Source organism: Pinus tabuliformis, chromosome 7 (assembly GCF_031772625.1).
Source record: "Pinus tabuliformis cultivar Carrire ecotype Pingquan chromosome 7, CPIR1, whole genome shotgun sequence".
Lineage (NCBI taxonomy): Eukaryota > Viridiplantae > Streptophyta > Pinopsida > Pinales > Pinaceae > Pinus > Pinus tabuliformis.
This window is the reverse complement of record NC_142293.1, coordinates 1,478,861,089-1,478,933,177: the sequence shown is the minus strand read 5'-3', so window position 1 is coordinate 1,478,933,177 and position 72,089 is coordinate 1,478,861,089. Positions and strand designations below refer to the sequence as shown.

General features: G+C 36.9%; 1 protein-coding gene and 1 pseudogene across 1 annotated transcript; both read left to right on the top strand.

Annotated features, from left to right (window-relative positions):
• The first annotated feature begins 30,970 nt into the window (after positions 1–30,970).
• On the top strand, positions 30,971–32,257 carry LOC149253412 (short-chain dehydrogenase reductase 2a-like). Its single transcript, XM_089456830.1, has 2 exons — positions 30,971–31,125; positions 31,234–32,257. The coding sequence occupies exons 1-2, from the start codon at positions 31,055–31,057 to the stop codon at positions 32,039–32,041; spliced, it is 879 nt and encodes a 292-aa protein (XP_089312956.1). The 5' UTR covers positions 30,971–31,054; the 3' UTR covers positions 32,042–32,257.
• A 5,323-nt stretch (positions 32,258–37,580) lies between these two features.
• LOC149253411 (short-chain dehydrogenase reductase 2a pseudogene) lies at positions 37,581–38,751 on the top strand (annotated as a pseudogene).
• The last annotated feature ends 33,338 nt before the right edge of the window (positions 38,752–72,089 follow it).

The window sequence follows — 72,089 nt, the reverse complement described above, 5'->3', positions numbered from 1 at the left end:
GATGAATATCAAAGACAATTTTGAGACTCAACATACCCCCCAAATGAAGTTGTTGGATTTCCTCATGCAACTATTGCATTGATTCATTTATCCAAAAGTTGATTTTTTTGAAATGCTTTGCTTCTTTATGAACTTTTTCTTGTATGGATTCTCTGCAAACTTTGTGTCATCATTTTTTTTTTTTAAAAGTGTAATACATTTGATTGCAACATATATTTTTGGTGGTTGGTTCTTGTGTGACAACCGAAATTTTGACCATTCGTTCTTGTGTAACAATGCTTTTTATTTTTTGCTACATCAAAGCTCATGAAAACATTGAGAATTTTCTTTTCAAGTCCTATAATAACTATCAATGAATTGGTAATTTGAAAAGCATATAATATTTTAGAATCATATTGCAACAATAGTTGATTGGAAAGAATATGCAAGCTGGAATGAAATGAAAATGTGTGATGGTGTATGAAATGTGAATATGAATTGATGTCCCTCCCCCCCAACTAAAGGTGTTTTTCAGTTTACGACACTATGAGAAAGGGAGTGTAAATGAGGAATTTTCCAAACATGCAATTTTAGCATTTCAAGGAATTGCATGACTAAAAATTATAAACCACATACCTTCTCTTACCCTCAATGAACATGATTTATGGATGCTGAAGAGTGTGGTTGCTGATGCTGTCAGATCATGGAGTATGTAAACAAAGTAATTTGGATCTGCTTTTGTGTCCTCTTTGTTGATGACAAGGTTTGAATCTTTATTGCTGTTATGATAAATTAATCCTCTACAAACTACTGAAATGATTTAGTCTTCAATCGTTACAAAATCGATAGTACAATTCTAGTCATGCGAATAAATGTGTCGATGTCAAGCATGAAGAGAATTCATTGGATTACCGGCCATTGATGAATGTTGTTAACCAATGCAAGGCAACTCACCATTAATTTCAATGAGTACCAAGGTACCTAAGTACATCTTGTGAAGGGCGAATAGATGAGCTGATGTCGAGCCACTTGCAAGATCCAACGATCAAGGGACATTGGTGTATTCCCATGATTGCTGGCGAGAGAGCCTGTCATTAAGGCATACAAGTCTCAAGGTACTACTAACGACTCTAGCCTCGAACCTAGATAATGTGTTGATGTCGATAGGCCAAGACTTGTTAGAAGAGAAGACTTAAGGAATCCTCCATCATCTAACGTTAGCATGAAACAATGATTTTGAAGGACTATGAATGAAATTTTTTGCAGTGGATCAAGGTTTATTTAGAAAAATGAAAAGGAAATGGAATGAATTAGCTTTGTAGAGGAGCTTAATGTTTTTATTGGTGGGTTACAAGTTAGTGAAAGCAAGGCAGGAAAAAGATTGTGAAAGAAAATGAGTAGTGAAGGAAAATGAGTTGAAGGTTTTATTAATTGAAGAAGGAGGAATGCAATGGTGAGATTGGCATGTGAAAGCTCTCAAGTGTTGGATCTGATCTAACATCATATGCTCATGCTTTGATGTTTCTTTTATCATGTTCTTGTGAAATAAATGTGGTCTTTGAGAGAGACATTGTTCGTTTATGGTCATCTATTCTTTCTCGTGGAACCTGCAAAAAAACTAGTACTTATTCTGCAGTGGAATGTAAGATTATCAAAAGAAAGAGCTGATCAATCTCTCTATTAATGACATTTACACAAAAACTGAGAATCGATACTAATAAAATAAATTCACGAAAGAAAACCAAATGAATTTTTACATGTATCGAAACTAGTGCTTCAAGTTACCTGTTGTGTCTTGTCAGCAATTTATTCAAAAAAAATTTGTTTCAAACTTTGATGATATATTTCTCATTATGTAGATATCGTTGAGATATTTCCAACAATGCTTGAATCATCGAAATCCGATGTTGCATGAGAAAGTTAGGTTGATTTGAAATTTGGGTGAAACAATGAAGATTGTCATGAGGTTTCTAAGCTGCAGGATTGCGCCCTTCTTGCATCTAAAATTCCTATCAATCATCTTCATCTGAGTCATGACATAAAATTTTCTAGTTTTTGATGTCATTGGCTTCTGTACCTGCAAGACTCAAAGAAACATGATCATATAAAAATACCTTATGAAATGAAAATGCATGTCTACATGATTCAATCTTCCATCTACATGATTCTCTTCAAGCCATTTTGCAAAACAATAATCCTGTTGATGAAGCATCCTTATCGTTCTTCTTCTTGATCCATTTTCAGTGTTGAAAAATGAACTAGCAGATGGAGGGTGACTGTGTAATAGTGATGTGGTAGTGGGTGACATGGCAAATGGATGATGTGGCATGTTGACTGTTTGACTGATGATATGGCGATGAATGTGCAATATTGGTCAATGTTGTGCTGCCATGTGGTGGCAAAATTGTTGTTTAATTAATGTTGTTCAAAATTGTAGAATAATTAACAAATTTCAATACCCACAGGATTTGAACTCATGACCTCCATTATGCAATTTAAATGACATACCAATATATCACAAATCACATTTATGAATTTAATAAGATTTTGGAAATTTTATTTATTTATCGAAATGAAAATTGAAACAACAACTTGACAAGTGGCCAATCTAAATCCAAGATTTTTTTTTTTTGTAAACTGCAGAGGGACCTTTCTTTTTCTATTACTGCGAATCAAAACCACTACATGCTCGTGGTGGCCTCAACCCGCCCCAAGGGGAAACCGGGTTTATTGGCCACATTAAATTCTTAACAGCCATCCAAAAATAGAAAGTCCTAATTCTTCTTGTCCAAGCTAAATATACTAAACAGTCATAAAGATTTCTATTGTTTCGTGTCTGCATTCTAAACTTCAAAAAGGAACTAAAGATGCCACTCTACTATCTAACAACTTCTTGAAACCAGCATATATACATATCTTCCATTATTGCGCTGCCATGCCTGTCTGTTGCTCCACTTCTTTCTTGATGTCTGGGTAGCAGTCCTTTATCTGCTGCTGTATTTCATCCATTTTTTTGTCCTGCATTAACAGAGTGATCTGGATGTTCTTCAGTTCTTTCTTTAGATTTGGAATTCCTTGAGAAAGCTCTGCCATTTCCATAGCTACTTGCTCCATTGCCTTAGCTAGCAATCTTTTCATTACCCAGTATACATGTAGAGCCTGCTTATATAGAGTCATACGGCCTCTCGTGTTTCCTGGATCCGAGAGGAGATATTCCCAGTCTTCCATTTCAGAGTCTGATTGTCCCTGAGTTGATTCCTCTTCCAGTTGTTGTATTATCCTTCTAATGTCCTTGTTGGTGTTCTCACAATAGGTTCTCTCCACAAACAGAATCTTTTTTCCTATAGATCTTCTCGATTTTCTAGCAGGTGTAGTTGCATGTTCTTCTCGGTAGTCTCCTGCTCTTCCCCTTCCCCTTCTGCGTTGTCCCCGTCTCCCTCCTGTGTCTCCTCTATTCCTGTAATTTCCTCTACCTCCTCGACTCTTCGTGCCCGAGGCACTGCCGAAGTAACGCCCTCCTTCTCGCCCTTGACCTCTCCATTCGTCATCTTCCCTGGTCTCCTGCTTGTCCCTTGTCCTGGGCTTTACTACCCTCCTAACCTTCTCTCGTGCCTGCTCCCCTCTGTCCTGGTCCGAATCAAACATCTCTATGTCACCCTCTAAATCTTCCTGGACAATTAAGATTTCCTCAGCCGTTTCTTCTTCCGCTATTCCTTTTCCTTTCTTTTCCTGGCTGCTTCGTTCTCCATTGGCTTCTCTCCCATCGTTCCTCGACCTTCTTCTTGTCGCCATTCGACCCTTACCTTCTGCACTGTCTGTTTGAATTTTCCAGCTCCTCTGTCCTCCTGTTATCTTGGTCCGAGCCCTCGCCACCCTACCTCTTCGCCAATTCTCTATTGTTTCCTTTCGCGTTTGCTTTCCTTTATCCCGCTTTCCTTTTTTATGTCTTCGTCTCTTCCGATTTCTCGTTGCTTCCTTTGCCCATTCTACTTGCCACTTGTTACCTCCTTCACCGCCTGTGTCCTTTCATTCTTCCTTCGTACTGTCATACTCATGTTTGATTTCTGACATTCTGTCATTCCCACCTCCCTCCATCACCACTCCATCAGCGTTCCTCCTTGAGATGCGCTCTCTTCTGATGATCCCTCTATCCCTATTCATAATTACCTGACCCTCCTCTGTCCTGTCCTTCCTTCTCACCTGATTTGAATTAATTGTTCTGTACACCGTCGAAATCACCCCGATCGGGGATCTCTTGCAATCATTTTTATTGGTTTGTGGATTCATCATGGTCTTGAGTGATTATGGTTGCAAGTTCCTCCCATCTCGGATTATTCATTATTGTAGGCCATCTGTTATCAATTTTCCTTTCCTGTTCATTACTCCCCCAGTTGGCAAGGAAGTCTGCAGCCTTATTGCCCTTCCTTCTGACATGATTGATAATTTTATAGTCTATTCTCTTTAATAATTCCGCCAAATCTTGAACAATCCCGGCTGTCCTCCAGCTTCCAGCTATCTGCTCCCAGTTTCTCCCATTATTGAGTTTCCAGAGCATCTCTACTACCACCTCTGAATCCCCCTCTATCTCTAGATTCATGTAGCTATTCCTTATAGCTATCCTTAACCCTTGATGCACCGCCCATAGTTCTGTTTCATTGTTAGTCATTTCACCTCCCCATTCCGCGTACACCCATCTGGTGTGTTTCTCACTGTCTCTAAAGATGCCCCCAAAGCCTGCATTCCTTGGGTTCCCTTTGGAGGGCCTGTCAAAATTCAACTTGATGAATTTATCTCTAGGGTATCTGAACTGCTCTGGGCTGTGAACCTGAGTACTTTGCCGTCTTTCTTTCTTGGGTATATCATATCAAATTTCAGATTAAATTTCTTTAGGATTTGTCCTTCTTCCTGGTTTGCTTTCCAATCTTCCTCATCCCAGTCTTCGGCCAGAACTGTTTCTCTAATAGAGTTTAGAATTCTTTTCCATATTCCTTCTGGTTTATTATTTTTGTCTAAGAAAATCCTTCGATTTCGTTCCTTCCATAGGAGCCATATCACAAAACCCACTGTCAGATTACAAGCTCTCTTGACCACTTTACAGAGGAATTGTTCTTTACTTCATTGAAAAATGGTCTTTTTTAAGTCACTGGGGTCTCTATTTAATTTACCAAAAAGATTTCTGACCTCTTCCCATATATGCCACGCAAACGAGCAGTTGTTCAAAATGTGTTCCTGGGTTTCAGTTTCTTTATTGCAAAGACTACACCTCGATGGCCCAAGAAAGCCTCTCTTTTGGATTTTATCCCATGTTAAAATTCTTTCTCTTCCAACTAGCCATGCAAATATGGCTATCTTTGGCCACCATTTGCTATCCCAAATAGCTTTCCATTCTGTGATTTCCTCCACCCTCTCTTGATGCCTTGTCAAATAGTAGGCCTCCTTAACTGTAAAGGTTCCTTTCGTTGATTTTCCCCATCTGAGAATATCTTCCCCTATTCTGGCTTTTATTTTTCTTGATTCTAATTCTTTTAAATATATTCCTTGCTGTTCTTGATTGATGTTTTCATCCCATTCTTCTGGCTTTCTCCATATTCTCCATATTCCATCTATCTCTCCTTCTATCCAATAGTCCCTTACATATTTTCTCTCCTCCCTGAGCGCTTTTTGTTGTATACTTTGCAGAGCTTGAATATTGATCAATTTGTTTCTTTGTTGCCACCCCTCTTCCCAAAATCTGGCATTCCTTCCTCCTCTTATTTCCCAGAAGGCATGGTTGTTTATAATATTCCTGTTCTGGCTTGCAAGTTCCCAAATTGTAGAGCCTTTCGGGGTCTCTTCCATTCTGAGGATTTCATCCGTTGTTGCAGGCATATTATACTTCTGGGTCCATATTTTCTTCCATAGGTCATTTCCTCCCCTCATCCACCGCCACCACAGTTTTGCTCCTAGCACCTTGTTTAGCACCTCCGGGTCTCTCAATCCAAGGCCCCCTTCCTCTTTTCTTTTCATTAAACTTTTCCATGAGACCAAAGCCCATTTCCTTTGTTGATTTGGTCTGCCCCAAATGAATTTTCCAAAAATTTCTTTTATTTTTGTACACGCCCCTTTGGGAGCAGCCATGATAGATAAGGGGTAAATAGGTATTGCTTGGAGGACTGACTTCAGAAGAACTATTCTGCCTGCTATATTCAGAGATCTAAAAGACCAGCTTGCCAATTTGTTCTTGAGTTTTTCTATAATCTTCTGCCAGTTTACCATTCTTGTGGGATTTGTATCTAACTGAATCCCCAAGTATTTTGTTGGAAGTTCTCCCTGCCTGAACCCTAGCGTTCTGGTTAGATGAGTCTTGATTGAATCCATAGTGTTAAATATGAAAGTACATGATTTCTCCTTATTAACTTCCATACCCGATGCCTCCATAAACAGGTCCAGGATTCTTTTAATATTCCTTACTTCTTTTATTGAGACCTCACAGAATAGCATAATGTCGTCTACAAACTGTTGATGGGTTATGGGCAGATTGTTTCCCCATAACTTTAAGCCCTTAATTCTCCTTTCCCTCAGCTCCTTTTTAAAGTATCTTCCTAGACCCTCTGCTGCCATTATGAATAATAAAGGTGATAAAGGGTCCCCTTGCCTTATTCCTCTAGTAGCATTGAAAGTTGTCGTAGGTACCCCATTTATTAGAATTGAGAAATTAGGAGTTGATATCATGCTGTACACCCATTCTATCCATCTGTTACTGAAACCGAAGGTCTCCAGGACTTTCTTGAGATATTTCCAACTCAAGCGGTCATAGGATTTTGACAAGTCAAGCTTTATCATCATTCCTTTCTTCTTCTTCTTTTTTAGAGAGTGTATCACTTCTTGTGTTACTACTAAACCATCAAGAATTTGTCTTCCCTCTACAAATCCTGTTTGTTCTGGAGAAATTAAGCTAAAGAGAAGGGGTTTTAATATTTTTGCTATCAGAGTGGCTATTATTTTGTATATTACATTACACAAGGCAATTGGCCGAAAACCCTGAGCATTTTCAGAGTTAGCATTTTTAGGGATCAAAGTAAAAAAAGTCGAGTTTATAGCTAGCCATGCCTTTTGTTTCATGCGGGATTCTTCTACTACCTCCAGGATCTCCTTACCCAGAAAATGCCATCCTGCTTGATAAAACTCCACCGTGTATCCATCAGGTCCTGGTGCTTTGCCTTTATTCATACTCTTCACAATTTCTTCCACTTCCTCAAGAGTAGCTGCTCTCATCAGGGCCTTGTTCTGCTCTTCTATTACTATTTTAGGGATTTCATTACATATGCGCTCTATAGCTGTTGTACGATCATTTTGTGGTTCTGTCAGAATTTCTTTGTGGTGTTCAACCAATACTTTCTCAATTCCTTCTTGTTCTATTATCCTTTCCCCTTCTTCATTTTTAATGGAGAAAATCCTATTCCTTTGTCTGTGCTGTATCATAGCTTGGTGAAAGAACTTGGTGTTTCTTTCTCCTTCCCGTAACCAGTTGACCCTGGATTTTTGTTTCCACAGGATCTCCTCCTGTTTCCTCTGCTCTTCTAGTTGACTTATTATGACTCCTTCTTCTTTACATCTTTCCTCCGTTCGTCCTTCTGTAATTATTCTTTGTTGTATTTCTTCCATTTCTTTTTCTAGTTTATGTTTCTCCTCCAGTATATTCCCAAATTCTTCTTTATTCCATTTCTTTATTTTCCCTTTCAATTCTTTGAGTTTTAGCTGGAAGGTGTGCATCTTCCCTTTTCCTTTTAGTGTACTTTGAGTCCACCATTCCTCTATTTTTAGTAAGAATTGAGGGTTCCTGAGCCAAAAGGCCTCAAACTTGAATGGTTTTTTGCCTGAATTTTTCTTGATATCTATTTCCAGCCTGATCAGCCAATGATCTGAGCCTATTGCAGGCATTATTTTTTCTTCCACAAAAACATCCTGGTTCATAATTTGTTCTAATAAAAGGAATCTATCTAATCTAGAAGCTATTTGATTTCTTCCCCCTCTTCGATTGTTCCATGTATAAATACCATTAATTGTTGGTATATCCACCAGCCTCTGTTCTGTAATCATCTCATTAAATGCCTCCATATTCTGATCTGGTCTTCTTATGCCACCTTTCTTTTCTTCTGTAGTTCTAATCATATTAAAATGTCCTCCTACTATCCAGGGTGTTCTAGGGGAAATCCTTCTAGCAGCTTGCACGTTCTTAAGAAAATTTTCTCGTTCCCTTGGTATGTGCAGTCCATAGACTCCTAAAATGAGGATCCTCTTCGCTGATCCTACTATTCTGAAAAAACCAGTGAGGATTCTGGGAAGGCTTATCCAGTTTTCAAATATTATCTCCTAAGGTTCCATATGATTGCTAGGCCCCTTGCTGTACCACTCGCATCTTGGCCCATTACCTCATATTGCATTCTTAGTTTTTTAATTATTCCTTCCAATTGTTGCGAGCTAATTTTCGTCTCTTGGATTATCATGATACCAGGTTTGTCTTTCTTCAACCTCTCTTTTAAATACCTCTGCTTTCCTTTACTGTTGAGGCCCCTAATATTCCAACTTGTGACTATCATTTAAAACTTCTTTGGTGGTTGTTGGAATACCTCTGATAGGGGTATAACCCTACCTGAGTTGACCAGGATTTCTCCTACCGCTTGTATAGTCTCATTTAGTGTTCTTCTGCCTCTCTTTCTGCCCCCCTCTTTCTGCCCTCGGTAGGCATCGACCTCATATCTTGGTTTTCCAATGGTTCCCTAGTACTGGCGCATCTTTGCTAATCTCCTTTGGGTTTCTCTGCATTCCACTCCCACTTGCTTCACTTGCCGTTATATTTTTGTAGGAGGGGATCTCTCCCCTCCCCTGCCTGCTTTCCATGGTTTCCCTCAGCTCCGCCCGGTGTTGTTTATCCCCTACCTCGTGTTATAGATTCGCGTCTCGTACTTGCTTGCAGAGGGATTACCCTTCTGCTTTTCCCCGCCATTATCTCCCGTTCTCTTCAGCTTCTGAAAACCCTAAGATGTCAAACCCTTGCCCTACCTTCCATGTTCAACGCTCCGCGTTCCATCCCCATGGCCAATCCAAGATTTTTAGGAAAATATGATTCCAAAATATTTTCCAAATCATTTTTCATATATTCTAAATTCATCATTTCCAATATTTTTAGAAAATGGTATTCAAAATATTTGCCAAATCATTTTTCATATCTTTTGAACTCATCATTTTTGCTGAGAAGGTGGATTTTTTAACCAATTTTCATTCTATAAAAGCTTGGGAAATGTTTATGATATATATATATATATATATATAGTTGCAGGTTGTAAGCATGGAGAAAATATCATTTATGAAAATCTCTGTAGTAAGATTTTTATTTTTTCTTTTATTTTTTAATAATTAATATTTTTTTGTTATTTAATTATTAAAATTTTTATTTTTATCAATTTTTTTAATTAATTAATTATTATTATTATTACTATTATTATTATTTTGTAGCTTGGAAACGTTGCTGGGTCATTGGCTATGGCTCTGTGGCTGGGTCGTTGGATGGTCGTGGCCTTGGCCTTGGCTGTTGGCTGCATTTAATTGAAAACCGTTTTTTTCACACAACCTAGCAAATAAGGCTCCAGAGATTCACGAAAATCTATCAAACGGTTACAAATTTTGAGTAAGTCTCACACAATAAACATAATTCACCCCGTTCTGAGAAAAGCCCATATTTTAGATTTTTGAGACTCATTTTCATTTGGTCACATAATGCGTTTTAAAAATGATGTTTTTAACATTTGCGTATTTGGCCTCTGCTCAGGTAATTGCCGGGTGAAATTCGTTTTTTTTCAAAATCAGGAGAATGCATAGCTATGTTGATCTCACACGGGTTGGATATAATGGTCCTTCTTGTCCCTGAGTGGTTTTGGTAACCACTTGTCTCTTCCCAACCGGATTGTTTATCATTTGCGTTCTGCAGGATATGGAGGAAGGGCTCTGCTTCAAACTGATTTTTCCATTGTCCCAAGAACAACCTTCCCTGAATGTGATTTCTTTATGCGAATATGAATGTAGCAATATTTTTCCATCTAGCCAGAAGTCAAAGGTTGAAGGGATTTAGATTAAATGGTTTATTTGCGGGTTTAAGGGAGGTGAAGCTTGAGTAATGAAAAAAAAATCCAAATTCAAGAACCGCTTGAGTTTTATGTTTTAGTTTTAGTTTTAGTTTTTATTATTATTATTATTATTAATTGTTTTGTTTTATTTTGATTTTTGTTTTTGTGTTTTTATTTATTTTTTATTATTATTATTATTATTATTATTTTTAAAGATTTTGTTTTAATGTTTTAATGTTTTATTATTATTTTTTTTAAATGTTTTGTTTTTTTAATATTTTTTAATTTGTGTTTTTGTTTAAAAAAGTTATATTTATTCTTTTTTTTCTATAAAATATATTCATATAAATCTAAAAAGAAACACTTTTTTTTTTATTATATACATGTGTTCCATATATATATATATATATATATATAGAAACAATTTATTTAAAATAGAGTTTTTTTTTTTTTTAAGAAAAAGATATACTAACATGAAAATTATTTTTTTGATCCTCTAGGTCACACAAAGCACAGGAGGAGAGCATACTTGAGATTTCCTTAATCGATTCCTTTTTCTTTTTCTTTTTTTAATTTGGATGCAGAAAATAAAATGAAAAGAATCGATCTCACACCTGAAATTATCGTTCTTCAATCTTCGCTTGTGCCCTTTTTTCACAACCATTTGTTTTATTGCAATTTCCCTGCCAAGGGTTAGTAAATGGGTGGCTCTTACTGCACCACAAAATTGCAAATTTATCCTAAAAATCGCAAAAACTTGCTTTTATTTGTTAGTCCTATTCTATTGAAAAAGAAATAAAACAGTTTTTTAAGTATAAGAAAATTTCCAATGCATCCATTTGCATAACAAAATCATCAATAAACTCATATTCATGTTTAAAATATACTCTTTGATATGTAACGGTATATGAGAGACCAACTATCTTGATTTGAATAATGTCATAAGATACTGAAGAATGGAATCCTGAGATCCGATAACTGTCTTAAACCAAGATTCAATGTAATCTTGTCTTCCTTGGTTTTCTGATATCATGCCATGCAAGTCTTCAGAGATGTGATATTCATTCATAGAATCGGGTGATAGACCTGCATGAGACTTAGGTTTCAAGAACTTCTCTTCTTTAACATGCATCCATGATTCTTGGAAATTACTTGAATATTTTTCCTCTTCTAATTGTTGTTCTTCAATGGAAATTGGCGCTTTATTTTGTAGTACCTCAACATTATGAGTGGATTGAGGTGTTTTATTGTTGGGGATTCCAAATGGTTGTGGAGGTAGTGGAGTGGAAATGTATTTGGGGTACTTGTGCGGATGGTAATGGTTGAATTGAGGTCAATTGAGCGTGAAATGGATGTTGTGGTGGAGGTGAATAGTATGAATAGCATTGAACTTGGCATTGAGCTTGGCATTGAGGATAGTGAGGAAAAGATTGAGGATACGGTGGATTTCTTCTGTAAGGCCCTTTGCCAACCTTGTTTCCAATATTTGTTTTGAGGTTGGGATTGAGATGGCCAAGGTTGCTAAGGAAATGGTGTTTTCCAATTACTTTGAGATTGTTGTTCATAACCTTCAAATTAAGAAGTAAGATCTTTCATCATAACATGTTTATGGGGTTGCCATGATCTTTTTGGAGCCCCATAACGGATTGTTCCAATGTTTGATTTGCTCCTTGGTAAACTTCCTTTAACCCCAATAATGATGGACATTCTTTACTAGTATGCGATCCTACACAAATTTCATACATTTTAATGTTATCAAGTGAACATTCATGCAAAGCATGTTTCTTTTTTCATTTATGGAAAAACATAAATGAAGAAACATTCTCAGCTATTGGCTTGTTTTGCATTCATAGAATATCAATTTGTTCTTTTAAATTACCAAAAATGTCTAGCAAATTGTTAAGTTCAATTTGACTTACCAATGTTGATGTCGACTTACCTACTCTTTCCATAACAGGATCCTGAGGGGATCTTGCATACTTCACTTTTCCTCTTGATATGTTCTTACACAATTCACAAATCTCTTGAAATGATAATTGTGAAACATCTCCTTTTCCCACTAGGATAAGAATATCAATCCATTCATCCCTTATAGCATTTAGTAGGAGATTTTTTAATGTGTTTGATCCTAAATTATGTAATTTTTCTCTTTGACGTGATATGTAAATCTCTCCACTAAATCTTCTAAGCTTTCATCCTATTTTTGGTTCATCTTAAAGACTTGATTTCTAAGGTCATGGTTTATACAATAATCTTTGTATTTTTCCAAAACTACTCTTTTCATATCATCCCATGTCCTTATAAAATTTGTTCCTAAATTCATGAACCATTCAAGATCTCTATCCTTCAATGTTGCTGGAAACAAATTCAACTTTTGAATGTGTAATAAGTAGCCATAATATCTACAAATTATTTCAAATTTAGATAGAAAAGTTTCTGGGTGTTCTGATCTCATACCATTGAAGATAGGAAGTACATATGGAGAGATGTTATTCATATGAACATTGATATCAGTTTCTTGAATGGTAAATCCAAAAGGATCTTCCTCATCTTCACCATCTCCAACCATTTCTTTTACCTGCAAAACTAGGAATTCATGATATGGATAGTTTTTTTTTATGTTTTTTTTTAGTGAATGGGGGTTTTGTTTTATAAATGTTTTATATTTTCTATTTTTTTTCTAAATGCAAATAACCGTAATGAAAATGCTTTCTAAACAATCTTCCTAACTAGTTACATCTAATTATGCTTCCCCGGCAATGTCACCAAAAATGTAGGGCGATTTAATGGTATGCTAAATCCCTTGTCATTTTAATATGTCAACCCGGGGGTTTCGTAAAGCTAGAAGAAAACCAAAATATATGGGACCTCAGATAAAACTGTTGTAGAAATTTTGTTTATGATGGAAAGAGAGAAAGGAAATTCATATTAGAAATATAACTAAAGAAAACTAAAAAAGAAATCTCATGCAAGAAAACCAAATTAAATTCTAAAGTTGGAAAGAATGAATTAACGCCATGGCCTTTCTAAACTATTCAAAAGCAAACTAATCTATGAACAACTATAAGAAGCAAACTATGATAATCTAGAAAGCAGTAAATAGCAACTAGTGATTTAGTTGTCAAGCAAGCAAACTAAGATAGCTAGTAACCAAGCAGTTTAATGACAATCAAATCAAATGTAAGAAAGTAAATCAAACTTGAAGAAATAAAATCACACTTATAGAAAGTAAAGCACACTTGCATGAAAGAAAATAACATAAATCAAACTATGTTACAGTTGTATGCAGATTGTGGTTAATGGGGATCCTTTGATTCCTCAATGAGCACACAAGAATAACTATCACATCTTAATAATCAAACAACACTCATAACTCATGATTTGGAGAAAATGATATTATTCATGCTGAATGAACAATCATAAATCTGATGCTAATGAATAAATGACAACTATTGGCTTCCTTTGAAGGATTCTCCTTCTATTTATACATGAATTAGGGATATCTACTCAATAAATGTAGATCCCTTAAATATCTACTAAATCCATACTTGTCTCAACTTATTCCTAAATATAAAATACAAATCCCATGACTCATAAAGATCTCCATGATATTTCTCCTTGGAATATGGTCCACCTCTTGAGTTGAAATTCGAATTTGATCTTGGGAGGCCACATAAGGGTGCCTTGGAAGCTTCCAAATGATCTACACATGTCACAAAACTCATAACAAACACATACACACACACACTCACACACACAAACACACATATATAAATGAAACCATGTTAATTTCCTAGCTTTTAATCATGAATTCACTTTAAATACATAAAATAAATAACTTTGGAAAACAAGGATCCTAACCCATATAATCATAAATATGGTTACTTGATGTAGGGTTTTAGGCTAGATAGTTATGAAATGAGGGCTAAATGGTTTATGAAAGGATGGAAATATGGATGAATATGGAAGACAATTTTAAGACTCAACAATAGGTTCAGGTTTGCAATGTGATAAAGCCATCACATATCGCAATTGCAGATTGATGAGGGGAGAAAAAGTCAGAATCAGCCCCCGACAATTTCCAGGTTGCGATGCCATTAATTACCCAGACGTGGGATTTTATATGTCATAGTTTAAATTCCCATCGGGTCTACCGATATCGCATCACACAACATTCCGCCGTTAGCATTGCGAAATGTGATAGTTCGTGGATGTGATGCCGCTATAAGTTATGATTTAATATACTTTCTGGTCTGCCAATATTGCATCGCAGTGTTCTGTCATGTTAACAAGGCCTTTAGTCGCTGAAATTTTCTGATTATGATGAACGATGGACCCTAGACACAGGATTTTGTTGTGTTACAGTTAAATATCCCCAGCGGGTCCGTGATATGGCAACCTCAACGTTTTTCTATGTCAACAAGACCATAAGAGCCTCGCAACACTTGCCTATTGTGATTTGCAATATGGCCGACAAGATATAGCCTGCCATGTGGAGAATTTTTCGCTTAATTAGCAGATTTTGGAGTGCGAATGGGATTTTTTGTTGGTTTTGGAGCAATTTGTGGAACAAATAGTGGAAGAACTGGGAGAAGTCATAACTTCTTCATTCCTTATCCAAATTGGATGCAAAAAGATGCTGGATAGCCATTTTTTAGGATTCTAAACTCATTGAGATAGGTTTCAGAGGCATTGGAGCATTGTAAACACACTTTTGTTGTAATTTGAGCATAATAGAGAGGCCCAAGCATTGGAAGCTGGATCAAGGAGACGTAGCCCAGGAGGGGTGAACTCCTCATCAAATCTCTGTGTTTTGTGTTGCATTTTGATGTTATTTGCTAACATTTTGCTGTTTTTCAGCATATGTTTTATGTTAATTTGTTTCTAACATTTACATAAGAAACTCTCATGGGTATCAGTTAATTAAGTAAAAGTATCGAATCCTTAAGAACTTGATAAGCATCTTGGGTTTTAATTTGAATGGGGAATTAGCACAAAATTACTAATGTTCTCCATTTCAGATCAACCACCACTCACCTCTAGGGCCTACCCGGTCAATATTAGGGTATTTAAGAATTTCCATGCTTCATCATGTTCCTCTACATTACCTAGGTCAACTTCCTGACTTTACCAGTGAGTTACTAGGGGTACACATTCCTTACGAGGTTTTACACTCATATACCAACTGAGAAAAACCAACCAATAATAGATCCATTATTGTTAGATCTAAGACTTTTGTAATCCATAATGTAGATATAAGTCTTTAGGATTAATCAAATTGTTAAGATTTGGTCAACATTTCTAACCAACTAATGTGGTTCATCCTTAGGATGGTTAACAATCTGAACTTTCACCGCTCAGACATGTCTCAATACAATAGAGAATACCCAAGCCTTTTAATGGCTTCAACTACAAGTAATACTATGAGTCACCAATACCAGGTGCCCAAAACCACAAATGTTAACCATAATTGTTGACAAAACCTCAACTCCACCACCAAGACAAGCTTATCTAACAATCCCCCCTTTAAACTTGAATTTTGGTTTTCCTTGGCCAAAACTAGCCAAATCGGCCAAGTGACCCAACAACCACCACTCATCTCCAGGCCCTACCTAATAAATGTCAGGGTATTTAATAATTTTACATGTTGTCCTAGATCAACATGCTCCATCATATTACCACATGTGTCCTGATATCATCTAGGTCAACATTCAAACTTTACCAGTGATCTACCAGGGATACACATGCCTTACCAGGTCTTGCAGTGGTATACGATTAACATGAAAATTTTCAACTCCAATTTTTATTTTTTAATTGTTGCCATCATTCACCACAACTTACTTCCACACAACTTTCTCTCCTATCCTACTCTCATTTCCATACCACACATAACCATGCATTAAAAAAACACTACATCTCGCATCTCACCTTGTGAGATGACTATCAACTTCTAGCTTGTAGAAGTCACTCTTATAGCTGTGTGTTTGGAGAATTCTAGACTTGTGCAACATATACATCTCATATTCTTGTCTCAAACAGATCCCTTGAGTAGACGGGGTAGGAAAACAAGGTCATCACAAATATTGATGGTCGCGGACGATTTCACCGACACCTCACCAAAAATCTTCGTTTGAGCACTATAGATCTTGGCCTCTTGTCCTATTGTTAAGATCATTCCCAAGAAGTCATTGAAGAAAGGATGAACTTCACTTGTCATTTCAATTTTCACCATAGTAATCCACCCGTCACACTTGCTTGCAGCCTTGAAATGAAAAAAATTTACATTAACGAATAAAACACCACCATTTTAAACCAAGAAAATAATCTCTCCTTCTTCATGGTCATCATTATGGTCACCATTATCTCTTACAAACGTTTTTATTACCACAACGTATCACTTGAATTTATCTATTTGACTAGCTCTCATTTGCTTCTATTCTCCTCCACCAACACCACCTCCTAGTAGCACTTGGCCTGCTCATGGTGCTCCGTGGCTCTATCACAATGTGTGGCTTTCACCATCCTTGCTACATTTAGTCACGTAGGCATTTCCCATAGCCTGCTACAGTTTTATACTCATATCTTAACATATCTGCAGGATTCTGGCTAGTGTGTATCTTTTCGAACTTCAACTGTCCATCTTCCAACGCTGACCGTATGAAATGGTACTTGAGTTGTATATGTTTAGTCTTGGAATGAAATGCAGAGTTCTTTGCAATATGTATGGCACTATGGTTGTCACTATATAACCTGACCAACTCTTGCTTCTTACCCAACTCATCCAGAAACCTTTGTAACCAAATCATTTCTTTACTAGCCTCTATAGCAGCAACATACTCTGCTTCCGTTGTTGAGAGTGCAACAACACTTTGCAATTTTGAGACCCAACTAATAGTTGTTCCACTTGCAATAAACACATACCTTGTTGTGCTCCTCCTATTATCTCTACCTGCCATATCTGCATCAACATATCCCTGTAGAGCAATGTTTGAACCACCAAGGCATAATGTTTGATTTGTGGTAACTCTCAAATACCTAAGAATCCACTTCACCGCCAGCCAATGTTCTTTTCTTGGATTTTTCATGTACCTGCTTACAACTCCCACTGCATGTGCAATATCAGGCCTTGTGCAGACCATTTCATACATTAAGCTTCCAATTGCTGATGATATGGAACTTTAGACATATGATTCATTTCTTCCTGAGTCTTGGGACACTCCTCCCCACTTAATTTGAAATGGCTAGCCAAAGGTATACTAACTAGTTTTGCATTCTTCATATTAAACCTTTTCAACACCTTTTCTATGTACTCACTTTGAGACACTGTTAATTTGCAATTATTCCTGTCTCTAGTTATTCTCGTACCAAGGATTTGTTTTGCAGCACTCAAATCCTTCATTGCAAATGAGTTCGCCAATTTTCTTTTGAACACATTTATTTCATACATGTTAGAACCTACAACAAGCATGTCATCTACATACAATAACAATATAATATAGCTGCCATCATTTTGCCTTTTGAGATAAACACAATGATCAGAGTGGCATCTAGTATAACCTTGTTCAGACATAAACCTGTCAAATTTTAGATACCACTACCTTGGAGCCTGTTTTAATCCATACAAGCTCTTCTTCAACCCGCACACTAGTTTCTCCTTCCCTTTTACCTCATATCCTTGTGGCTGCTCCATATATATCTCTTGCTCCAAATCCCCATGGAGAAAGTTTGTCTTTACGTCTAACTGCTCAAGATGCAAATTTTCAGCTTCTACTAGACTTAAAATAGTTCTGATTGAAGTCATTTTAACAACAGGAGAAAATATCTCATCAAAGTCTATACCATTTTTCTGTGAAAACCGTTTCACCACAAGTCTAGCTTTATACTTTTTTCTACCTCCATCTTCTTCCTTCAACTTGTAAACCCATTTATTATGCAATGTTGTTTTCCCTGCAAGAAACCTGACTAAGTTCCAAGTCTGGTTATGTGCTAAGGATTCCATCTCTTCTTTCATGGCTTGCTTCCACTTCTTCCTGGTTTCTACTTGCACTACTTTTCATAACATTCTGGTTCACCAGAATCAGTCAACAATACATAATATAATGAAGGAGAGTATCGTTCAAGGGGTCTACTTATCCGGGTAGATCTTCTAATACCACTTCCAGGTGTTTGAGGTGCTTGTTGCTAGTGTGGTTGTTGTTTTGGCCGTTGATCATTATGATTTTTAGGCACCATCACTTTTTCTGTGATCTCATCAAGCACTGTGTATTCTCTGTTTTCTTTTTCTTGTTTTTTCCTGCAGTTGATCATTATACAAAACCCTTTCATTGAATATGACATCTCTGCTCTTAATGATTTTGTGTTTTTCATAATCATAAAATCGATAACCAAAATTATTAACACCATATCCAATAAAAGTACATTTCTTTGATTTTGCCTCAATCTTTGTTCTATTTTCTTTATTAATGTGGACAAAGGCTTCAAAACCAAAAGTTTTTAAAAATGAGTAGTTTACCTTTCCATGCCTCCTCTAGAGTACCACCATCCAAGGAACTTGAAGGTCCTCTATTTATTAGATAAACAACCGTATCTACAACATCTTCCCAAAATTGTAAAGGCAATCCTACATGCAATCTCATGCACCTTGCACGCTCCATGATTGTCCTATTCATCCTTTCTGACACACCATTTTCTTGTGGTGTTCTTGGAACTGTCTTCTCTCTACGAATTCCATTCTATAAACAGTACCTATCAAACTCTTTGCTGCAATATTCACCTACATTTTCTGATTTAAGACACTTCAACCTTTTTTCTATCTCATTTTCAACCAAAGCTTTCCATTTCTTGAAAGTATCAAATACATCATATTTATTTCGAATACAATAAATCCAGGTTTTTCTGGTTGCATCATCAATAAAAGTAACATAATAATAAGAGCCACCAAGAGATGATACCTGAGCAGGTCCCCATACATCTCTATGCACAAGCTCTAATTTTTCGCTCTTCTTTTCTTTCCCAACTCTGAGGAATTTGACTCTCTTTTGTTTTCCATAAACATAATTCTCACAGAATTTTAAATCAACATGCTTCAAGCCTGGCAAAAAATTTCTTGAGTGAAGTATTTGCATCCCCTTCTCAGTCATGTGCCCGAGCCTATGATGCCACAATGTCGTATCTTCTCCTGTAGATGTTAAAGCATTAACAGAATTAGAAATACCATTGCATAAATACATGTACCAACCTTTTCTCCTTTTTCTATTACCAGGGATCCTTTAGTGACCTTCCATGTTTTATCTGTAAAAGTAGTCACATAGCCTTCACCTCCCAACTGCCCTGTTGAAATAAGATTTTTCTCTAGATCTGGAACATGCCTTACCCCCTTCAATAGCCATTGATTTCCATTTCATTATTTCATGAAAACTATACCCATTCCAATGATTTTACAGGGTTTATCATCACCCAATCGAACCTGTCCAAAATATCCTTGAACATAATCTTGAAAATGTTTCCTATCAGGTGTGACATGGAATGAGGCCCCTGAATCTACCACCCAGGCATCAATAGTATTTTCTAAAGAAAGAATCAAAGCATCTTGCAACACATCACCTATCACATTCACTTCATGATTGTTTTCTTGTTGCGCGTCTCCTTCTTTTCCCTTTCGAGACTTGCAGTCTTTCTTCAGGTGTCCATTCTTTCCACATTTCTAGCACACTATCCCTGATCTGGACTTGGATCTTCCTTTCCTTGACTTATTGCAATATCCTGGGCTTTTTCCTCTTTTGCATTATTCTTCCCCTAGTCTCTGTAGTCAAAGCATTACCTGATGTCTCACCGGATCTTTTCCGTCGCATTTCCTCACTAAGGATTGCATCGACAACATCATAAAACTTTAAAGTACTAGATCCAGACATAGAGTTACTAATAGCCATAACTAAACCATTCCAACTTTCTGGCAAAGAGCACAAAAATAATAGAGCCCTAACTTCATCATCAAAATTTACCCCTACAGAAATTAACTGACTTGTAACTGTATTAAATTCATTTAAATGATCAGCAATAGACCCACTTTCTGACATTTTCACATTAAATAAGTGCTTCATAAGAAATACCTTATTTGAGGTCGAGGGTTTTTCATATATTTTGGTTAATGTTGACATTAAACCCTCTGTTGTCATTTCCTTTGAAATATTAAACGCTACCAATGCCGCTAGGCACAACCATATTGTTCCAAGCACCTTTCTGTCAAGAATATCCCATTCTGTGTCTGTCATACTTGTCGGCTTCTTTGCCTTTCTGCTCAATGGTTGGTATAAATCTCTCTGATATAGATAATCTTCCATTTGCATCTTCCACAACTGGTAGTTTTGGTTGTTAAATATTTCGACCCTAAACCTACCATCTTCCGCCATTGCTCCCACTCGAACCAGGAACCCTTTTCTCCTGCAAGTTTATCATCCAAATAGACCTTCGGCTCTGATACTAGTTGTTAAAAAATTATATATTATAGAGCAACAGAACACATAAAATATATTAAAGAAATACAAACACAGAAAACACATCAAACAAGAGAGACACAAATATACGTGGTTCACCCAATTTGGGCTACGTCCACAAAGAAATAGTCAATCCTTCCTTTTATATTATCTAGCAAACTGAAGATATACAACCTACAGCATATCCGTCGTAATTCCCTCTTTGCTCTCACATAATCTCCTCTCTCTTTCTCACACAGAATACAGATATACATACATGCAATACAATTCCCTCATATATAGCGAGGGGTTGCCTTCTAGGGAAAAAAACCCTAAATTAAACATAACGTCTACCATCAAATCTCTGCCTAATGAACGACCCAAATTCACTATGAAATTACAACATTTTACAAGGCAATTTCACATCTATTCTTAGCTTCGAGGGCACTACCCCCGATCCCCCCGTTGGGAGGGGGCTCCCAAAGGTCGCAGTCGCCCCCCCCCCGGGACCCCCTTGCAACGGATATTTTACGGGCGCCATTGCCGCCACATTACGAACTGGGGTCTAATGTGGCGATACCTCTAAATAAAGAAGATAATCAGGCTCCACACCCAACAAAGGGTTCCCTGCTACATTTCATTGTTGATAATGGGAGCCAAAAGAACCTCATTTCAGCAAAGGTCGTGAAGTGGCTGGCTTATTGACCACAACACACCCACAACTGTACACCATCGAGTGGCTTCACCAAGGACAGGATCTTTGTGTCAGCCAGTAGTGTCGCCTTCCATACATCATCAAGCCCTTCACGGATGAGGTATTATGTGATGTTTCTCCCCTTGATGTTTGTGATTTATTATTAGGCCAACCATACTTGTGGAAGTGACATGGTGTATATGAGTCAAGGCCTCGCAATGTTATTGTTACCTTGGGTAAAAATTTGTACAGGATACCAGAGGTAGCACCGCTTACCACCATCTCTTTGGTTACTGCAAAACAATACAGTAATCTCATTTCCAAAACCGGGAAATTTGTTTTCCTAATGATACACCCTCAGCGAAAGAATAAGACAGTGGCCATGACCTCCAGATAGGGACCCTTCATATGACAAGGTTGTGGAGGAGTAGGAGGACATCTTCACCTCCCCCGCAAGGGTCCCTCTACACTGTCACATCAATCACTCCATCGATCTAACCCCAGGTGCGACATTTCCCAATGGACCAATCTACTTGCACTCTATTTTAGAGAAAAATGAAATCACAAGGCAGATTTAGGAGCCACTGTACTAAGGTCACATCTGACCAAGTTCATTGCCCTGTGGGAGCATGATCGTGTTGGTACAGAAGAAGGTTGGGACTCAGAGACTCTGTATTGACTATCGGGCATTGAACAAGATCAATGTCTGGAATAGGTACTCGATCCCATGGATTGATGACCTTTGGGACCAACTCAATGTGGAAAAATATTTCAGCAAGATCGACTTGAATTCCGAAAATCACAAGGTACCAATTGAACCCTCTGCTGTGTGGAAGACTACCTTGAAAGCCATGGAGGGACTTTTTGAATGGCTGGTTATGTCGTTCGGGTTGACAAATGCTCATGCAACCTTCACGAGGCTGATGGATGACATATTCCGACCATTCACCAACTCATTTGTAGTGGTATACCAGGATGACATCTTGATCTTCAGAAAGATTTGGGAAGAGAACCTCCACCACATCCGATATGTTCTCCAAAAACTACGGCAACACAATTTGTGTGCCAACTTGGAGAAATGCACTTTTAGCATGACCCAAGTTCAGTATCTTGGATACATTATTGATGAACAGGGGGTGCATGTGGATCCAGCTAAGATCCAAGTCATTTGGGATTAGCCAACCCCAAGCACTCTGATAGAGCTCCGTAACTTTCTGGGTCTTGCCAATTTCTACCAGATGTTTGTGTTGGGGTTCTCTCATATCACTTGGCCCCTTTAGTCAAGTCACCAACGGAGGAGAAAAAGAAAAATTATTTTGCTCTGAACCTAAACATAAGGCATTCACAGAATTGAAACATTGCCTCTACTCTGAACCAGTGCTCACACTACCAGACCTACAACAACCATTTGAGATTAAGACAAATGCCTCTAACTATTCTATTGGGGCAGTCCTTACTCAACAGGGGCATCCAGTGGCATATCATAGTGAGACACTTTCAAACACAATCTAAAATTATCCCACTTATGACAAAGATATGTATTCCATTGTGCAGGCCTGTCAACAATGAAAGCATTAAATTTTTGGGAAGGAAACGATCATCCACACAGACCATCGACCCTTGCAGTTCATACAGATGAAAGGGAAGTTGGAGAAGGATCGCCACTAGAATTGGTCCACATACTTGCAACAGTTCCATTTGAATGTAAAGTACAAGAAGGGCAACACCAATAATGTTGCAGACTGCCTCAGCCGACCACTGATCATGGCATTAACAACCGTGTTGTCCTCTTGTGGGCACGAGACTTCTGATTGGCCACTTCTCTATAAAAGTGACCCACAATTCAGCCACGCATACCAGATGCTCTTAGAGGGTCAACAAGTTCCAGATTTTCACCTCCAGGATGCATTGTTATGCCACCTGGGACACCTTTGTGTTCCTTAAAGCAAGTGTGCCAAGATGATTTTGGAAGTGCACTACAGTCGGGTCGTTGGGAATTTCAAGGTCGAGAAAATAGTGGCAGTACTACATAAGTATTTCTATTGGCCGAATATTCGAAAGGATGTCGGGAAGTACATCAAATCCAGCACTACCTGTGCCATTGCCAAACCAACCATCAAGAAGCAATGCCTCTATACTATGTTGCCTACCCCTAGTCGGCCTTGGGAATCCATCTCTATGGATTACATGTCGGGCCTTCCTTCTACTAAGAATGGAAATGACTATGTTTTTGTGGTTGTCGATAGATTCTCGAAGACGACCATTATGACAGCCTGTAAGAAGAATATAACATTAGAAGCCACTACTAAACTCTTATTTGAACGAGTGTGGGTACACTTTGGGATCCCACAGTCTATCATCTCAGATCAGGAAAGTAGGTTCCTTAGTACATTTTGGTTTAGTCTCTGGTCAATGCTGGACACCAAGCTCACTAATTCCATAGCTTTTCATTCCCAATATAATGGCCAAACAAAGGTTGTCAACAGGATGATCGTACACCTTCTGCGCATGTACGGCTCAAAGCATCCACACACATGGGATGAGAGCCTCCCCTATGTCTAGCACAACTATAACTGGGCTCTCCATAACTTGACCGGCCATATCCCTTTTTGGGTGGGCTTGGGATTCTAGCCATTATGTCCCATTGATGTGGCCATACCATTTGCAGCTGCTCAGGAAGATTTGACTCATGCCTAGTCTGAAGCCGACAAGGAAAACAACTTCATTGAGCACATCCAAAACATCTGCCAATAGGTCCATGACATTCTGGAAAAATCAAATTCCAAGTACAAGTAGCGACATGATCACCATCGGGTGCCACACAAGTTTCAGGTGGGCGACTAAGTCTGGTTGCATTTGCAGAAGGAACACCTTACCAGAGCCTATTAGAAACTTAGACCACTCTGATATGGTTCTTAGACCATTACCAAGGTTGTGGGAGATAATGCATTTGAGCTCAGAATTCCCCCATTCCTTGGCTTGCACCTAGTGTTCAATTTGGACTACCTTCGACCATACTTCCCACCATTGTTGGACACATCATACATTATACAATAACTCACACCTACAGAGTAAAATCGATACTTCATGGAGCCACAACTGATCGGATCATGGAAATTCAGATCAAGAACACCCAAAGGAAAAGGATCCAACTATATCGAGTTGTCAAAGCAAGCCAACTCCTTCACGAGGGCAAGTAGCTCACCAGGGATCAAGTTCAACAGACATTTCTTCATCTCATGGAGGAACTCAATGCAATGGGGACCATTGCTTCCTAAGGGGGGAGGAATGATCCAGGTGGATATTGGTGGCCACCCACCTATTCCACTTGGATCCCCACCATTGTTTCTTTTAGTTTTTCAATTTCCTTATTTGTAGCACAATTTACTATTTTTGGCAATTTTTCGGGTCTTGAACTTCTGGAGCTGTTTTGAGGCCCTAAACGACATTTTTTGGGGAAAACGGGGGCCAACAGGGTTCATTGTCTAATTTTGGCTACTCAAAAGTTGCATTTCTTAGATAGATATTTTTAACGAGGTATTGTGCGCATCAACCGAAGATCGTATGTCAAAGTTACGACTCTGGAAAGTTGATGTACCAATTTACCCAAACGGGGCCCATAGTTTGGCACTTCATCTCCTAAGGTTAGGTGCTTTCATGTTTAGGGTTTTCCATTGTTTCTCAATAATAAATAGGCCTTTGAGCCTCATTGTAACATAGTTAAAAGGCATGTATCTGCCACATCACTTCTCAGAGATAAGCTACCATCGCCTAAGCTAGTCTTACTTCCATTCTATTTGTAAGCATACTTCAGTATTTGATATTAATGAAATGAAGTGTTATTTCTGCTGCATCTCTATATTTATGGTTATATCTATTATTTTTTGCATTCCTATTTAAATTTGGATCACACAAACCTATTCCAGTTGGACCCCAAACACTATTTCTTTTTAGCTTCCTTAATTTTAGCATAACTTTCTATTTCTGGTAGTTTTTTGGGTCCTGAACTTATGGAGCCTTTTTGAAGCCATAAACGATGTTTTTTGGAAACTACACCAAGTCCATATCCATAAGGTAAGGGATTACTAGTAAAGAATGTTTTCCTCGAATATATCTTTCTAACGAAGAATCATGCATGCCAAACGAAGATCATATGCCCAAATTACGACCTCGAGAAGTTTTCGTGCCAACTAATCCCAACAGGACCCACAAAATTTTGGCGCTTCATCTCCTACACGTAGGTTTTTGGATGTTTAGGGATTTCCATTGTTTCTAAATAATAAAAAGGCTTCCGGACCTCATTGTAACACAGTTCAGAAGACATGTAGTCATCACATCTCTTCTCATAGATAAGTTACCATCGCTTGAGCTAGTTTGTTTTCTTATGTACGTAAATAGTTTTCAATAGTTGTTATTTAATTAATTGAACTTTTGTTCTATTGTATCTCTATGTTTGGGTTTGAATCTATATTTCATTTCATGGATTTATAAATATGGATCATTTAAACCAAATATGTTGACTATCTTTGCTCTTTCTATATATTAGCTATGACGAAAGAAATCCACTAGGATTGGCCTCTTGGGAAAACATGGAAATTCCAAAAGCACTAGTAGGATGGTTCCTAAAATGAATTTCCATGTTCTAAAAAATCCTAGCTGCCAAAAATATGCGGAAATTAATATAGTGAAATATTCTATGTTCTCATATCGTAAAGTTTGAGTACACCCCCCATGATTCTATAGGGGATTAGAATATAGAGCTTCAAAAAAATCACAAAATATTTCCATCATCTTGGAAGCCATCCTTGATGCCTATCTCATTATCAACAAATGGCTAATTTGGTGCATTAGGGATGGAACTCAAGTTAAAATTTCGAAGTATCCATGGATTGGGTGTTAAAACAAGGAATATTTTTGCAAAAATATTCAAATTTCTAATGATTTGTATAGTCTCTATATAATTTTGGTGGTTTTTAAGATAAAATGGTTTTATACTATAAAATTTAGTTGAATCATTTTTGCAAAAAAAGTGTAATTTGGTGAATGCTTTTCTTAAAAAAAGCATAGAAAATTAGCCCATTTATGAATACTAGCCTCTAAAATTTTCCCTACATAACTCATTCAAGGGCTAAATAGAGAAAAGTTTTATTTCATTAATCACATCATGAGACAAGATTTCCTCATATGTCAAACCCATTGGATTTCTAGTAGATAAATTGAGCTTGGAAGGGATTTCACACCCCTCTAGTAATCCTATATCAAAGCCTACAAAAATCCTTTGTTTCCCCATGAATCAAGCATATCAATTGATATTTTCTTCAAACCCTTCTGGGGGATATGTTCAAAAGATAAGATATACTACTCTTTCCCAAGAAAATCGGATAGTTCTTTCTCATTGGTGTGGAAAAAATATGTAAGCTTAAATTCTCTACCAAGTCCAATTATTTATGTGGCTTTTAGTACCTAACAAAGCACCAACCTGGGAAATTCTTCAAAAATGGTCTTTCTTTTGTCCTATACAATGTAGTATTTGTTGCATGGATTGTGAAACAAATTATCACCTATTTCTAGACTTTTCTTTCTCTAAAATGTATTATATAAAATTCAATGGTCAATGGTATCCTCTTTTATCTAGGAAGGTAGCTCCATAGAAGATTCTCTTAAAATCTTGTTAAATATGCATCACCCCAAAAAATTACAATATTATTCCTCTCTCTATGGTATAGGGTATATCCATGTTTTGAAACCAAGCAACTTATGAAGACTAGTCTACATCTAGGCAACATCAATTGTACAAATCCTTGTTATCCTAGACTGTCTACCTCCTCCACTTCCTAAACCAATCTCCAACTCTCGACCTAAAAGAAATATTCTTCATGATTTTCTTTGGGATTTATTTGATGGGAAAAATTGAAGTGATCCATCCACGGGTGGGGCTAGGGAGATTCTATGTATTTTAGGATTCCACACAATTTTTTTTTAATTTTTCCTAGGTGGTTGCACCAAAAATTATGTTTAACTATTGGCACTTAAAATACTCCTTCACTTGGTGAGGGAAAGGGACATCTTTTGGATTCACAGATAGGGGGATTCATGTTTGGTTATAAATTATATCACTATTGTTTATTATCTCATATATACACCCTTTTTCCTCTATATTAGAACATTAAATTATGCTATGAACATTTCACTCATATCACATTCGATGATGTTATGAAGAAGAGTAAAAAAACAACAAACTCCCTCTCCAAAGTGGGACTAGAGATGGATTGCAATAATTAGAATAGCAATGAAGAGATCCAAGGTGGCCTATTAAAATAATATCATGAATCATGGCTTCAACTAAATTAAAGCTTTTATATGTTTTTCATATTTTAAGAAGCATCATACATGGCTAAGGCTCTTCCTCTCTCTATTGTATGGGCTACTTTAATCTTCCAAAACCAATAAATTTTTGAAGATCAGACTCCATTTACACAACTATCAATTAAACAAATCCTTGATATCTTAGAACTTTTACCTTCTCTATTTTTTAAATCAATATCCGAATCCCAACCTACAGGAAATATTACTCATGATTCTCCTTTGGATTTCTTTGATGGGGTTGCTCAAGGGGACCCAACCATGGGTGGGGCCAGAGGGATTCTATATATTTTAGGATTCCACTCAACTTATTTTGAATTTGCAATGGGTAGTGTCACTAACAATTATTTTAAATCGATGGCACTTAAAATTCTCCTTCATTTGGCTTGGGAAATGGACATCTCTCGAATTCACATAGGAAATTCATAATTGGTTATAGATTATGTTATTAGTTTTTATTCTCTCTTAACTACACCCTTCTTCCTCTACATTAGAACATTAAATTATTCTATGAACATTTGACTCAAATCATATTTGATCATGTTTCAAGGAGAGTAACTAAGAAGGAAACCCACTCTCTAAAGTTGGTGTAATGATGGATTTCAATAGTTAGAAAACCAAGGAGAGGACCAAGGTGGCCTATTAAAATATTATCATGAATCATCCTTCAATTAACATAAATATTTTATATTTTTTTGATATTTCATTAAGCATCATATGTGACTAAGGCTCTTCCTCTCTCTATGGTATGGGGTATTTGGATTGGGAAAAACCAAGAATTTTTTGAAGAGCAACATCCATCTCCACAATTATTTGCCACACAAATCCCTGTTATCTTGGAGATTTTACATTCTCTAGTTCCTAAACCCGTATCCACTCTCAACCTACAAGAAATATTCTTCTGATTCTCCTTTGGCATTTTTTAATGGTTCAGCTCAAGGTGATTCATCCATTGGTGGGTCCAAGGGGATTTTATATGTTTTCAGATTCCATTGAATTAATTTTGATGTTTTCCTAGGTAGTGCCACCAACAAGTATGTGGAACTAATGGAACTTAGAATTCTCCTTCATTTGGCTAGGGAAAGGGACATCTCTTATTTTTACATATTTGAGGATTCATAATTGGTTAATAATTAGATTATTGGTGTTTATTCTCTCATAAATACAACCTTTTGTGTCTATATTAATCCAATAAATTATGCTATGAACATTTCACTAATGTCTCATTTGATCATGTTTTCAAGCACAATAACTAAGAAGAAAACTCCCTCTCTAAAGATTAATTGTCATTGGATTACAATACTTAGAAAATGAAGGAATTGGACCAAGTTCGACTATCAAAATATTATTATGAATTATGGCTTCAATGAACATAAAGGTTTTAGATGGTTTTCATATCTGATTAAGCATCATATACTATTTAAAAAAAATAAAATTCTAAATTGAACTCCACTCTAGTAAATATTTCTGATATTTACATAATTGAACAAATGATGATGTTATTTGGAGACCTTTTAGGCCTCGACTATCAAAATATTATTATGAATTATGGCTTCAATTAACATAAAGGTTTTAGATGGTTTTCATATCTGATTAAGCATCATATACTATTTAAAAAAAATAAAATTCTAAATTGAACTCCACTCTAGTAAATATTTCTGATATTTACATAATTGAACAAATGATGATGTTATTTGGAGACCTTTTAGGCCTCAAAGATTTATTTTTGGTCTCTACTCTTTAAGGGATGCTTTCTTTATTATCGTTTTGAGAAATATTTTGATAGGTCTAGCCAAGCGGAATGCTCAAAGGCACATACACATCTAATTTTCTTGTTAGAAATGAAATTACTAGATTTTTTCTATGGGAGAAAAAGAATGTAATAGGATCTGTTGCACCCTTCTAAGATAGATAATAAAAAACTATAAGAGCAAATAAAAACAAGTTTCGTTTAAAATATTATAAGTCTTACTTTTAAACGGATTAGAAATCCATGATGTCCTGGACAACATCCAAACCATTTTTATAAGTGAACTTGAAGTTTTTCTTTAGAATACATAGAGCTTAGGGCTAAGTGGGTTGGCAAAGGAAAATCTAAGTATATTGAATGCTACCAATCAAAAGGTTTAAAAATTGAAGGGCATGTTCTCATCCCTTACATCCACAAGCTCTTTAATTTTGAAATAAAATAGGGCTTCTCTAGACCATGAACTCAAAGAAAACGTCTAATTTTAGGATCATTATTATTATCCATTTTTTCTTAAGCTTTATGGAATTGTTATAGAAACAAGACTAGCATACAAACAAAAAGCGAGGGTAAAATGATAAAGATGAGGATGGATTTAGCAACTATCATTAAACTAAGGTCTACCTCATGAGGAGTGTCACAATAATAAAAAAATTCTCCTATGGTACTTTTTTGACTATAGAAAATCATTTGATACAAGGTTTAATGCTAAAATTTTGAATAGATTAGGGGAGTTGAAAGTCCCTTACAAGTTAAGAGTTGTCATGTTAAGATTGTAAATTGTACAAGAACTTTATATCATGTTTAGGAACACTAATCAAAAGAAATGAATTCTAATGTAATAATTAGAAAAGGGTGTTCCCTAAACCTACTTTTTTTGGCATATAGATCATCAAGTTAAAGTGTTGCTTGGAAGAAGTAAATTGTACTAGCATAACTTTAACTCATATCTCATCTTTCTTTTTTATGTTGATGATATTGTTTTTATAGTGAAGATTCCTTGTGATCTAAATATGGCACTAAAAATTTTAATGACTTTGCCAATATCATCATCATCTTTCTTCTTTATGTTGATAATAACCTGACAAACAATAACATGCCTTCAAGTTTCATGTTTGAAAGTCACTCGAATGTCTACCGAGTCAAGCTCGTGCATGGATATTTCACTCACTCTCACACCAATTATTACTCGAATATGCATGGATTCAACTTCGTGCATAGATATATTTGTCACTCCTGCCCTCCGGATCAGGGAAACTTCAGATTTACCTCAATTGTTCTTATTGGCTTGTACTTAGATATTCTCCGACCAAGGTATAAACTTCAGTTTACTTCTTATGTTCTTATTGACCGGTAGCTAGATATCGCCTTGCCCTAAGTCCACTTGTCCCGCCGGCCACATTCCACGAATCCGTCGGTCTTCATTGTCAAACACGCGAGAACATATTTACGACTTTCACGATAATATTATATGCTCAAATTAGTTTGATTGCATTGACTGAAATATTAAAACAAATTGGAATAGAGCTATGTTTTGAAAACTTGGTACGCAATGGAATGAAACATGATCTATGAGGCTATAAACAAGGCTCGCCAGGTTCTCCATAGGCATCTATCCATTTCCTTAGCATCTATAGGAGACCAGGGATTAATTCCATCTTTTCCAATTTCTATTTTTCTCCCCAGTTTCTAAACCATGGAGTCCAACGGACAGCTTAATGCAGGCACTGGTTGTGTTAGTAATTTGAGCAACCTTGGAGATCGACGGTAAGCATAATACGGGAACAATTCAGGCTAACCTTCTAGCATTTTTCTTTACTTTCAATTTGGTAACATTAATTTTCTGAAACTATGTGAATTGAATGGTGCATGCAGATTGGAGGGGAAGGTTGCAATAGTAACGGGCGGGGCAGCGGGCATAGGAGAAGCCATTGTTCGGCTGTTCGCAAAGCACGGAGCGAAAGTCATAATCGCAGACGTTGCAGAGAAAGGTGGCAGAAAGCTTGAGGAATCCCTTTCTCCCGCTGTGGCAACTTACGTGCACTGCGATGTGAGCAAAGAAGAAGATGTGAGCGCGGCAGTGGATGTGGCCATGGAAAAGTTTGGCCAACTGGACATTATGTATAACAACGCTGGAACTAACGACAGCTTTTTGGTGAAGAGTGTGGCAGAGTATGATATGGCGCAATTCGATCGAGTGATGAACGTAAACGTGAAAGGAGTGATGCACGGCATTAAGCACGCCGCCCGCGTGATGATCCCACGGAAGAAGGGGTGCATCATCTCTACGACCAGCGTGGCGGGTATTCTTGGAGGAGCTGCTCCTTACTCCTACACAGCATCCAAGCATGCAATCCTTGGATTGGCTAAAAATGGCGCAGCTGAGCTTGGGAAATACGGGATCAGAGTGAACACTGTGTCCCCTTATGGCGTGGCCACGGCTCTTGCAGTCCAGTACTTCAAACAAGGGGACGCCTCCTCAATTTCTGAAAAGGATAAGGCTGCCATGGAGGGCTTCTGCGACAGTATTGCAAATTTACAAGGACACACTCTTAAAGCAGAGGATATTGCGGAGGCGGGTCTGTACCTGGCCGGCGATGAGTCTAAATATGTCAGTGGGCATAACCTGGTCGTTTATGGCGGATTCACGGTTGTGAATCACTCGTGGGGTCTCTACCGATAATTAGATATATATGTGCTACTTTTCTCAATGCAATAACAGAGTAGAGAACTCTAGTCTATAATAATGTCAGCATTTGATTTTCTATTTTATATGCCGATCTCTGTATGCCATTTTCCTCTATGAGTTTGCTGTATGCCATATGTGGGCACCCTTCAAAGAGCTGAGCATAGCCATACTCTGGAATAGTTTGTCTGCGTAGTGACGTGTGGTGGTCTCTCTGTTGCGATGAACTTGCAAAGTCAAAAGGTTCACAGGTTGAGAGCAGCCTTCGGCTCTTTTTTGAATGCTTTTCCCTCTTCCTGGTTTTATAAGTTATTTTGGAGTCTTTGAGATGTTCAATTAAATAATGTTTCGGATAATTAATTTTTTGGGGCAAAAATCCATATTCAACTTTGGGAAATACTTAAACAAAGGTTAAAATATTGACATAGTTGTTATTGGTTGTTATTTATTGCTGGCTCATCACTAATTGGTATTTTATAAGAAGATAAAGTTTCCCTCCTGCTAAATGTCTAATATCTTCTGGTCAAACATAATCAATTTTAAAACATATTTCACACCCAATTCCATCAGAAGTAGCAATTTTATAATATACTCAATTCAATTAGAAACAGCAATTTTACCGCATACATCAATCTCAATTCAATTAGAAGCAGCAATTTTACGGCATACATCAAACCTAGTGCATATTTGTTATATAATTATAATGTTAATATATTCTTACAGTTTTAATATTTTAAGATTTTTTAACTATGCATTTTAGTTAATTTTGCGGGAATTTTTTAAAATTATAAATTTAATATATATTTTATAAAATATAAATATCTCAAATATTTTTCTAAATATTTTTAATTTAAAAATATATTTAAATAACAAAAATTGTAATCTTTCTCAAAATTATTTTGTCAGAATTTCTTAAAATTATAAATTTAAAATATATATTTTATAAAATATAAATATCTCAAATGTTTTTAATTCATTAATATATTTAAAAACATAATTAAATAACAAAAATTATAATTATTTTTAAAATTATATAATTAAAAGGAAAAGTCTAAAACAATTAAAGTCTATTTTTAAAAATCCACACGTTATTTATTTATTTTATTTTATTTTATTTATGGCTTTGATGTACATGTTTCTCTTCTAATTTAATATCATTTTTGTAAGTAAATAATTATGCCATAATGCATTGTTCGGGGAAGAATTCCCTTCCCATGCCATTGTGTGACTTTTTGGGTTGTGGATCCTATGTGTTAGACAATTAGAAGATTTTTTGCCACTAGATCATCATAGGCGGTGGAGAATGTTGTGGTGGAAGGTTGTTAAAGATCACCCCATTGATAACTGAAATCGAAAGGCTTGATACATGTCTAATGCCTTCTGCATGTGATCACAACAATTATGGAAAATACATTATGCCCATCGTCTTTGTCTTTAGCCCATTTTCCTCTTCCCCCAAGGGCACCAAGTTTTGGAGTGCAAACCAAAACAAGCCAGCGAGAGAAAAGGCTAGGCTCACGTGCCCTCGTAAACCGAGAATTTTGGTCGCAACACAACACCTCCTCTGCGTCTCATCTTTTGCACATTAGGTTGGAAGAGGTAGCCTCCAGCTTAGTGATGCGAGTACATCATTCTTTAGGCGATGGTGTGTCTCTAATGTCGCTCTTATTAGCTTGTACGAAAAAGGCCTATGACATTACCCCTTCCCACAATCCCCCGCCAAACTCTAACAAGGTTGAGTAATGGCCGAGGAAGACTATGTTATGCTTTTTATCATGGCTCTCTACAATCTTTTCCTTGTAATCTGGTACACTATTATGGACATAACACATTTTTTAGCCACAATTGTCTGGATTAAGAACATCAAGATGCCAATTAATGATTATCCAAGCTTAGAATCGATCCATAAACAAATCGAACACACGACCATCAATCTAGAAGATTTCAAGATTGTCAAGACGACTGTAAACGGAGTAAGTATGGAACCTTGTTCTCTTTTCCAGACTATACTTTTGTCTTTCGGCCATCTGGAGCCTTGTAAACCTTAAATGTAGGCGATCCTTATAAATTTTGGACTGTTTAGTCATAAAGTTGAATTCTGATGATATTGAAGAAACACATACGGTAAACCATGACCTGTCGGAGGAAAGACTAACATTAGAAGAAATTTCAGCCTAAAAGTGGTCTCCTAAGGAAAAATCAAGAAATTAATAAAAAATGTCATATAGGCAATTTTTTAATATTTCTTCACTTTTATTTATATTCCACTATATTTATTAGCATGATATTTAATAAAAAAAATTAATATATTATTTCTAATTTTTTGAAATCCCATGAAGCTTTTATATATATATATATCTATATATATATATTTAACATAATTTGTTAACCAAATAGTTTAAAATTTCTATATAAAATCCTAAATGAAAGAGAATTTTTTTTTTAAATTTCTATATAAAACCCTAAATATAAGGGACTTTATTATGTTACAAAATACAAAAACAAAAAATTAATCATTAATAAAAAGACAAATAATATTAAATGTTTTTTCAGGGAATTTAAATTTACACACAATTTTACAATACAACTTCTTTCAATATTTTGTGGGGAAAATATTTGACATGCATAAAATCTTCCTTGCTAATCTTTTCCAAAACCCTTATTTTTATTAAAAAATTCTTAAAAATTATATCATATTAAAAAATTAAATTAATTATTAATATTATTTATTTAAAAAATTAATTATTATTTAATCATAAAAATGGATTGTGTTATAATTTACAATCAAATTGATTGTGTTATAATTTATAATTTATAATTTGTAATTTATAATTAAACCTTCACCTGTATTTCTTTGGTTGGGAATTTTTTTACACCAAACTTTGTAAAATTTCTCGCACGTTTTATCAAATTATCTTCTAAGGTAATGGAGTGGAAAAATTTTCATCAAATTATCTCCACAAAAATTTATGCACCGACAAAATTTCCCATGGAAGAGGAAGCACATTTTATCTGATTATCTTCCCAGATAATGGGACGACAAAAAAATTCATCAGATTATCTCTCTCAAAAAATTCTCCAGTGACAAAATCTCTCGTGGGAGACGGAGTTATGCTAATAGTGGCAAAATTTCATCCATGGGGTTTTGTAAAACATTTTTGGACAAATTAAAATAAGGGGTTTGTGAAATTTATCCTGGGACACTGATTATAGTTGCAAAATTTTATCCATATTTCATAAGGGTTTGCAAAATCTCTCCAGCGATGCTAAAATTTCATTAGGGGTTTGCAAAATTTCTCTCGAGAGACTGATTATCTCCAAATAATTATCCCGGAAAAATTTCATCAATATTTCATGGGGGCTTGCAAAATTTTCTCCGGGATACATATTATATGCGCAATTGAGAGAAACGTGCGGTCATTTTTTGATAAATAATGGAGCAAAATTTTTCCCAAATCTTTTTATTCATTGGTCAATTGGGAGAGCATTTTTTCCACTTTGGACGCTTTTTCTACTCCTACTTCTCGGTCAACTATATCTACTCTTCGAGTATTTTGGAGAGGAATACACTATTAATGTCAGTCAGTTGCATCTACTCCTGAAGGATTCTCACGAGGAATACACTATTAATGTAAAGCGGGCAGGGAATCCAAAAAGGAATTCATAAAATATATTTTTCATATTGAGGGGTGTTTTGCAGGTATGGTGATTCATCTTTCCCTTTCAAATGATATTTGCATTTTCCAAACTATACTGATCCCAAATTCGATTGAGGGGTGTTTTGCAGATATGGTGATTCATCTTTCCCTTTCAAATGATATTTGCATTTTCCTAACTATACTGATCCCAAATTCACTACAGGTTTTCTTATATCTAGATGTTCCTGTAATTAACCCAATCTCGCAATTCAATGTCATTATCTATGCATTTTCAATCAATAGCTCCAACTTGAACATGTACTAGGTAGCGTTGTTATATACTTCTCTGAGTGGTATCGATATATGTGGGAAAAGGTTGCCTAATTTCATAATTATAAGAGTAGTTTGCATTTACTACAGATAGAATTTTGACCCCAAAATTTGTTAGGCAGTTGACCGCTTCTCCTTATTCTTTCTGTGTAGCAAAGAATAAAGAACAATTGAATAGTCCTATTGACTGATAAGTAATGGATTGTTAGACCTTATAGTTGAAGTTAGAGGTTACTCTAATTAGCTTATACTTATAAATATAAGTATAATCAAAGTAGTACTCTACTCATTATGGAAAAAAATGATCGTTATGAACTAGTATCGAACATTCATATTACATTGCTATAATGATAGAGCTTTACTTACCTTCTTTTTTTCCTGTTTCTCTAAACACTAGTAATGATGACAATTCCTTACATGACATTGGTTGATTGGGATGTGGTTGAAGCCCATATTATTGTTGCTTTATGAATTGAGATTCATTGTTATTTATTCCTTATATTTATTTATTTTTGAGAAGTTTTGGGTTGTCCTTCGAGTCACGATATGATTCTCCTCCAACTTGCTAATATTTTTCTACATTCAATAATATTATTGATAAGAAAATTACCAACAAGCCTATCAATATTAAGTATCCTAATACTTCATATTCCAACCCTATGTACAGCAACCACTAAAAAACAGGATGTTCCATTGTCATTGGCATCACAATTATGTGGTACAAACTACTAAAACGATGCAATTTTACTCGCAATTTGTCCCTTATTTTCTTTCTTACACATAGTCATTATTTTTACATTAAAATTCAATGTGTTATTTTTACAAGCATAGTAGGGGGAACATTTGCAAAATGAACATGATCTAGAAGGTATGTTGCATAGATATTTCACACACTCTCACACTAATTATTGTCTATCAAGGCATACACTTGAATCCAATTTTTTTTTATATCTAGGATAATCTGTAACTAGTGAGAGTTATACCCAGGATCAAATCTAACTGGTTGCCACTATAAATCTAGGCTACGTGCAACATGAAACTTATGCCTCAACCAGACCCGAGATGTCTGCTATGAAGTCGCCTACTCTTCTAGCCAAGACACAACAGGCCATATACTCAATAAAATTTGAACCCAATTATTACTCGAATATGGATGTATATCGATTCAAGCTCGTGCCTAGATATTTCTGAGAGTCCTTCCCTTCGAATCAGGGAAACTTCAGTTTATTTCTTATGTTCTTATCTGACCGGTAGCTAGATATGGTCAGTTTATTTCTTATGTTCTTATTTGACCGGTAGCTAGATATGGTCTTGCCCTCAGTCCGCTTATCCCATCGGCCACATTTCACGAATCCGTCAGGCTTCATTGTCAAACACGCGAGAACATATGTACGACTTTAACGATAATATTATATTCTCAAATTAGTATGCAAAGGAATGAAACATGATCTACGAAGCTATAAAAAGCCAGCTTCTCCATAGGCATCTATCCATCTCCTTAGCATCTATAGAAGAGCAGGGACTAATTCTATCTTTCCCAATTTCTGTTTCTCTCCCCATTCAAAACTATGGAGTCTAACGGACAGCTTAATGCAGGCACTGGTTGTGTTAGTAATTTGAGCGACCTTGGAGATCGACGGTAAGCATAATACGGGAACAATTCACTCTAACCTTCTACCTTTTTCTTCTTTCAATTTGGTAACATTAATTTTCTGAAACTATGTATTTGTTGAATTGAATGGTGCATGCAGATTGGAGGGGAAGGTTGCAATAGTAACGGGCCGGGCATAGGAGAAGCCATTGTTCGGCTGTTCGCAAAGCACGGAGCGAAAGTCATAATCGCAGATGTTGCAGAGAAAAGTGGTAGAAAGCTTGAGGAATCCCTTTCTCCCGCTGTGGCAACTTACGTGCACTGCGATGTGAGCAAAGAAGAAGATGTGAGCGCGGCAGTGGATGTGGCCATGGATAAGTATGGCCAACTGGACATTATGTATAACAACGCTGGAACTAACGACAGCTTTTTGGTGAAGAGCGTGGCAGAGTATGATATGGAGCAATTCGATCGAGTGATGAATGTAAACGTGAAAGGAGTGATGCACGGCATTAAGCACGCCGCCCGCGTGATGATCCCGCGGAAGAAGGGGTGCATCATCTCTACAACCAGCGTGGCGGGTATTCTTGGAGGAGCTGCTCCTTACTCCTACACAGCATCCAAGCATGCAATCCTTGGATTGACTAAAAATGGCGCAGCTGAGCTTGGCAAATACGGGATCAGAGTGAACACTGTGTCCCCTTATGGCGTGGCCACGGCTCTTGCAGTCCAGTACTTCAAACAAGGGGACGCCTCCTCAATTTCTGAAAAGGATAAGGCTGCCATGGAGGGCTTCTGCGACAGTATTGCAAATTTACAAGGACACACTCTTAAAGCAGAGGATATTGCGGAGGCGGGTCTGTACCTGGCCGGCGATGAGTCTAAATATGTTAGTGGGCATAACCTGGTCGTTGATGGCGGATTCACGGTTGTGAATCACTCGTGGGGTCTCTACCGATAATTAGATATATATGTGCTACTTTTCTCAATGCAATAACAGAGTAGAGAACTCTAGTCTATAATAATGTCAGCATTTGATTTTCTATTTTATATGCCGATCTCTGTATGCCATTTTCCTCTATGAGTTTGCTGTATGCCATATGTGGGCACCGTTTCAAAGAGCTGAGCATAGCCATACTCTGGAATAGTTTGTCTGCGTAGTGACGTGTGGTGGTCTCTCTGTTGCGATGACCTTGCAAAGTCAAAAGGTTCACAGGTTGAGAGCAGCCTTCGGCTCTTTTCTGAATGCGTTTCCCTCTTCCTGGTTTTATAAGTTATTTTGGAGTCTTTGAGACGTTCAATTAAATAATGTTTAGGATCATTAATTTTTTGGGCAAAAATCCATATTCAAGTTTGGGAAATACTTAAACAAAGGTTATAATATTGACATAGTTGTTATGGGTTGTTATTTATTGCTGGCTCATTGTTGTTATTTAAGAAAACTAGTTATTAGTCCCTGCCATCTGGCAATGGCCAGGGACTATAGTAATCCAAAAGCGTTGCTATAGCATTAGTTCCAATCCGTTCAACTCTGTTATACGGTGATTAGACCAAAGTTTTCAACTGCGCTGTGTTTGCTATTGCCGGGATAAACCAAAGTCTTCGAATTTAATCTGGTTTGCCATCTTATTTGGCCTCTTCCCGAGGCGGAAGAGGCTGGAGCATAGCCTATTTTTCTTTAGCCTGTTTATTATTACTGACCGTCAACGGTTTCCATATTAATGTTGACATTAGTTTAGCAGTATGAAATGCTAGCAGAATTACAGAGTTTGGAAGTGTCAAACTGAACTAGAACTAATTTATAAGTGGCTGAAGTTGCCACTTGTTGCCATCGGTTACTGCATGTTGCATGCTTCGGTGTCTGCATGTTGATTCGGTGTCTGCGTGTTCATAATTGTGTTACAGCTCTTATACTATCTCTATCATAGCGGAAAGAAGAAAGAGCGTGTACGGTTAGTCTTATCTGATACGGTCCAGTGACCTGAGGAGTCAGGACGAGAGCGGCGAGTCAGTACTCAATACTGCGTGGAAGAGGATCATACAGTGCGCAAGAAGATCATACATCGTACAGTGAGTTGGTGGTACTTCAGTTGCTCTTAGTATTTACGCTGGCTTCTCTGGCTTCTTTATGCAAGTAGGTCTGGATTCTTTCTGCTGGTAGGTTCTTCCTCGCCCAGAGACGCACAGAGAAGAGAAAAGGATTCAGTGATGATATTACTAAATACAAACAACTATTATGTCTATCATGTATTAGCACCGGAACTCTGGCGGCTAGCACTTCGACCGTGAAAACGAGCGCCAACAGAAGGACAGGAGAAGCAAAGAAGAGTGAAGGTGAAGTGCACCTGATCCTGCCAGCTCCAACACAGCAGGTCCAAGCAATAGGCCGAAGCCCTCTCGTTCGGACCCTCTGCGGATTCCCTCCCAGTTAGCCCAGCAACAGCAGCCGCAACAACAATTGGAAGAGAAAAAGAGAAGAGTATTCACTCCGCTGCCCTACCGGCTTAGCTTCTTGGCATGGTGAGCTTTAAATCAATTCTTGCAAATCATTCGCAGAATAGTGTGGTAGATAGCCAAGAGCTTCCAATAGACAACCTCTGAAGAATGAAAAAACTAAAATTTTGCACATGCCAACAATTAAGAGTAGTTACAGAGTCATGAAAAAGCAATTCAATACGCTATAAAGGACAAAAAGCAATTCAATGCGCTATAAAAGTCAGTCAGTTGAATGTCTTACAATAAAATACCTACAAAACAATAAAGATATATGTTGCAGAAGGAAACCTAGGTATAACACACAATCCCAATCACAATTCCAATCCCCAAAAAGGAAAAAGAAAAAACAACAGAAGGGAACATGCATACATACCAGATATCTTCAGGAATACCGTATCTGATGAGTTCTTCATTTTAGAACTTATCAATGAGCATTACCTGTACTTGCATTACCTGAGCTTTACCTGATCTTTGCTCCATGGCACTGAAAGTTCTTCAGCTGAGACCTGCGAGCAACCTGAACGCAGAGTTGTGGCCCTCAGCCTCCATATTCCATGATAATGACGTTGATTGAACTCTCTAACTGTATTTTTTTTTGTTCATCACGAATTTATTGCAGAGAATATCAACTAATCTGCAAAAATAGGGTTGCATCTCCACAAACAAAGGAGCACCAGAATAAGCTTTGCTCTCGCTCTCCTTAGAGCATAAGCAGATTGGGTTGTTTACAGTGAAGGCGATAATGACAATGCTTACAGATTGGGTTGCTTATAGCGAAGGCCATAATGACAATGGTTACAGCGAAGGCGATAATGGCAATGCGACAGACAACTCGTTAGTCTTGCTGAAGCCGATACCTGGGCATAGCAATGATGGAGTTAAAGCGAATTTGACATGTTACATTAACCATGCATGCAACCAATGATTTATGTGCACGGTGTTATGCTATGGAAAAACATGCGGCCAATGAATTATGTGCACAGGTGTTATGCTTTGGAAGAACATGATAATTTGAGGTCGAGCTTCTTGCGAATCTTTGTGCTAGTATGTTGTAATTATTCTAAGATCTCACATTGAATGTCGGCTATCTTTTTCTTTGACCTTCAAATTGATGAAAAGAATGACCAATAATGTTAACTGTAATTATCAATATTGACTTATTTATGATTTCTTTGTGTAATTTAAATATACATGTACAACAATGAGTCCTATTTGATTTTATGCTTAATGAAGTTTGACGCTGGGTTCTAAGCCAAGTCTCAATCACTAAATAGAGATTATTCCCAAAGATTTTTTTACTTCATTCATTATTTGATTTTATGCTAAATGAAGTTTGAAGCTGGGGTTTTAGCCAAGTCTTAATCACTAAATTAGAGATTATTCCCAAAGATTGCTTTTCCACTCAAATTCAGATAACAAAAAAGATTGCTTTTCAATCGATAACTGGGTGATCACTTCGGGGCTTGGCTTTTTGATCACATTTTCTTCTATTTATACGTCTGCAATGAAAGGCAGGCCCATCATACCCTTATTTGACCATCTTTATTACCGAGCACTCTTTTAGGACTTTAAAGCGTAATTACGTATATAAATAATGACCAACGGATACAGCTATAAAGTCGAGGGGCCGCCATCGAGAGGGAGAGGTGCCGCAACACCAAGGGCAAGGGAAGCAACACGAGTAGTTCAAGATGCAGTGAAAGATGAAGAGCATAAACAGTTGCATAGACAGTTGAAGAACCAGCAGTTTCACTCGAAATGAACACGCACTTGGTTGAATACACCACTGAATACATGCACTTGGCTGAATACAAGCACTTGGATAAGTCGTAAGGTTAAGCAGGTGGAAAGTGAATTGTAAAGGTAAAGGGAGGTAGCTCATTGCATTGACACGCTCCACAAAATAACGACTTCCCACCCTAAAGACCGGTTCGGCACTGGTCTATAGCTGTACCTGACCTCCTAAGAAGATGAATGAATCCAAGCAAGCAGTATAGGTTTCAAACATATATATTGGAATACATGCAAAAAATTGTAGTTTTTTCATTCTTCAGAAGATCTTGGCTATCTACCGCACTATCCTGCGAATGATTTGGAAGAATTGATTGAAAGCTCACCATGCCAAGAATTTAAAGCTCACTAAAGTTGCCCTTATCGCTGCTTATTAGTAGTTTGCAATTCCACATAATTCTTTGACTTAACTGTGCTTTACCAGAGGCATTGACGTAGGATATTGAACTCTTTCAGCTGGCTTAAATCTTTTATTTAACAATAAAGCTTTAGGCAGGGACTAGCTGCCGTGCAGCTTCCCTTGTTTAAAATCACTAATTGGTACTTTATAAGAAGATAAAGTTTCCCTCTGCTAAATGTCTAATATCTTTTGGTCAAACATAATCAATTTTAAAACATATTTCATATAATTTTACCGCATACATCAAACTCAATTCAATTACATAATCAATTTTAAAACATATTTCATATAATTTTACCGCATACATCAAACTCAATTCAATTAGAAGCAGCAATTTTACGGCATACATCAAACCCAGTGCATATTTTTTTATATAATTATAATTTTAATATATTCTTATAGTTTTAATATTTTAAGATTTTTTAATTATGCATTTTAGTTAATTTTGCGGGAATTTGTTAAAATTATAAATTTAATATATATTTTATAAAATATACATATCTCAAATATTTTTAATTTAGAAATATATTTAAATAACAAAAGTTGTAATCTTTCTCAAAATTATTTTGTCAGAATTTCTTAAAATTATAAATTTAAAATATATATTTTATAAAATATAAATATCTCAAATGTTTCTTTAAATGTTTTTAATTCATTAATATATTTAAAAACATAATTAAATAACAAAAATTGTATTTTTTTTCAAAATTATATAATTAAAATTCATTGATATATTCAAAAACTTAATTAAATAACAAGAATGGTAATCTTTCTCAAAATTATATAATTAAAAGGAAAAAGTCTAAAACAATTCTTAAAATATTTTTAATTCATTAATATATTTAAAAACATAATTAAATAACAAAAATTGTAATTTTTTTCAAAATTATATAATTAAAATTCATTGATATATTTAAGAGCTTAATTAAATAACAAAAATGGTAATCTTTCTCAAAAGTATATAATTAAAAGGAAAAAGTCTAAAACAATTAAAGTCTATTTTTAAAAATCCACACATTATTTATTTATTTTATTTTATTTTATTTATGACTTTGATGTACATGTTTCTCTTCTAATTTAATGTCATTTTTGTAAGTAAATAATTATGCCATAATGCGTTGTTCGGGGAAGAATTCCTTCCCATGCCATTATGTGACTTTTTGGGTTGTGGATCCTATGTGTTAGACAATTAGAAGATTTTTTGCCGCTAGATCATCATAGGTGGTGGAGAATGTTGCGGTGGAACGCTGTTACAGATCACCCCGTTGATAAATGAACTCGAAAGGCTTGATACATGTCTGATGCCTTTCGCATGTGATCACAACAATTATGGAAAATACATTATGCCCATTGTCTTTGTCTTTAGCCCATTTTCCTCTTCCCCCAAGGGCACCGAGTTCTAGAGTGCAAAACAAAACAAGCCAACCAGAGAAAAGGCTAGGCTCGTGTGCCCTGGTAAACCCAGAATTTTGGTCGCAACACAACACCTCCTCTGCGTCTCATCTTTTGCATGTTAGGTTGAAAGAGGTAGCCTCCAGCTTAGTGATGCAAATACATCATTCTTTAGGCGATGGTGTGTCTCTAATGTCGCTCTTATTAGCTTGTACAAAAAAGGCCTATGACATTACCCCTTCCCACAATCCCCCACCAAACTCTAACAAGGTTGAGTAATAGCTGAGGAAGACTATGTTATGTTTTTTATCATGGCTCTCTACATTCTTTTCCTTGTAATCCAGCACACTATTATGGACATAACACATCTTTTAGCCACAATTGTTTGGATTAAGAACATCAAGACACCAATTAATGATTATCCAAGCTTGGAATCGATCCATAAACAAATCGAACACACGACCATCAATCTAGGAGATTTCAAGGTTGTCAAGACGACTGTAAATGGAGTAAGTATGGAACCTTGTTCTCTTTTCCAGACTATACTATTGTCTTTCCGCCATCTGGAGCCTTGTAAACCTTAAATGTAGGCGATCCTTATAAATTTTGGAAATGTGTCGTCTTGTTTAGTTGAACAAATATTTGTCTCATAATTCACTTCAAAAAGTGTTATGTTTCAGTTTTCTAAACATTTATGTTTTCCACTTGAATGACATTTAGAATTCATCGTGTTGTTTGATTCTCTATGTGTCATTTTCCACCTATATTCTACTCACCCTCCTTCAACTAATTTGACTGAAAAATTCCAAAAATACTACCTACCGTGCCCCTGTAGAGGATCCATCTTTCTCTTCATCCTATCACTGGAAAAGAATAAACACATATGACTGTATTGCCCAATGGATCTATCTTCTTTCCTGTAAGAAAACCTATTAAAATATATTCCTTTTTGAGCACCATACCTATCCTATTATCTAAGTAAATGAAATTTTAGACAAAGATAGCCCTCTTTGAAGTTGGAAGGGCTAGATTCTAAGCTTCCAAGTGGTTTGTGGCTACCTTTCGATTCCTCTCCTCAGCTTGGAGGAATTACATCGATCTAGCATAGTGGTGCCATTATCGGGGAGAAAAAGTTTCCATCTTCCCTGGGAAAGAAACATCAAGTTCTAGATATGATTAGTGACGGTGAACTGTAATCAAACATAATAAGGATGTCCATTATTCATCGGGAAACTCCATTTACAAACAATCCAGAGTTCAAAGCATCTATGTCGACTCCACTATCCAAAAAATTAGAGTTTAAAGTGTAGATCCAGTTACCTAGTCAATCAAAATGATAGGGTATGTTGAAGACCCTTTGTCTATTGAAAGTTTTAGAGAATATTTTGATATTTTTGATGATGATTAAGTGGAAGAATCTTTCTTAGTTTTTTTACCTAGGTATTTAAGATTAAGCAAATTCTCTTAGGAGAAGAGATATTTTTTAAAATCATTTGTTGAAAAAATTGAGAAATATATTGAAGCCTTAGAGATTCAAATTCAGTCCCACAATTTCCAATGTCAAAATCAGTCATTTGAGAACCTTTTCCAGCCAAAAAAATACGAGGTAGTGCTTCCCTATGATTTTCAAATTAATGAATGCTCTGATTTTGGACACAAGTTTGGTAATGCACAGTTGAAGTTATGGTTTGACATAGTGAATACATAAAAAAAATTCAGCCATGACAAGGCAGTCATTGAATACCTTGAGGATCATCAAACAAATCATGCCTTTTATGATCGTGTAGCTCATTATATGGGAGATTTTTTTTCAGCTTGTATTTTCAATCATGTTTTCAATATGGAGACTAGATGCATCATGAGTTTCCACTGCCATTACATTGTCCAATTTCCATATGGTGCAAGCACAGTCAAGCACTCTAATTATTTCAGCAACTACTTGATTGGCTTCACTAGCATTTTTGTATCACTTGATTTCAATAGTTCTTTAACAGGTTAGAGTAGGAAATGTTGTACCAATAAACTGAACACTCTGAGCATGTTTTGTAGTAGTTTTCAGTTTTAGTTTTGAGAGGTTTCAAATTTCAGTTCGCATCATGTACAGTTTTGTTTGGATTTAAGTTTTGGTTCTCAAACTTACAGAGCAGGAACATGTTGCAAGATTGGGAGAAACCCAAGATCAGGCTACTAGTATACGGTGTTCTTGGCACCTCACAAGGAGGATATCATCCCCATTCGAGTCAATGTTAGTGTCCTATATTATAGTAGTCAAAAACAAGTTGTCTTTTTAATTTATTTTGGTAAATGTGTAAAGGCTTTGCTATGATCTCTTAGAGATAAAGCTATTGGTCTTTGTAAAGAATGTAAGATTTCATTATTTATGTAATTATGTTAGAGTGTGTGAAAGATGATGTAAAAATAGTTATGGATTCCCTAAAGTGTGAGTCAAGTAAGTCTAGGGTCAATGCCTCAAACAGGATCATGAGTGAGGTCATAGTGAGCATTTTTTCTCATCATTGACACAAAGTAGTGGGTTTCGTTCATTCAGTTAGGTTGTCAACATTTCAACTAACTTTTTTATTCGGTTAGAGACCCCAACATCTAGTCAAACATATTTTAGTGGAAATTCGTTGTGCTTCTGCTATGGGTGGTAACTTTCAAGGACAAAGGTTTGTAGCTTGAGCACAGGTCTTTAAACATGTTCCTAACATTGTAGAGGATGTCTTCTACCTGTTCAACACTTTCAAAAATCCAACGAATGTCTAGAAGTATGAGAACCATGGATTCGTTTTGCTTTTGGAGAAACACAATGCATTTGCTGCGCTTTCACACAGTCAAAGGAAGTTGTTGCATTTTTTAACTATTTTTGTCATCATTTTCAAAATCGGATTTTGACCAAATGGAGATGCATTTTGAAAACATGAAAGAACTTTTTTCAAAAACGGGCTAAATTATAATAACCTCCTTCAATTTTGTAACAGGTATCATCGATTGGAATATTCGAATGAATCATTACAGCTTATTTTCCAGATTTCGTTATTTCCAGTTTTATTAATGACCATTGGGTGCGGATTCTGAGTCGATGGAGAAGAATTTTCGAAAACTGAGAGAGGTTTCTCTAAAGCACAAGTTCATAAACAAAAGAATCCTTATGTCTTGTAACAACTATCATTATTCGAGAGATATGATTTAATATTTGACCCCTATTTTCCAAAAATTTGGTCCCTATTTCCTAGCAGGTAGTTTCTAAATCTAATTTAAGTGACTCTATATTTGGGAAATTGTTGAACTCGACCCCCTAAGTCAAGGGATGAGATAATTATATATATTTCATGAGTTTTAGTGTGCAAAAGGTTGGTTGGTCAAGTTCAGAGAAGAGACAATGTGTACTACATTCAATTGATATATTTTTTAGCGAATGAAAAGACAAAGGCCTAATTTTACAGGGATTCCCGTGTTAGTTGCTTTGGAGATGCGCTTCTTCATTTTGTAAGTTATCTTATGTTATCAATCATGCTTTTAAAGGTGTCTTATTTTTTAGTTGAACAAATATTTGTCTCAGAATTCACTTCAAAACATGCTCTGTTTCAGCTTGCTAAACATTTATGTTTTCCACTTGAATGGCATTTAGAATTCATCATGTTCTTTGATGCTTTGTATGTCATTTTCCACCTATCTTCTACTCACCCTCCTACAAAGAATTTGACTGAAAAATCCTAAAAGACTACCTACAAATCCCTCTTTCTCTTCATCCTATTACTGGAAAAGACTAAACTTATATGACTATATTGCCAGATGGATCTATCTTCTTTCCTACCAGCAAAATGTTACACATCATTTTGTCGCATTAGGAAAATGACCATCGGTTTGGATCATCTCTCTCTATCCACACATGTGTTCCAGAGCATTAGCTTGCAAAGCTTGAAACTAAATTAGCCCAAAGAAAGTGGAATTTCTAGATCTTGTGGTACAAAACCATGATTTTGGCTATATTCGTAGTTTCCTAGATAATTTATGTGCATATGTAGAAAAGACCATTATTATCTACGCATAAGTACGCACTTTCTTCCACTATGACCTATGAACATGGCTTGAAGTACTTAAAAATAAAAAGTAAAGTCTAGAAGCATTGTTGGTAGCATCTATCCCAAACAACAAGCTTCGAATGAGTGCCTATTCAACGTTGATCCCTCCCATCATGAAGTAACTCCCCTTCCTTTGTGGAACCTTTATCCCGCTAATAGTGGATCTTATCCCTTGGAGAATGGATCCATAACTTCCCATTCTTGGCCTATAAAGCCACTACAAATTTGAGAATTGAAGGATGACTGTTGGAAGTAGGTTTATATTGTTGAGATTAGGTTGGAAATAATTTCTTGCAAGGGAGAGTGTTAGGATTACAGAAGAGGCTTGCTACATTAAGGCTACATGGTTGTAAGGCTTTTCTCCAATTTTATGAATATAAGCAATTGATATTTCTTAGTTACATCTTCATTGATTTAATTTGTAGGATTCCTTGATCGCCTACATGAGTTTTGGTTGTATAATTGATCAGTTCACATGTATAATCGGTTAATTAGTTCATTTATCTCTTTGATTATATGTTGTATGCTTTGATATCTTGTTTGTCTCTATCTTTGCAGATTTCTTTCAGAACACTGCATAGAAGTTGTTAGGAGTGACGTGTAGAAATTTTGAATAATAAACACATATTCAACAGAGATTATCCTGATCATGCACTATTGCAGAATAAATGCACAATACATAAGCTCCTCTACGTTGATCAACAATTTAGCAGCATAAAAAACAATGAAACATCAATAGCATGCACACATTAACACAGTATATAACCCGGGGAAAGCTTACAGCTGAAAACCCCACACTATCTGTATATTAATGATTGAGAACATGTAACAATACATAGTACAATACTCCTCTCAAGTATCCAACACTATCTCCACATGTTACACACAAACCAGCTCAGATCCAAACAAGTCACAGGTTCAAATCTCCTCCGCTGCTTTGCCTGCCTCTATTGCACAATACCTGCTGAGAATCACTCACACTGGAAATCACGTGAGCACAGGCTATTCTATTGGGCATATACTGGGAAATACTCATTGGCATACTCAATACATTGCTTGTGCAAGACCTCATGCACAACTATAGTCACAACTGATAGCAATCTCAACCTCTAACACCTGTCTCCACTGAACTGTACATGAACTGAGTTAACTGATGTATTCTTCAGTTGCATTATGAGTTAATAATTAGTGAATTAATTTAATCAATTAATTCACATCACTCATCACTAGTCTATTTGCAGATAGACTAATTACAACTAGTTTAACCAAGTCAAATTGAACACAACTCCATTAACTCTACATCCAACTCCATAGAACTCAATCACATGAGTTCTAACTGATGTCCTGGATGCAATAGCTCAACTGACTCACAAGAAAAGTGTATTTCCTTCTGACAACTGCATGTGCCACATCTGTAGCTCAAACTGAAGTGCTCCAAGAGGATAAGATAAAGTTTATAGTCCAAATATTATTATGAGACAATAATATTTGACTTTTCTATTTTTAACCTGGCAGTCTAAAAATAGACTTTGTTCACTCCTGCTGTGAACCAGAAATAGAAGTCCATGTATTTTTCCCAACATGACCAATCATCCATAAACAACATCCTGCAACTCATAGACCATGATCCATATGTCTAAAAATAGACTTTGCGACATAATTTGCCCGCGGGCCCACTTAGTGAAGGTGACTCCTTTCCACTAAGCTCCATCATCTTGTTGCATTCTCAACACGACGAGAGGACATCTACAACATCAAAGAGCGAGTTATCGAAAGATTTGAGGGACTTCATCAAGCAGTTCGTTAAGCCGATAAGATGCCTCTTTCATTCTATTTTCTTTCAAAACAATCATAACTTAGAGAAAGTTAGCAGTTACTGTGTGTTTGTTACCAGGGTTCTTTGAAGTCTAGGGATATTTCTCTTGTCTGCAAGAGGGATTTGTCCACATAACAAATTGGCAACTCCACTGGGGAATCATTTCAATCTCTATCTTTTTCCTTGTTTGATATTTTCAACATGCTACACAAGCCTTACTTGAGTGTCTGGAAAGTTTAGAAATTTGGATTTTGGGTTGGATTTGGTTTATTTTTATTTTTTCTTGAATTTCCCCATTGTGCACACTTTTACTTTAGGCATAGTGTGCATTTCTGTGCACTTACCTCTTAGCAATAGAGCGCATGCACACTGGTTTACTCCAGAGCCTGCGTACATGCCTGGAACTTTTGAAAAACTCACTTGTTTCCTCTTCAAATCCAAATTTTTGTTTTTTTTTGCTTTTTTTGTTTTTTTTTTTTTACACCTACTAGAACCTCTTGTGATTGTTTGTCAGTATGATTGAATGTTATTTTGGTTTTTTTCTTATGATTGATCATGTTTTACAAATTAGGGTTGAGTCTTGTCTCATGAATGGTTGACCTATCAAGAGAGAGATTTATTGGTCTTGTTGAGTTCATTGCCTAACTTTCTTTTGTCGATTAAATTAGGCTTTAAGTCTAGATTTCTCTTTTGCAAAAGGTTTTTTTGAATGTCAAAGTGAATGATTTACAAGATTAGGTTTGGTTTATGAAAGTACTTCATATGCTAGTTTTGTGATGAAAAATGATTTTTGTCTATTTGCTGGAAGTGTTCATAAACTAAATTAGTTACTGCAAGAAACGTTGTAGCATTCAATTAGAAAAAAGATCATTTTTATTCACCATTGGTTTCTTGTTGCATTGTTCAAATTTTGGAGTGCTTGTATGAAAAGAGAGATTTCTGTTTACTTGTATTATTGGGCAAAGTGAAGATTTGAAATTGTTTTCAATATTCAGGTGATATGAAATTGGTTATTTTCATTTCAAGGAAAATGTTATAATGGGGTTTTTAGTTTTGGTTTATATTTCAGTTGAAAAAGTGAAAAACTCTTTCCCTACCTTAGATATATTTTCATTGAAGAAAAAAATATCATGTCATCATTTTCGATTACATTAGGATTGTGTCAAGTCATAATTTCATCAAGTTTCACATCCATTACCTTTGCGTAACAACAACTATTAAAATCAACACTAATTAAAATCAATTTAGAAAGTTTTATTCTTAGGGCTATTTTCCACCTATAGTAGATTAAGTGTAGGTCTTTGGAATAGGGTAGTGAGTAAACTTTCCAAAGTTGCAGACAAACACTTGAATCTTGTGATGGGGAGATAAATCCAGTTATTTCCGTTTTCCTCTTGGAAGCTCCCATCACAAAGGAGTCAAGCACGAGATCATATAAGACCTGGTGAAGTGATCATACCCCTTTCATTGGCTATGTTACAGTGATTTACATGTATTACAATAGTGTCGAAAGGTACTTGGGGTCACTTGAAAGTAAACCTCCAATTAACCATGTTGAGGAGCTTTCAAGGGAATTGAGCTTTGTTACTCTGCCCTTGCATGTACGTCTAATCTATGACTGTCCCCCCAGGTAGAATTGTTGTAATTTACAACCTTAGTGACCATAATCCTAGGGCTATTACCTGAGGTGATGACAGAGGGAAGGTCTTGCTATACCTGGAACAGACGTTGACTAGACTCACTTGGACTTTTTGGAGGGTAATCTTCACTCGAGATGGCATAAGTGAAGTTACTTGCACCAGATAATTTCATTAGGGAGGTTGTCAGTGTAACTGGTTCCACTCACTCATATCTATAGCCACTTTTCACTTTAATTTATGCGATGTTGGATTTCATTACTAACTAGTGATTTCATTATGAAAATCTTGTTTGCATGGTTTGAATCCTTGATTTTTTTAGCATGTGTTAGTTGTTTGCTTTTAATTTTTAGAGACCTTAGGATTGGATTGTGAATATTTTTTAATTTTGTAATAAATTTCAATCATGGATGAATCACCAAGACAATCACGTAGAATGCGAGGTCAACCTCCTGAACATCACCAAGTCAGTTGGAGAAGATAAAAATGGAAAAGTCAAAATCAACAAGATCAAAAGCCTCATACGAATGTGAAACCGAATTGAATCCATCACAAGAAGTAGAATCAGGCTTAGTTCACTCTAATATAGAGATTACTGAAGTAGTTCAGACAAAATATGACACTAGTGAAGTTTCAAACACTGAACTTACCAAGACAGAGGTAGAAGCACTTGAGTCTAAAATTTCTCAACCTAAATCACCTTCGGTTTTTTTAGCTCCTTCTCCTGAGCCACCTACACCTCGAAGGAACATGATAGTAATGACTGAATTACCTCTTTGGTTAATTATCATTGAAGATGTTACCAAAGAAACAGAGACAACTCATTCTCCATTTACCGATACTGAAACTTTTGACCCAACAATTCCTTTCTCTCCTTTCCGAACTGAACCTTGTTATTCTACAAATTTGAGTTTTTTAGGTCATAATTTGTCATCGCCACACATTCCTTTTTATTCACCAGAAGTAACTTTGTAAAAAATTCCTATTGGGAGTGAACCTATTGATTCATCCATGTTTACCAGCTCCCCAGAATCACTATTTTATGGTGGTCCATCAGTTCCTCCTATGTACTAGTCACTTACTGGGACCTTTTTAGGAGCATCCTCTTCTCCCCAACCTTCTACTTGGTCATCTGGTTTATCTACATCTACTGTTCAGATCATGACTTCCATGCATGAATCACTGACAATGCCAGACCAAGAAATTCACATGGTTTCTGGTAATTCAAGTAACCCTCAAGTAACCTCGACTAGCATTTAGTACTAGCCTGAGGGGCAACCACCTTATCCTTCACCTAGCGGAGAACCTTTTGTTGGGGGTCAACCTTTTACCGGAACCTATGGTTAGGTACCTCAACCCGGCCTAGGTTAGTCTGATGTAAATCAACCTTTATATGGTACTCCGTATCCTAGAACAAACACAATTTGGAATCATGCCATTAATAAAAAAATTGGTCCAGGTGCTCCACAAGTGACACTTTATCAACCTATTTAACCTACTGGACAAACTATTCCTCAAATACCTATTCCAGGTATTGCGGTACTTTTCCAGCAGCCTGTTGAAGGGATTCCTCCAACAATTTTCCAACAACTTGTTCAAGGAATTCCTCAAACAGGTCTTGTCCAACAACTGATTCAACGACCATTTTAGAGTTCACCACAGACCCCTATTCAAACAACTATTTCAAATCCGGTTCCAAATTCTTCTTAGCCACTTATTCCAAGAGTATCACATACAACTGTTCTAGTAACCCCTCAAATATTTGTTCCTCAGACTACTCAGGCAATCCTGCAGGCTTCTTCTTATCAAATTATTCCTACCATCCAGTCTATACCACATATTCCTATTGGGAAACTTATTGTCAGAACAGTTCAAACACCTTTTCAAGGTCAAGCGTACCAGGTTCCACCCTTTCGAGAACAAGCTTTTCAAAGTCCGCCTCTCCAAGGCCAAAGTTTCCAAAACCCACCTTTTCAAGGTCAGTTCATTCATAGCCAACCTGTTCAATGTAAATTTGTTCAAGATAAACCTTTGCAAGCACAACCTGTGCAGGAGCAATATTACTTAGATAAAATGGGTCAAAATCAACCTTTCCAGAGTCAACCATACCCCGATCATACTTATCAAGTCCATGTTCAAGATCAACCCGGTATGGTTAACCCTGGTTACCCTGGTGAAATTCCAATTCCGACTGCTCAGGATATTCCAGGATATCCTGGATATCCACCTCGAGGGGTTGGTATCAACCCGCAAGGTTATAAAAATTTATCGCAAGACCCTAGCTAGCAGTTACCGTTTATTTCAACGCTAGATCTACCATACTTATCCCGGTTAACTAATGATCCTATAATCTATTTATTATTATATTTTTTGGCCGACAATTCCTACAAAGTTACCGAGTGACATACCCAATTTTGAAGGTAAATCAAGAGAGGATTCATCCAATCATGTGATGACATGTCATCTTTGGTGTGCATCAAATTCTTTGATCGATGATTCCATCCATCTACGCATTTTCCAACGAACTTTAATCAGTTTGGAAGCTAAATGGTACATAGAGCTACCTCATGCCTCTTTCCATAACTTTAACTCCCTGGAAAAAAACATTTTTAACGCACTTTCAATCACAATCCATTATGACATTGGTACCGAACTATTGATATATCCTTGAGTTGAGATGTAGATGTCGCTTAGTCAAAGTTTTCATTCCAGATCAAATTTTAGCTGAATGGCTTACAAAGTCGCTTCTCCCTGTTATCACGAAAGATGTTTCCAAGGGAGGTGTCATCATGGTATAGAAAGTAATCGCTCGTGCTCAGTACTTAGACTTAGTCTACACTCAATCTGGCACTCCGTATGAAAAAATCCCGAATTTACCTCACTCTATAGGTGAACCCATTATTACATCTCCTACAAGACCACGACCTAATACTGCTGATGCAATTATAGGTTATGTTAGCCAACAATCTAAAGGTAAAAAGAAAATTCTAAAAATAATTAGACTTTGGCCATACAAGATACACCATCTGAAAGCCTTCCTCTGGAAACTATTTTCGAGATCAATGTTGTAGAATCATCTACTGGAAAGGGCATGTTTTAGGTGTTTTTTTCCCTTTAGGTGACCCAGATCTCCTCCAAATTTTATGAAACTTTCTAGGTTTCATTGTTTTTTCATGAGGAATCCAAAACTGCAAGCCATTTTGCAAAATACTAAGCCAACTAAATGTGCAGCGCCGGTGGCGCTGTGCATCAACTGAAAATTCCTGTGTTTTTAATTACAAAATTGTAAAATGACAAAAATTTCCCAAAATTTCTTCAAATTTGGCAAGAAGAAACCATATTAAGAGCTTTGCTGAGCTAATGAAGCTTCAGCCAAAATTTTAAGTTTATCTTGTTTTTTCTTGGCCCTCAAGGCTCTCTTTAACTTAGCTTTTAGCCTGTTTACCCTTGTCTTGAAAATCTTATTCCGAGCTAAGTAATGATAAGCCATATGGCACAACATTTTCGTTTCTTTGTTAGCTTTCTCAAGCATCTTCTCAAGGTGAATTTGTTGGCATTATGATTCTGGTTTGGCTCTATGGTATAGGTGTTGTACTTGATGGCAACTCTCTCAAGTGGCAAAACTCTTTTCAGGCTCTTAAAATGATGAAAATAAGAGGTTCGCAGGTGCATCATTCAAAAGGTGCGGACCCGCAGGTTCGCCGTCCAGGGAGTGCGGACATACCCACAAGTTCACTGTTCATAAGGTGCGGTCCCCCAGTTCACTCACTCCAATGCAGAGAAGCGCGCTCACATGGGGTATCCTATGTTTGGCCCTTGGTATTTAGCCCGTCTTTTACGATCCTATGGTTTTGGCCCGTGGTATAGGATCTAATTTATTGAACCCCGGTTTGGATCCCTTGTATTGATTTTTGATGGTTTTGTCCCATGGTGTGGATAAGGGTTTGACTATAAAAAGGGGAAGGAGATCCCTTGGCTAGACACTTGTGAAAATTGAATATCTTAAGATCTGAAATTTTGGGTGTTTGGTTTTACAAAGCCAAGATCTAAATCAAGGAGGAAACTTAAGGCGAATCTATTGATAAGTCGTGAACTCTCAGGCGCATGATCAGATCTGTGGATCTGACTGACTGTGGCACATTGGAGGACTGTTAATTTGGCCCTAATCAGAGGTAAAGGCTGCGGATACCCGTAGGTTTATATTGGTGAGGTTGCAGACCTGTCTTGAAACATTTATTGGTTGTCTTTTATCTATTGTTGCAGAGTTCTGGGTTTAGATTTCTGGTATTACTTTTCTGTTTACAACATTCTGAGTAGTTGGGTGAATTGTTGTATAAGGAGTTTGGGTGATTTGCATGTACTTGATGATTATTTGATCTTCTTGGATCCAGTCTAAAAATTAATGAAACGTGGTCCTTAAAGAAGTAGAAGAGCAAAGGGGGTTGTAGCTCCCTTCCAGGAGAGACTGGAAAACGTGAGAGAGTTGTAGCTCTCTGCAGGTTGTAGCCTGCGTACTGGTAAAGGACTGCACCAGTACAAAATCCTTGTAAAAGAAGTTTCTAAATTGAAAGAAGATAGAGACATATTACAGCAGGTGGTTTTCACCCACATTGGGTTTCCACCTTATTTCTGGTGTTCTTTGGTGTGCTTATCTATCTTTCTGGTTCTTGTTCATTATTATATGGTACTGACATACAAATTAATGATCAATATCTGAAGAATAAATTAAAGTATAAATCTAGAAGGCATATTGAAAAGAATTTGATAATACTGATTCACCCCCCCCCCTCTCAGTATTATTTCCAACAGAATTTTCACCTTCTCCAACCATGATTCTCGGTCAGCGTCAATTTCTTGCTCAAGGGATGTCATCTTGATTTTTCTTCTCTTTACCACTTGCCTATTTTATTTAATCATTTGCAGCTCCATAATAGCTTGTTTATCTTCCAGTTGCTTGTTCTCCTGCTCAAGAACGTTGATGATCCATTTGGCCCTCTCAAGGTCAAGTGATAAGGCTTGGATTTCAGCCTCCTTCTCTTTGATAATCATGTCCTTGAGTCTTGAACTTTGAGAGCCCAAATCAGTGACATCATCCTCAATCAAAACAAAATCCCTGTCTTGCCCTTCAGTAGGGCCCTCTTCATGCATTTGTTACTTTCCTTTATCTCTGCCCTTTGACTGATGGTCAACCTGTAAAGCTCGAGAAGACGGCAAAGCCCCTTTCACCCCCGGTGAAGATAGCATTTGCCTATGGTCTGGTGAAGAAAATGAGACCCCTTCCACCCTGGTGGAGATAGTACTCGCTTGGTAGCTACAAAAAACATCCTAGTGCCTCTTTCATAAGTAACAAACACAGGAACATTAGCCTCCTCTGTTTTACTTTCAGGCTCTTTTTGTTGCCCGGAAGGTTCACCTTCCTCTTGAGGATCTAAAAATATTTGAGGCCCCTTGAAGCATTCATGGGCAATGAAAGTTTCCCATTGCATCATTGCACCATTGCATGAATCCATCAAATGGTCAAGAAAAAGTCAAACTTCAAATGAAAGACAGAGTTTTTGAGAAAAAGTGACTAAGAATTTATAAAAGTGGGTTTGCAATGAGGAAAAATTAAAGTGCATCATCTATAAAGTGAAATCATGCTAGCCATTCATTTCATTGTGCAAAACATCAAGTGGAGAGCCAAAATCGCGATTTGAAGGGAAATTGAGCAAAGGAGGAAGAAAACCCTGTTTTTGTAAGAAATTTGCTTGGCGCTACGCATGAGAGGGTTGGCGCTGCGCATTAGACCAGCGCTACGCATTAGGCAGTTTCTGCCAGTGTAAAAATACACAGGCGCTGTGCATCAGGCAGGCGCTGTGCATTGGCCAGGGAGGTTCCAAAATCACTCAAATGCATCCTAAAATCTCCCAAACACTGCATTTCACTCCTACAAGTAAGTTTTCATTGACCTTGAGCTGAAATTAGTCGTCTTCATGAGTTTTGCTTCTTAAAATCAAACCCTAGCTTGCCTTCATACATTTTCATCTCATTGCAAAACTTTCACTACATTACAAAACCAGCATATTTTTCCCTTTTCCCAAACTTCATTGCCCTTAATCTACCCATTAATTCCATTTTCCCTTTCCCTATTCCCCTAAGAAACTAATTCCCTTCATTAAACCCTAAGTCCCACAAAAGTCAAAACCCTAGTTTCCTAAATCTTTCCCTTCATTCCCCTACTCCACTTCATTGCTATTGTTCCCTGCAAAATCTCTTTATACACATCTTCTTTGTCCCCACCCATTATCATTGTCCACCATATCATCATCACATTGCATAATTAACACAAGCATCATAGAAAGAAGCAGTGAATCAAGTTTTGAAGAAGATACACTTAGTGATAGCTCAAGGGAAAGAAATGTGCAGTCTAGGAAACCTCACAAGGGAGGAAAAATCATTAGGGAGGAACCTATTAGCATGAGTGAACTCCTTGCTTGCCCTCTAGTCACCAGATGTTTCATATATCAGTCCTATTTTGAGCTTTGTGAAATGGTTGAGAGGGTCAAATATCACCATGAGCTAGCAAGGCAGTTTGTGATAAACATGGATAATAATATGGTGCATCTTGCTGGGGTCAATTTCACTCTTTCACCAGCTATCATTGCATAATCTACAAGAATGCCAGAAGTGGGGGAAAAGTGGAACAAAAGGTAGAATATCAGTAAGCAACATTATGAACCTTATATCAAGGCCAAATACCATGGTAAACTTAGCAGGGTGTTTCCTTTCAAATTATTGGAGGACCGATATGTTCCACTCATGAAGCTTATCCTCAAATACTTTACATGTGAGGGTAGGTTCTCTAGACTTTATGCCTACCACATCAGATTGCTTATGCACTTCACCAGGGTCAGAATGATGAGCATTCCTTATTTCATATGTAAAAACATAGAGAGGATGACAGTGATTGCAAAAAGAAAACCATATCCACAACAGATCAATAGTATTTATCATTTTTCTGTCATCAAAATTGTTGTTTTGCATCAGCTCACTCAGTTGGGAGTGTCATGGGAAACTTTCATTGCCCATGAATGCTTCAAGGGGCCTCAAATATTTTCAGATCCTCAAGAGGAAGGTGAACCTTCCGGGCAACAAAAAGAGCCTGAAAGTAAAACAAAGGAGGCTCATGTTCCTGTGTTTTTTACTTATGAAAGAGGCACTAGGATGTTTTTTGCAGCTACCAAGCGAGTACTATCTCCACCAGGGTTTGAAGGGGTCTCATTTTCTTCACCGGACTACAGGCAAATGCTATCTTCACCGGGGGTGAAAGGGGCTTTGCCTTCTTCTCCAGCTTTACAAGTTGACCAGGAGTCAAAGGGTAGAGATAAAAGAAAGAAACAGATGCATGAAGAGGGCCCTACTGAAGGGAAAGACAAGGATTTTTTTTTTGATTGAGGAGGATGTCATTGATTTGGGCTCTCAAAGTTCAAGACTCAAGGACATGATTATCAAAGAGAAGGAGGCTGAAATCCAAGCCTTATCACTTGACCTTGAGAGGGCCAAATGGATCGTCAACTTTCTTGAGCAGGAGAACAAGCAACTGGAAGATAAGAAAGCTATTATGGAGCTGCAAATGATTAGGGAAAATAGGAAAGTGGCAAAGAGAAGAAAAATCAAGATGACATCCCTTGAGCAAGAAATTGACGCTGACCAAGAATAATGGTTGGAGAAGGTGAACATTCACCTTGAGAAGATGCTTGAGAAAGCTAACAAAGAAAAGAAAATGTTGTGCCATATGGCTTATCATTACTTAGCTTGGAATAAGATTTGCAAGACAAGGGTAAACAGGCTAAAAGCTAAGTTAAAGAGAGCCTTGAGGGCCAAGAAAGAAGAAGATAAACTTAAAATTTTGGCTAAAGCTTCATTAGCTCAGCAAAGCTCTTAATGTGGCTGCTTCTTGCCAAATTTTGGGAAATTTTTGTCATTTTACAATTTTGTAATTAAAAACACAGGAATTTTCAGCTGATGCACAGCGCCACCGATGTTGTACATTGATTTGGCTAAATATTTTGCAAAATGGCTTGCAGTTTTGGATTCCTCATGAAAAAACAATGAAACCTCAAAAGTTTCATAAAATTTGGAGGAGATCTGGGTCACCTAAAGGGCAAAAAACATCTAAAAAATGCCCTCTCTGCCACTTTTTGGACCCACAGGAACCAGTCTTGGGAGAAATGATTTTTGAATGGGAAAATCAGCTCCAAATAAGAAAATTCAAAGTGTTCCAAAAACTAGACAGGCAGAGCTTTCTAACAACTCCAAATAAGAAAATTCAAAGTGTTCCAGAAACTAGACAGGCAAAGCTTTCCAACAAGCTATCTTGGGCCTGATTTGGTTAAGTGGAAGGCCTCCAAAAGCAGCCCTGAAGCGGCGCTGCGCATCAGGCAAATTTTTGCCAATTTTGCGTAAAAACTCATAATTTCGCCCAGTTTGACTATCAGATGACTTTTTCTCTTCTCCTTAGTAAATTTATGATGGTAAATGATGTAAATTTGATGAAAAATGACTTGAGGGGGTAGATACATCAGTTAGAGGTGGTTTTAGGTTGAATGAATCAGTTTCCATAGTTTTAGAGGTAAGCTGTTCCACTGCCTATTTTCTAGTTCCTAGTTTAGATGTTGTTGAAACAGCTCCTTGACTCATGGATCGACCCCTGATAGCTAGCATAGGTTGTTTGATACCTATATTATGTACTTTCTTAGTCATTTGTAAAGGTTGGACTCTTGTGGATGCTTTGAGCTTTATTGTAAATCACTTTTGTAGTTTGGCAAGGAAATGAACCAAGGTTTTGCAACATTTTGTGGGATTCTTGTGGTAATGTGTCTTGGCATTGTTTCTTCCTTTGTTATTTAGTTTCTCTTATGTGTATATGTGCCAGCATCTATTTCTTTCTTCATAACTAAATGAATCAAGATAAATAGGTGGAATCCATTGATATTCAGTGCTCTGCCTTGAGGATACATTTAGTTTTTAATGTTTTCTGCTATTTGAAGAGGACTCATGAACTTTGCATGCCCTCTCCAACTCCTCACCGGTCTTAGACTTACCATCACACCCAATTCAAAGTGCCAAAACACCTACCTACCTCACCCCACAGAACCTCCTACAAATCTGAGTTGATTTCCCAGACCCAAAGCTGCCTTCTTCATTTGATCCAGCAACCAACCATCAAAATCAAACAAAATCCTTTGACCTAATATACCTAGCCTAAAATCAGCATTTATTTTCAGTCATCTCAAGCCCTAGTTGCCATATTCTAATTGAGATTGACAAGGAGAGAGCCCTCTCCCAATCTGGTAGGGCTAGCTACCATGCTAAGCGTGGTTTGATGTTACCCTAGACCTGCCTTCCTTAAGCCTGAGGTAGATCCAGGCTCTAACATAGTGGCGACCATACTGGGGAACGTAGTTTTATGTTCCTCAACAAAATGTATCAAGTTTAGATTTGATTGTTGATGGTGGACAACGATCAGACATCGGAAGGCTGAAATCATTCACCTGGCGACTCTACTGTCGAAGAATCCCAAGGTTCAGAATTTTTATGGCAACTCTATTCTTCCAGAACCAGTAGTCTGAATAATTTCTTGGTCAAATCCTTGTTATCAAAATGGATTCGCTGGATCGAAGGTATGCTCCCATGAGCCGAGATCACATTCTAGGTTTCCCAAATAAAATTCCTAAGGTAGATTGGCAAAGGCATTTTCCTGTGTTTAAAGTTGATGATAGGAATGATGCTTCTTTACATCTGGTCAGATTTCACATGAATATTCGCAAGTTGAAGTTTGATTTTCCTGAAGATTTCTTGATGAAGATATTCATGGCCACTCTAGAAGGTGAAGCCTGATCTTGGTATGAACATTTGCCACCTGCTTGTATTTACTGTTTAAAAGATTTTCATACCATGTTCTTTGAAAGGTATAATGAATCTTATCCATCCTTAAATTTAGTTCAGAACTGTTGAAAATATGTTTATAGTTTTATTGAAAATCCTTAGGAAGTTTATGAAGATGATGACTTCATGGATGATGAGATCGTGGAAGCCCTGTATGAAAATCCATTTCAGCAGCATAAAGAGAGCTTAGAGGATACTTGTCAAGATGCTCAGGAAAATTTACAGCAGGATCAAGACATTAGTGCAATGGAAAATGATGAAAGAGAAGGTCTCATTTCAGATCTGTTCATAGCAGAGGATAGTATGTAGGGAAATTGAGTTTCAATTTCAGAATGTGATAAAGTCAAGTTGGCGAATTCAGATCTAGATTCAGATCGTGATGATGAAGAGTACCTTGTTCTAAATCCCATGAAGGAGAGCTCTGTTGTTGAGATCGTCTGGAAAGAAGAAGAAAAAGTTATTGATCCAAGTGTTCTCATTTCATTAGAACAAAGTCTTCATGAGGAGGTAATCCAATCCTTTTATGAAAAACAAGATGAGATCTTTGTTCATGCAAGTGAAAAATCTTCTTTGGATAACTCAGTGGTAAATGATATAAGTGTTAGTTTTGAGTTTCAAGAACCATCTGAACTTTTCCCTCATATGACTGATGAGTGCGATGACAATTTGATTGCCATGTCATATGAAGATGATCAACAATGTTTTCAAATTTCAGAAGACCAGGGAATTAAGGACTGTCATTCAGGTTTTTCATGTTTTGAAATGTTATTTCAAGAAGACAATGATTGCTTGAGCAAAAGGAAACAAAAAGTATTATCTCCTCTATCTGAAGATGAGATAGATCAACTCCTTAAAGGTCAGGTTACAGCCCAGGCTAACGTAGGTTTACAGTGTTCACAAAGTCAAGAAGGTGTTAATGAAGCTTCTTCCACTTTTGAAAATGATAACAGTCTTGAAATTAGATTTATATATCATCGAACAGATATTGTTTTCCTTCATGAAAATGATAAGGCTGTCATGTCCAATAATCTTGAAGAATGTTTTTTGTTTAAGAAAGGCTTAGACTATGAAGTTGAGGAGTATGAGCCTGAGAGAAACAGTATGCTAGAATTCGAGTCAGAATTTCTCATGGTCAAGGAATTTACGGCCAACACTAAGATAAAAAAAGCTTACATTGCTTTATGCCTTCCTATCAATCAGCGGCCATCTCTTCTTTCAGATCATAATCAACGGAGTACTTGTATTTGTGCCGCTAGATCTCAAGACAAGCTAGTGCTTCAGGACTTTCAAGATCCTTTCGGCATTCTTTTGCAAGCACTAGAGAAGATGGATGTTTCCTGGTTCGTTATCATAAGCCTTGGTTTTAGTTGTTATTGTGAGTTGCCTACATGTACATCATTCTACCCACTCGGCGAAAGTGAGAGTAGAATTTCAGTGAGTAGCCATCTGTTGGATTGGTTATATTGGAAGGCCCACTTCACATGATTGTACATATTTCATCAGTAGGCAGGTGGTTGTCATCATGATTTGAAGCCCTCAAATCTCGATGGATTGCTGCCATTAAAAAGCTTTGTAAGTACTTGTTTCAGTTAAGTAAGTCTTGAGTCATTTTTTGTTTTCGTCAGTTTCGAGATAGTTTTAGCTGCTGAATGTCTAGTTTCAGCTTTTGAGTGTCTTGTTTCAGTTTTGAGTTAGTCTTAGTTCTTACTCATTTTAGTTATGAGTCTTGAGTCTTGAGTTTTGATGTTTTTGTTGCCAAGATGTTGATTCGATATTGCCCAATGAATAAGGCACTAGTCTGCTCTCCCAAAGATCTATCGTTCTTGGCATCTCCAAGGAGCTACCATCCCCATTGGAGCCAATGTTAGTGTCAGTATCTTCACACTTCCATCAGTGATGAAATTTCTCTTTTGCACACATATTAGGTGTCTCATTCGATCAGCTGCATTCCATTAGGTCATGGATCAACTGATGGTAGTGCTTTCATGTTAATTTCCCTCATGACATTCACCTGATGACCTGTTTTCACATTTTTAGGTCATTTACTGACATCCTGTTTCATTTCATTTATAAAAATCATTTTTAGGGTTTTAGTCTCAGTAGGTCTAGGGTTTGTAATCATGGTCATCCAAAATTGAATAAAAAGGTCAGCAGGCACATGAGGAGGATTAATAAGTTCATAAAATCATAAATTTACTTTTGATATGCCCAATAAATTTTGTTTACCTCAAAACTCTATTTTGAGGTGAAAATAGAGTTTTTCCATTTTTTGTACAAATTTCATGTAATTTAAGTGTTTCTATATGTAATAAGTTTAGAAATTGTTCCTGGTCACCTTGCAAATTCCTGCTACTGCAAAAACAAAAGCACCATTGCATCATTCCATCAAATGGTAAAGAAAAAGTGAAACTTCAAATGAAAAACAAAGTTTTTGAGAAAAAGTGACTAAGACTTTATAAAAGTGGGTTTGCAATGAGGAAAAATTAAAGTGCATCATCTATAAAGTGAAATCATACTAGCCATTCATTTCATTGTGCAAAACATCAAGTAGAGAGCCAAAATCGTGATTTGAAGGGAAATTGAGAAAAGGAGGAAGAAAAACCTGTTTTTGCAGCAAATTTGCCCGGCGCTACGCATCAGAGGGTTAACAATGCGCATCAGACCAGCGCTGCCCATCAGGCAGTTTCTACCAGTGTAAAAATACTCAGGCGTTGTGCATCAGACCAGCGCTGCCCATCAGGCAAGCGTTGCGCATTGGTACCAGTGCGCTGCGCATTGGCCAGGGAGGTTCCAAAATCACTCAAATTCATCCTAAACTCTCCCAAACACTGCATTTCACTCTTACAACTAATTTTTCATTGATCTTGAGCTGAAATTAGTCGCCTTCATATTTTCTTCATGAGTTTTGCTTCTTAAAATCAAACCCTAGCTTGCCTTCATACATTTTCATCTCATTGCAAAACTTTCACTGCATTACAAAACCAACATCTTTTTCCCTTTTCCCAAACTTCATTACCCTTAATCTACCCATTAATTCCATTTTCCCTTTCCCTATTCCCCTAAGAAACTAATTCCCTTCATTAAACCCTAAGTCCCACATAAGTCAAAACCCTAGTTTCCTAAATCTTTCCCTTCATTTCCCTACTCCACTTCATTGCTATTGTTCCTTGCAAAATATCTTCATACTCATCTTCTTTGTCCCCACCCATTATCATTGTCCACCATATCATCATCACATTGCATCATTAAGACAAGCATCATGGAAAGAAGCAGTGAATCAAGTTTTGAAGAAGACACACTTAGTGATAGCTCAAGGGAAAGAACTGTGTAGTCTAGGAATCCTCACAAAGGTGGAAAAATAATTAGGGAGGAACCTATTAACATGAGTGAACTCCTTGCTTGCCCTATAGCCACCACATGTTTCTGATATCAGTCATGTTTTGATTTTTTTGAAATGTTTGAGAGGGTCAAATATCACCATGAGCTAGCAAGGCAGTTTGTGATAAACATGGATAATAATATGGTGCATCTTGCTGGGGTCAATTTCACTCTTTCACCAGCTATCATTGCAGAAGCTACAAGAATGCCAGATGTGGGGGAAAAGTGGACAAAAGGCAGAATATCAGTAAGCAGCATTATGAACCTTATATCAAGGCCAAACACCATGGTAAACTTAGCAGGGTGTTTCCTTTCAAATTCTTGGAGGACCGATATGTTCCACTCATGAAGCTTATCATCAAATACTTTACATGTGAGGGTAGGTTCTCTAGACTTTATGCCTACCACATCAGATTGCTTATGCACTTCACCAGGGTAAGAATGATGAGCATTCCTTATTTCATATGTAAAAACATAGAGAGGATGATAGTGATTGCAAAAAGAAAACCATATCCATAGCAGCTCAATAGTATTTATCATTTTTCTTTCATCAAAATTGTTGTTTTGCATTAGCTCACTCAGTTGGGAGTGTCATGGGAAACTTTCATTGCCCACGAATGCTTCAAGGGGCCTCAAATATTTTCAGATCCTCAAGAGAAAGGTTAACCTTTCGGGCAACAAAAGAACCTGAAAGTAAAACAAAGGAAGCTCATGTTCCTGTGTTTGTTACTTATGAAAGAGGCACTAGGATGTTTTTTGTAGCTGCCAAGCGAGTACTATCTCCACCAGGGGTGGAAGGGGTCTCATTTTCTTCACCGGACCACAGGAAAATGCTATCTTCACCAGGGGTGAAAGGGGCTTTGCCTTCTTCTCTAGCTTTACAGGTTGACCAGCAGTCAAAGGGCAGAGATAAAGGAAAGAAACAGATGAATGAAGAGGGCCCTACTAAAGGGAAAGACAGGGATTTTGTTTTGATTGAGGAGGATGTCATTGATTTGGCCTCTCAAAGTTCAAGACTCATGGACATGATTATCAAAGAGAAGGAGGCTGAAATCCAAGCCTTGTCACTTGACCTTGAGAGGGCCAAATGGATCATCAACTTTCTTGAGTAGGAGAACAAGCAACTGGAAGATAAGCAAGCTATTATGGAACTGCAAATGATTAGAGAAAATAGGCAAGTGGCAAAGAGAATAAAAATCAAGATAACATCCCTTGAGCAAGAAATTGAGGCCGACTGAGAATCATGGTTGGAGAAGGTGAACATTCACCTTGAGAAGATGCTTGAGAAAGCTAACAAAGAAAAGAAAATGCTGCGTGATATGGCTTATCATTACTTAGCTCGGAATAAGATTTGCAAGACAAGGGTAAACAGGCTAAAAGCTAAGTTAAAGAGACCCTTGAGGGCCAAGAAAGAACAATATAAACTTAAAATTTTGGTTGAAGCTTCATTAGCTCATAATATGGTTGCTTCTTCCCAAATTTGAAGAAATTTTGGGAAATTTTTGTCATTTTACAATTTTGCAATTAAAAACACATGAATTTTCAGCTGATGCGCAACGCCACCAGCGCTGCGTATTGATTTGACTCAGTATTTTGCAAAATGGCTTGCAGTTTTGGATTCCTCATGAAAAAAAAATGAAACCCAGAAAGTTTCATAAAATTTGGAGGAGATTTGGGTCACCTAAAGGGCAAAAAACACCTAAAAAATGCCCTCTCTGCCACTTTTTGGACCCACAGGAACTAGTCTTGGGAGAAACGATTTTTGAAGGGAAAAATCAATTCCAAATATGAAAATTCAAAGTGTTCCGGAAACTAGACGAGCAGAGCTTTCCAACAAGCTATCTTGGGCCTAATTGGGTGAAGTGGAATGCCTCCAAAAGTAGCCTTGAAACGGCACTGCGCATTAGGCAAATTTTTTCCAATTTTGCCTAAAAACTCAGAATTTCGCCCAGTTTGACTATCAGTTGACTTTTTCTCTTCTCCTTAGTAAATTTATGATGGTAAATGATGTAATATGATGTAAATTTGATGAAAAATGACTTGAGGGGGTAGATACATCAGTTAGAAGTGGTTTGAGTTTGAATGAATAAGTTTCCATAGTTTTAGAGGCAAGCTGTTCCACTGCCTATTTTCTAGTTCCTAGTTTACATGTTGTTGAAACAGCTTCTTGACTCATGGATTCGACCCCTGATGGCTAGCATAGGTGGTTTGATACCTATATTATGTACTTTCTTAGTCATTTGTAAAGGTTGGACTCTGGTGGATGCTTTTATATTTATTGTAAATCACTTCTGCAGTTTGGCAAGCAAATGAACCAGGGTTTTGCAGCATTTTGTGGGATTCTTGTGGTAATGTGTCTTGGCATTGTTTCTTTCGATGTTATTTAGCTTCTCTTATGTGTATATGTGCTGGCATCTATTTCTTTCTTCATAACTAAATGAATCAAGATAAATAGGTGGAATCCATTGATATTCAGTGCTCTACCTTGAGGATACATTTAGTTTTTAATGTTTCCTACTACTTGAAGAGGACTCATGAACATTGCATGCCCTCTCCAACTCCTCACTAGTCTTCGACTTACCATCACACCCAATTCAAAGTGCCAAAACACCTACCTACCTCGCCCCATAGAACCTCCTACAAATCTAAGTTGATTTCCCGGACCTAATGCTGCCTTCTTCATTTGATCCAGCAACCAACCATCAAAATCAAACAAAAACCTCTGACCTAATATACCTAGCCGTAAATCAACATTTATTTTCAGTCATATCAAGCCCTAGTTGCAATATTCTAATTGAGATTGACAAGGAGAGAGCCCTCTCCCGACCTGGTCGGGCTAGCTACTAGGTTAAGTGTGGTTTGATGTTACCCTAGACCTGCCTTCCTTTAGCCTGAGGTAGATTCACGCTCTAACATAGTGGCGACCATACTGGGGAACGTAGTTTTATTTTCCTCAGAAAAATGTATCAAGTTTAGATCTGATTGTTGATGGTGGACAACGATCAGACACCAAAAGGCTGAAATCATTCACTTGTCGACTCTAGTGTCGAAGAATCCCAAGGTTCAGAATTTTTATGGCAACTCTATTCTTCCAGAACCAATAGCCTGAAGAATTTCTTGGTGAATTCCTTGTTATCAAAATGGATTTGTTGGATCGAAGGTATGCTCCCATGAGCCGAGATCACATTCCAAGTTTCCCAAATAAAACTCCTAAGGTAGATTGGCAAAGGCATTTGCTTGTGTTTAAAGCTGATGATAGGAATGATGTTGCTTTACATCTGGTTAGATTTCACATGCATATTCGCAAGTTGAAGTTTGATTTTCCTGAAGATTGCTTGATGAAGATATTCATGGCCACTCTGGAAGGTGAAGCCCGATCTTGGTATGATCCTTTGCCGCTTGCTTGTATTTACTATTTCAAAGATTTTCATACCATGTTCTTTGGAAGGTATAAAGAATCTTATCCATCCTTAAATTTAGTTCATAACTGTTGCAAATATGTTTATAGTTTTATTGAAAATCTTGAGGAAGTTTATGAAGATGATGACTTCATGGATGATGAGATCGTGGAAGCCCTGTATGAAAATCCATTTCAGCAGCACAAAGAGAGCTTAGAGGATACTTGTCAAGATGCTTAGGAAAATTTGCAGCAGGATCAAGATTTTAGTACAATTGAAAATGATGAAAGAGAAGGTCTTATTTTAGATCTATTCATAGCAGAGGACAGTATGCAGGGAAATCAAGTTTCAATTTCAGAATGTGATAAAGTCAAGTTGGCGAATTCAGATCTAGATTCAGATCGTGATGATGAAGAGTACCTTGTTCTAAATCCCTTGAAGGAGAGCTCTGTTGTTGAGATCGTCTGGAAAGAAGAAGAAAAATTTATTGATCCAAGTGTTCTCATTTCATTAGAACAAAGTCTTTATGAGGAGGTAATCCAATCCTTTTATGAAAAACAAGATGAGATCTTTGTTCATGCAAGTGAAAAATCTTCTTTGGATAACTCAGTGGTAAATGATAGAAGTGTTAGTTTTGAGTTTCAAGAACCATCTGAACTTTTCCCTACTATGATTGATGAGTGTGATGACAATTTGATTGCCATGTCATATGAAGATGATTAACAATGTTTTCAAATTTCAGAAGACTAGGGAATTGAGGACTGTCATTCAGGTTTTTCATGTTTTGAAATGTTATTTCAAGAAGACAATGATTGTTTGAGAAAAATAAAACAAAAATTATTATCTCCTCTGTCTGAAGATGAGATAGATCAACTCCTTAAAGGTTAGGTTACTGCCCAAGCTAACGCAGGTTTGCTATGTTCACATAATCAAGAAGGTGTTAATGAAGCTTCTTCCATTTTTGAAAATGATAACAGTCTTGAAATTAGATTTATAGATCAACGAACAGATATTGTTTTCCTTCATGAAAATGATAAGGTTGTCATGTCTGATAATCTTGAAGAATGTTTTTTGTTTAAGAACGGCTTAGACTATGAAGTTGAGGAGTATGTGCTTGAGAGAAAAAGTATGCAAGAATTCGAGTCAGAATTTCTCATGGTTGAGGAATTTACAGCCAACACTCAAATAGAAAAAGCTTACACTACTCTATTCCTTCCTATCAATCGGTAGCCAACTCTTCTTTCAGATCATAATTAAGGGAGTGCTTGTAATTTTGCTGCTAGATCTCAAGACAAGCTAGTGCTTTAGGACTTTCAAGATCCTTTGGAATTCTTTTGCAAGCACTAGAGAAGATGGATGTTCCCTGGTTCATTAGCATAAGACTTGGTTTCAGTTGTTATTGTGAGTTGCCTATATGTACATCATTCTACCCGCTCGACGAAAGTGAGGGCAGAATTTCAGTGAGTAGCCATATGTTGGATTGATTACATTGGAAGGCCCACTTCACATGATTGTACATATTTCATCAGTAGGCAGGTGGTTCTCATCATGATTTGAAGCCCTCAAATCTCAATGGATTGCTGCCATTAAAAAGCTTTGTAAGTACTTGTTTCAGTTAAGTAAGTCTTGAGTCATTTTTTGTTTTTGTCAGTTTCGAGATAGTTTCAGCTGCTGAATGTCTAGTTTCAGCTGTTGAATGTCTAGTTTCAGCTTTTGAGTGTCTTGTTTCAGTTTTGAGTTAGTATTAGTTCTTACTCATTTCAGTTATGAGTCTTGAGTCTTGAGTTTTGATGTTTTTGTTGCCAAGATGTTGATTCCATATTGCCAATGGATAAGGTACTAGTCTGCTCTCCCAAAGATCTGCAGTTCTTGGCACCTCGAAGGAGCTACCATCCCCATTGGAGCCAATGTTAGTGTCAGTATCTTCACACTTCCATCAGTGATGAAATTGCTCTTTTGCACACATATTAGGTGTCTCATTCGATCAGCTGCATTCCATTAGGTCACGGATCAACTGATGGTAGTGGTTTCATGTTAATTTCCCTCATGACATTCACCTGCTGACCTGTTTTCACATTTTTTAGGTCATTTACTGACATCCTGTTTCATTTCATTTATAAAAATCAGTTTTAGGGTTTTAGTCTCACTACGTCTAGGGTTTGTCATCATGGTCATCCAAAATTGAATAAAAAGGTCAGCAGGCACATGAGGAGGATTAAGAAGTTCATAAAATCATAAATTTACTTTTGATATGCCCAATAAATTTTGTTTACCTCAAAACAAAGTTTTGAGGTGAAAACATAGTTTTTCCATTTTTTGTACAAATTTCATGTAATTTAAGTGTTTCTATATGTAATAAGTTCAGTAGTTGTTCCTGGTCACCTTGCCAACTCGTGCTGCTGCAAAACAAAAGCACATTGAATCAGTCCATCAAATGGTAAAGAAAAAGTCAAACTTCAAATGAAAAACATAGTTTTTGAGAAAAAGTGACTAAGACTTTATAAAAGTGGGTTTGCAATGAGGAAAAATTAAAGTGCATCATATATAAAGTGAAATCATGCTAGCCATTCATTTCATTGTGCAAAACATCAAGTGGAGAGCCAAAATAGCAATTTGAAGGGAAATTGAGCAAAGGAGGAAGAAAAACCTATTTTTGCAGCAAATTTTCCTGGCGCTACGCATCAAAGGGTTGGCAATGCGCATCAGACCAACGCTGCCCATGAGGCAGTTTCTCCTAGTGTAAAAATACACAGGTGTTGCGCATTAGGCAGGCGCTGTGCATTGGGCCCAGTGCGCTGCGCATTGGGCCCAGTGCGCTGAGCATTGGCCAGGGAGGTTCCAAAATCACTCAAATTCATCCTAAACTCTCCCAAATGCTACATTTCACTCCTAAAACTAAGTTTTCATTGATCTTGAGCTGAAATAAGTTGTCTTCATATTTTCTTCATGAGTTTTGCTTCTTAAAATCAAACCCTAGCTTGCCTTCATACATTTTCATCTCATTGCAAAACTTTCACTGCATTACAAAACCATCATATTTTCCTTTTTCCCAAACTTCATTGCCCTTAATCTACCCTTTAATTCCATTTTCCCTTTCCCTATTCCCCTAAGAAACTAATTCCCTTCATTACACCCTAAGTCCCACATAAGTCAAAACCCTAGTTTCCTAAATCTTTCCCTTCATTCCCCTACTCCACTTCATTGCTATTGTTCCCTGTAAAATCTCTTCATACTCATCTTCTTTGCCCCACCCATTATCATTGTCCACCATATCATCATCACATTGCATCATTAAGACAAGCATCATGGAAAGAAGCAGTGAATCAAGTTTTGAAGAAGATACACTTAGTGATAGCTCAAGGGAAAGAACTGTGCAGTCCAGGAAACCTCACAAGGGTGGAAAATCATTAGGGAGGAAACTATTAGCATGAGTGAACTACTTGCTTGCCCTGTAGCCACCACATGTTTAAGATATCAGTGATGTTTTGACTTTTGTGAAATGTTTGAGAGGGTCAAATATCACCATGAGCTAGCAAGGTAGTTTGTGATAAACATGGATAATAATATGGTGCATCTTGTTGGGGTCAATTTCACTCTTTCACCAGCTATCATTGCAGAAGCTACAAGAATGCCAGATGTGGGGAAAAGTGGAACAAAAGGCAGAATATCAGTAAGCAACATTATGAACCTTATATCAAGGCCAAATACCATGGTAAACTTAGCAGGGTGTTTCCTTTCAAATTCTTGGAGGACCGATATGTTCCACTCATGAAGCTTATCATCAAATACTTTACATGTGAGGGTAGGTTCTCTAGACTTTATGCCTACCACATCAAATTGCTTATGCACTTCACCAGGGTCAGAATGATAAGCATTCCTTATTTCATATGTAAAAATATAGAGAGGATGACAGTGATTGCAAAAAGAAAACCATATCCATAGCAGCTCAATAGTATTTATCATTTTTTTGTCATCAAAATTGTTTTCTTGCATCAGCTCGCTCAGTTGGGAGTGTCATGGGAAACTTTCATTGCCCATGAATGCTTCAAGGGGCCTCAAATATTTTCAGATCCTCAAGAGGAAGGTGAACCTTCCAGGCAACAAAAAGAGCCTGAAAGTAAAACAGAGGAGGCTCATGTTCCTGTGTTTGTTACTTATGAAAGAGG

Bases quoted from the DNA above. Each gene is read 5' to 3' on its own strand.
- LOC149253412 (XM_089456830.1), top strand. From the start codon at position 31,055: ATGGAGTCCAACGGACAGCTTAATGCAGGCACTGGTTGTGTTAGTAAT. The intron at 31,126-31,233 runs GTAAGCATAATA...TGGTGCATGCAG, and splicing joins AGCAACCTTGGAGATCGACG to ATTGGAGGGGAAGGTTGCAA.